Below are 72,089 nucleotides of genomic sequence, written 5' to 3'. Positions count from 1 at the left end.
GATGAACTCTCAATCCTAAATATCTATGCCCCAAATACAAGGGCACCTACATACGTAAAAGAAACCTTACTAAAGCTCAAAACACACATTGCACCTCACACAATAATAGTGGGAGATTTCAACACCCCACTCTCATCAATGGACAGATCATGGAAACAGAAATTAAACAGTGATGTCGACAGACTAAGAGAAGTCATGAGCCAAATGGACTTAACGCATATTTATAGAACATTCTATCCTAAAGTAAAAGGATATACCTTCTTCTCAGCTCCTCACGGTACTTTCTCCAAAATTGACCATATAATTGGTCAAAAAACGGGCCTCAACAGGTATAGAAAGATAGAAATAATCCCATGCGTGCTATCGGACCACCACGGCCTAAAACTGGTCTTCAATAACAATAAGGGAAGAATGCCCACATATACGTGGAAATTGAACAATGCTCTACTCAATGATAACCTGGTCAAGGAAGAAATAAAGAAAGAAATTAGAAACTTTTTAGAATTTAATGAAAATGAAGATACAACATACTCAAACTTATGGGACACAATGAAAGCTGTGCTAAGAGGAAAACTCATAGCGCTGAGTGCCTGCAGAAAGAAACAGGAAAGAGCATATGTCAGCAGCTTCACAGCACACCTAAAAGCTGTAGAACAAAAAGAAGCAAATACACCCAGGAGGAGTAGAAGGCAGGAAATAATCAAACTCAGAGCGGAAATCAACCAAGTAGAAACAAAAAGGACCATAGAAAGAATCAACAGAACCAAAAGTTGGTTCTTTGAGAAAATCAACAAGATAGATAAACCCTTAGCCAGACTAACGAGAGGACACAGAGAGTGTGTCCAAATTAACAAAATCAGAAATGAAAAGGGAGACATAACTACAGATTCAGAGGAAATTCAAAAAATCATCAGATCTTACTATAAAAACCTGTATTCAACAAAATTTGAAAATCTTCAGGAAATGGACAATTTCCTAGACAGATACCAGGTGTCGAAGTTAAATCAGGAACAGATAAACCAGTTAAACAACCCCATAACTCCTAAGGAAATAGAAGCAGTCATTAAAGGTCTCCCAACCAAAAAGAGCCCAGGTCCAGACGGGTTTAGTGCAGAATTCTATCAAACCTTCATAGAAGACCTCATACCAATATTATCCAAACTATTCCACAAAATTGAAACAGATGGAGCCCTACCGAATTCCTTCTACGAAGCCACAATTACTCTTATACCTAAACCACACAAAGACACAACAAAGAAAGAGAACTTCAGACCAATTTCCCTTATGAATATCGACGCAAAAATACTCAATAAAATTCTGGCAAACCGAATTCAAGAGCACATCAAAACAATCATCCACCATGATCAAGTAGGCTTCATCCCAGGCATGCAGGGATGGTTTAATATACGGAAGACCATCAACGTGATCCATTATATAAACAAACTGAAAGAACAGAACCACAGGATCATTTCATTAGATGCTGAGAAAGCATTTGACAAAATTCAACACCCCTTCATGATAAAAGTCCTGGAAAGAATAGGAATTCAAGGCCCATACCTAAACATAGTAAAAGCCATATACAGCAAACCAGTTGCTAACATTAAACTAAATGGAGAGAAACTTGAAGCAATCCCACTAAAATCAGGGACTAGACAAGGCTGCCCACTCTCTCCCTACTTATTCAATATAGTTCTTGAAGTTCTAGCCAGAGCAATCAGACAACAAAAGGAGATCAAGGGGATACAGATCGGAAAAGAAGAGGTCAAAATATCACTATTTGCAGATGATATGATAGTATATTTAAGTGATCCCAAAAGTTCCACCAGAGAACTACTAAAGCTGATAAACAACTTCAGCAAAGTGGCTGGGTATAAAATTAACTCAAATAAATCAGTTGCCTTCCTCTATACAAAAGAGAAACAAGCCGAGAAAGAAATTAGGGAAACGACACCCTTCATAATAGACCCAAATAATATAAAGTACCTCGGTGTGACTTTAACCAAGCAAGTAAAAGATCTGTACAATAAGAACTTCAAGACACTGAGGAAAGAAATTGAAGAAGACCTCAGAAGATGGAAAGATCTCCCATGCTCATGGATTGGCAGGATTAATATAGTAAAAATGGCCATTTTACCAAAAGCAATCTACAGATTCAATGCAATCCCCATCAAAATACCAATCCAATTCTTCAAAGAGTTAGACAGAACAATTTGCAAATTCATCTGAAATAACAAAAAACCCAGGATAGCTAAAGCTATCCTCAACAATAAAAGGACTTCAGGGGGAATCACTATCCCTGAACTCAAGCAGTATTACAGAGCAATAGTGATAAAAACTGCATGGTATTGGTACAGAGACAGACAGATAGACCAACGGAATAGAATTGAAGACCCAGAAATGAACCCACACACCTATGGTCACTTGATTTTTGACAAAGGAGCCAAAACCATCCAATGGAAAAAAGATAGCATTTTCAGCAAATGGTGCTGGTTCAACTGGAGGGCAACATGTAGAAGAATGCAGATCGATCGATGCTTATCACCCTGTACAAAGCTTAAGTCCAAGTGGATCAAGGACCTCCACATCAAACCAGACACACTCAAACTAATAGAAGAAAAACTAGGGAAGCATCTGGAACACATGGGCACTGGAAAAAATTTCCTGAACAAAACACCAATGGCTTATGCTCTAAGATCAAGAATCGACAAATGGGATCTCATAAAACTGCAAAGCTTCTGTAAGGCAAAGGACACTGTGGTTAGGACAAAACGGCAAGCAACAGATTGGGAAAAGATCTTTACCAATCCTACAACAGATAGAGGCCTTATATCCAAAATATACAAAGAACTCAAGAAGTTAGACCGCAGGGAAACAAATAACCCTATTAAAAAATGGGGTTCAGAGCTAAACAAAGAATTCACAGCTGAGGAATGCCGAATGGCTGAGAAACACCTAAAGAAATGTTCAACATCTTTAGTCATAAGGGAAATGCAAATCAAAACAACCGTGAGATTTCATCTCACGCCAGTGAGAAGAGCTAAGATCAAAAACTCGGGTGACAGCAAATGCTGGCGAGGATGCGGAGAAAGAGGAACACTCCTCCATTGTTGGTGGGGTTGCAGACTGGTACAACCATTCTGGAAATCAGTCTGGAGGTTCCTCAGAAAATTGGACATTGAACTGCCTGAGGATCCAGCTATACCTCTCTTGGGCATATACCCAAAAGATGCCTCAACATATAAAAGAGACACGTGCTCCACTATGTTCATCGCAGCCTTATTTATAATAGCCAGAAACTGGAAAGAACCCAGATGCCCTTCAACAGAGGAATGGATACAGAAAATGTGGTACATCTACACAATGGAATATTACTCAGCTATCAAAAACAACGAGTTTATGAAATTCGTAGGCAAATGGTTGGAACTGGAAAATATCATCCTGAGTGAGCTAACCCAATCACAGAAAGACATACATGGTATGCACTCATTGATAAGTGGCTATTAGCCCAAATGCTTGAATTACCCTAGATGCCTAGAACAAACGAAACTCAAGACGGATGATCAAAATGTGAATGCTTCACTCCTTCTTTAAATGAGGAAAAAGAATACCCTTGGCAGGGAAGGGAGAGGCAAAGATTAAAACAGAGACTGAAGGAATACCCATTCAGAGCCTGCCCCACATTTGGCCCATACATATACAGCCACCCTATTAGACAAGATGGATGAGGCAAGGAAGTGCAGAACGACAGGAGCCGGATGTAGATCGCTCCTGAGAGACACAGCCAGAATACAGCAAATACAGAGGCGAATGCCAGCAGCAAACCACTGAACTGAGAATAGGTCCCCTATTGAAGGAATCAGAGAAAGAACTGGAAGAGCTTGAAGGGGCTCGAGACCCCAAAAGTACAACAATGCCAAGCAACCAGAGCTTCCAGGGACTAAGCCACTACCTAAAGACTATACATGGACTGACCTTGGACTCTGACCCCATAGGTAGCAATGAATATCCTAGTAAGAGCACCAGTGGAAGGGGAAGCCCTGGGTCCTGCTAAGACTGAACCCCCAGTGAACTAGTCTATGGGGGGAGAGTGGCAATGGGGGGAGGGTTGGGAGGGGAACACTCATAAGGAAGGGGAGGGGGGAGGGGGATGTTTGCCTGGAAACCGGGAAAGGGAATAACACTCGAAATGTATATAAGAAATACTCAAGTTAATAAAAAAAAAAAAGTAAAAAAAAAAAGTAAAAAAAAAAAAAAAAAAAAAAAAAACGGGCCTCAACAGGTACAGAAAGATAGAAATAATCCCATGCGTGCTATCAGACCACCACGGCCTACAACTTGTCTTCAATAACAATCAAGGAAGAATGCCCACATATACTTGGAAATTGAACAATGCTCTATTCAATGATAACCTGGTCAAGGAAGAAATAAAGAAATTAATTAAAAACTTTTTAGAATTTAATGAAAATGAAGGTACAACATACCCAAACTTATGGGACACAATGAAAGCTGTGCTAAGAGGAAAACTCATAGCGCTGAGTGCCTGCAGAAAGAAACAGGAAAGAGCATATGTCAGCAGCTTGACAGCACACCTAAAAGCTCTAGAACAAAAAGAAGCAAATACACCCAGGAGGAGTAGAAGGCAGGAAATAATCAAACTCAGAGCGGAAATCAACCAAGTAGAAACAAAAAGGACCATAGAAAGAATCAACAGAACCAAAAGTTGGTTCTTTGAGAAAATCAACAAGATAGATAAACCCTTAGCCAGACTAACGAGAGGACACAGAGAGTGTGTCCAAATTAACAAAATCAGAAATGAAAAGGGAGACATAACTACAGATTCAGAGGAAATTCAAAAAATCATCAGATCTTACTATAAAAACCTATATTCAACAAAACTTGAAAATCTTCAGGAAATGGACAATTTCCTAGACAGATACCAGGTATCGAAGTTAAATCAGGAACAGACAAACCAGTTAAACAACCCCATAACTCCTAAGGAAATAGAAGCAGTCATTAAAGGTCTCCCAACCAAAAAGAGCCCAAGTCCAGACGGGTTTAGTGCAGAATTCTATCAAACCTTCATAGAAGACCTCATACCAATATTATCCAAACTATTCCACAAAAATGAAACAGATGGATCACTACCGAATACCTTCTACGAAGCCACAATTACTCTTATACCTAAACCACACAAAGACACAACAAAGAAAGAGAACTTCAGACCAATTTCCCTTATGAATATCGACGCAAAAATACTCAACAAAATTCTGGCAAACTGAATCCAAGAGCACATCAAAACAATCATCCACCATGACCAAGTAGGCTTCATCCCAGGCATGCAGGGATGGTTTAATATACGGAAAACCATCAACGTGATCCATTATATGAACAAACTGAAAGAACAAAACCACATGATCATTTCATTAGACGCTGAGAGAGCATTTGACAAAATTCAACACCCCTTCATGATAAAAGTCCTGGAAAGAATAGGAATTCAAGGCCCATACCTGAACATAGTAAAAGCCATATACAGCAAACCAGTTGCTAACATTAAACTAAATGGAGAGAAACTTGAAGCAATCCCACTAAAATCAGGGACTAGACAAGGCTGCTCACTCTCTCCCTACTTATTCAATATAGTTCTTGAAGTTCTAGCCAGAGCAATCAGACAACAAAAGGAGATCAAAGGGATACAGATCGGAAAAGAAGAAGTCAAAATATCACTATTTGCAGATGATATGATAGTATATTTAAGTGATCCCACAAGTTCCACCAGAGAACTACTAAAGCTGATAAACAACTTCAGCAAAATGGCTGTGTATGAAATTAACGCAAATAAATCAGTAGCCTTCCTCTATACAAAAGAGAAACAAGCCGAGAAAGAAATTAGGGAAACGATACCCTTCATAATAGACCCAAATAATATAAAGTACCTCGGTGTGACTTTAACAAAGCAAGTAAAAGATCTGTACAATAAGAACTTCAAGACACTGAAGAAGGAAATTCAAGAAGACCTCAGAAGATGGAAAGATCTCCCATGCTCATGGATTGGCAGGATTAATATAGTAAAAATGGCCATTTTACCAAAAGCGATCTACAGATTCAATGCAATCCCCATCAAAATACCAATCCAATTCTTCAAAGAGTTAGACAGAACAATTTGCAAATTCATCTGGAATAACAAAAAACCCAGGATAGCTAAAGCTATCCTCAACGATAAAAGGACTTCAGGGGGAATCACTATCCCTGAACTCAAGCAGTATTACAGAGCAATAGTGATAAAAACTGCATGGTATTGGTACAGAGACAGACAGATAGACCAATGGAGTAGAATTGAAGACCCAGAAATGAACCCACACACCTATGGTCACTTGATTTTTGACAAAGGAGCCAAAACCATCAAATGGAAAAAAGATAGCATTTTCAGCAAATGGTGCTGGTTCAACTGGAGGGCAACATGTAGAAGAATGCAGATCGATCGATGCTTATCACCCTGTACAAAGCTTAAGTCCAAGTGGATCAAGGACCTCCACATCAAACCAGACACACTCAAACTAATAGAAGAAAAACTAGGGAAGCATCTGGAACACATGGGCACTGGAAAAAATTTCCTCAACAAAACACCAATGGCTTATGCTCTAAGATCAAGAATCTCATAAAACTGCAAAGCTTCTGTAAGGCAAAGGACACTGTGGTTAGGACAAAACGGCAACCAACAGATTGGGAAAAGATCTTTACCAATCCTACAACAGATAGAGGCCTTATATCCAAAATATACAAAGAACTCAAGAAGTTAGACCGCAGGGAAACAAATAACCCTATTAAAAAATGGGGTTCAGAGCTAAACAAAGAATTCACAGCTGAGGAATGCCGAATGGCTGAGAAACACCTAAAGAAATGTTCAACGTCTTTAGTCATAAGGGAAATGCAAATCAAAACAACGTTGAGATTTCACCTCACACCAGTGAGAATGGCTAAGATCAAAGACTCAGGGGACAACAGATGCTGGCGAGGATGTGGAGAAAGAGGAACACTCCTCCATTGTTGGTGGGATTGCAAACTGGTACAACCATTCTGGAAATCAGTCTGGAGGATCCTCAGAAAATTGGACATTGAACTGCCTGAGGATCCAGCTATACCTCTCTTGGGCATATACCCAAAAGATGGCCCAACATATAAAAATGACACGTGCTCCACTATGTTCATTGCAGCCTTATTTATAATAGCCAGAAGCTGGAAAGAACCCAGATGCCCTTCAACAGAGGAATGGATACAGAAAATATGGTACATCTACACAATGGAATATTACTCAGCTATCAAAAACAACGACTTTATGAAATTCGTAGGCAAATGGTTGGAACTGGAAAACATCATCCTGAGTGAGCTAACCCAATCACAGAAAGACATACATGGTATGCACTCATTGATAAGTGGCTATTAGCCCAAATGCTTGAATTACCCTAGATGCCTAGAACAAATGAAACTCAAGAAGGATGATCAAAATGTGAATGCTTCACTCCTTCTTTAAAAGGGGAACAAGAATACCCTTGGCAGGGAAGAAAGAGGCAAAGATTAAAACAGAGACTGAAGGAACACCCATTCAGAGCCTGCCCCACATGTGGCCCATACATATACAGCCACCCAATTAGACCAGATGGATGAAGCAAAGAAGTGCAGACCGACAGGAGCCGGATGTAGATCGCTCCTGAGAGACACAGCCAGAATACAGCAAATACAGAGGCGAATGCCAGCAGCAAACCACTGAACTGAGAATAGGACCCCCGTTGAAGGAATCAGAGAAAGAACTGGAAGATCTTGAAGGGGCTCGAGACCCCATATGTACAATAATGCTAAGCAACCAGAGCTTCCAGGGACTAAGCCACTACCTAAAGACTATACATGGACTGACCCTGGACTCTGACCTCATAGGTAGCAATGAATCCTAGTAAGAGCACCAGTGGAAGGGGAAGCCCTGGGTCCTGCTAAGACTGAACCCCCAGTGAACTAGGCTGGTGGGGGGAGGGCGGCAATGGGGGGAGGGTTGGGAGGGGAACACCCATAAGGAAGGGGAGGGGGGAGGGGAATGTTTGCCCGGATACCGGGAAAGGGAATAGCACTCGAAATGTATATAAGAAATATTCAAGTTAATAAAAAAAAGAAAACCTAATACAATAGAAGCTTCCTAAGTATATACATATATGAAAATTATCTAAATGGAATTACCAAATAAACAGGGAAAACAGAACCCCAACCTGAGATCTCTCATTATCATATGAAGCTACCAGTACCAGTAATAAGTTACATATAATCACAGTTTTGACCAAAGGGACCCCATGGGAACCCACCAACAACCCAGGCTATCAACAAGGCTCTAGGTTGCTCTCCACAAACAGATAGTGAGGCTTTGTTGTTGAAGACAACACCTACACAACTTGTTGAACTTGGAGAATTTGAGCTGCTGCCTACGTAGAATCTTCCCTCCTAATGACTAGTGTTCATAGTACTTAGAGCTACTCAGCACACCAGCAAAGGAGAAAGACAAACACCAACTAGCTACAAAGTCTTCAATGTGCAATGCAGAACTGCATGTAAAATGTGCTAGTGAAATAGTGGAACAAATTTTGTGAGGCTACCTACAAATATCTGATTGAATTCAGGACCCACTCAAACCCATCCCTGATATCACTTGAGTAGCCAAGAACCTGAAATTTGATAGGCCAGAAACCTGGGGGCAAACCAAATACTATTATTTTGCTAAAGGAACATTGTAATAAAAGGACTTTTAATAGCATTCGGCAATGAAATGGCTTTTAATAACATTCTGCTGTACTCGTAGATCAGTGCCTCACCCAGGCATCATTGAAGAAGTTTCTTTTTGCAGTAAACAATGATAAACAGAGCCACTGCTGGACAAGGTCCAGAGAGTGAGAAACCATGGAATACTCAATCCTATGTGGGGTGTCTCCATCAATTCCCATCCCTCAAAGCTCATAGAACCCAAAGGAAGAGAGAAGGAAAGAGATAAGAGCTGAAATGAATAGAAAACACCAAGTAAAGACCTAAACATCACAGGACTGATGTGCATATGACCATTCAGAGACTGTGGCAGCACGTACAGGCCTGCACAGACCTGAGCCCAGTGGGGTCCCAGTGCTGACAGGGGAAGTGAATCCCTAACCCATCCCTAACCCAGAAGCAATCTCCAAATAAAAACACTTGGAAATGAAAAATTAGTTTTTTCCAATGGAGTCTCACTGGATATACAAACCACTCTAAAGGACTCATGCCCAGTGGTAAATGACAAGATGAACTCAAGATGAATAATATTTTGGGGAGGTTTTGCTGTTGTTGTCATTGTTGCTGTTTGTTTTCTTGTTTTGTCTTATAATGCTTTAGCTTGGATTTTTTTTGTATTTTCTTTTTTTTTTTTTCAGGTTATCGTGTCAAGCCAGGAGAGGAAGGGGGGGGGGGAGAGAGAGGGAGAGAGAGAGAGAGAGAGAGAGAGAGAGAGAGAGAGAGAGAGAGATTTTTTGTATTTTCGTTTGTTATGTGTCTCCTTACCATACAGGTCTTTGCCTATTTATTATGATTTCTAATTTTGTGTTCATGCCGATGTGTGTTTCTTGTACTTTTTCTTTGGCTCTTTGTTTTTCTGTTTATTTCTTTGTTTTGTTCTATTTGGATTTGTTTGTTCTCATCTTATTTATTCATTTCTTTTTTGTTTTTATGCAATTTGTTTATTTCGTAATGCCTGTTTTCAGAGAGAAATCGAGAAAGGATGTAGATTTGAGTGGACAAGGGGTGGGTAGGTGGGGAGAATCTGGGAAGAGTTTGGGGAGGTACAACCATATCAATTAAAAAATAATTATATATAAAAGAATTTTCTGTTCTTTCATAAAGAATAGGATAAGAAAATCAAATTATTTTATTGAGGATTACATGTGGAAGGAGAGAAGGAAGCAATAAAAACAGCAATTCAAAAGCTACTTCCTCTTACTTCCAGTCCATGAGTCCAGCCCCACAATGACTATGTGTCCATTGTTACAGTAAATATTGAATTGCAATCAATATTTTCTACCCTGCCTTTGATCATTCAGTTCCCAGATAAAAGACACACAACTTTTATGTTTGTTATAAGCTTTTAATGCACTAGAGCTCGACAGATATCTACCCTCCAGGCTATTATGTCTACTTCCCTATCAATGGCCCCAAGCTATAACTTGCTGTGTTGCATCTGGGCTGCTCTTAACTCCAATCAGGCAGCCCTCATGACCATGTTCTCATTACTGATCTAACACATGGTGTCTCTCCTCTTTCCATATTCTTCCTTCTCCCCCTCTCAGTCTCTCCATTGACCCCAAGTCTGGGAACCAAACACCCCACCTACCTCTCTTCTGCCCAGCTATGTAGCCTGTATGCATCTTTATTCACTAATCAGGGATAACTTGGGGCAAGGTTACATAGCAACACTTGGGTCTAAGATTGGATTCTCTCATCCCTGGAGGCAACCAGACTTTGGGGACCAGTACTTCGTATTACAATACCTTGAAAAAGACCAAACCTCAACATTCAATTACTGAACCAGCGAAGGTTTACCATGGAAAATTAGCATCCAACGTAAGTGGCCTCACTGGAAAACCAAATCATGTAAAGCAACTCACAGTGATTAAAAATAAATTGTCTACACTTAGAAATGGAGTTGAGGCAAAAAACCAATGCTTTCTTGTTCCTGCAGGGACAGGAACTTGAGGTGCTTTTTGCTTCCGTCAGATAACAAGACAACTTTATCAAAGATGCAGCCTTTAGGGTGCCCTTGCAGTCCACTCTTCAGAAACACAACTTTCATTTCTCTTGGCTGATCCTGAGTAGACCATTTGAGCAGATATAGTGAGTGGATGGTCACTAAGAGCCACTCTGAATTATAGTAGTCGGGGAGGGGTGGCTGGAACAAGAGCAAAACAAAAAACTCTGCCCTTATAGAATTTCACTAAAACCAAATAAGCTAAAAGTCTATATTTCAGCCTATATTTATATCCACTACCAAGGATCTAGTGGTTTGCTGCTTAAAATGTTCTGTGTTTATTTCCCCCTCCCAGGAACCAAATAAGAAGTTGTGTTACTGCCCCCATTTCTGGAGGAGAAAATAAAGATACAAAGATGAGAGACAGAAAGGCTGAACTTCTGACTGAGGCAGCTGGATTCCAGACCTTCTCACAGGACAGTGCTAACCTGCTGTCAGACCAGCACAGCACATGTTTCTGCCTGCATCAAACCCTCCTCAGCGTCTGGATCCCAGAGTCTGGGTTCAAGCAGAAAATGATTACTGGACGATAAAGGTCATCTATTCAAGGCACACATTATACCAATGGTTCTCAACCTTCCTAATACTGCAACCCTTTAATATAGTTCCTTGTTTTGTGGTGACCCCCCCAACTATAACATTATTTTGTTTCTATTTCATAACTGTGCTATTGTTATGGATTGTAATGTAAATATCTGTGTTGTCCCATGGTCTTCGGCAATCCATGTAAAAGAGTTATTAGACTCCCCCCAAGGGTGGTCACAAGCCACAGGTTAAGAACCACTGCCTTAGGGCATTATTAACATCATGTTCCCCCTACCTGAGAGGATTTAAACCCTCAAAAAAATGAGAGTTCTCTAGAGTCTTAGAGAAAGTTGGTCTTAAGTTTGGGCCTATATATTTTTTAAGGAACTCCAATTGCATTGTTACCATATTGGACAGGAAAACCCCGACCTTTGTATAGGGTATTAGACCCAGTGTATACGAACTCTACCTCCCTAGCATGCAGATACAATCTGAGGTAAGAAGTTGCCCTAACAAGGTTTAGGGGATGACTTATTACTAGTTGTAAAGAAGACACAAATATCCTACCTCCCTGCCCTTTGCAGAATAGGATATAACTACTAACTTATTAACAGAATAGATGATTAATATCAGAAAAACAGAAGTTTCATATTTTGTCTTACTAAGTGAGACACAAAACAACCTCCCACCGAGAAATACTGCCAAAAGGAAATAACCAACACAACTAAGAGGAGTGGTGTCATTTCTGTGGTGGCTGGGCCCCACTTACAGTACATTCTGTGTCACCTACTGTGTTTTTCTCGCCCCCTTGTGTCCACTCACAAACATTACAGCTTCTCCCCTTTAAATATAATGGAAACTGCTCTATCAAGGTAAACAGTCCTTTGTCCTAGTTTTAGTTAAAACAAAATATTATGTTACTTTTCTCCTGAAGCAAATTATTTTTCAATATGATTTTAATTCTCCATCTCTAAAATTCTCCCAAGTTTTAGCTTTAGCTGGAGGGAAATGCTCACATATACTTTAGTTCACAATATTGTGCAAGGATGGATTTAAGATCTTAGGATACAACAGCTTTGCCTTCGCCAATTAAATACATGCAATATATCTAAATCACACCCCGTTCAGCTCATATCTTCAAAGGATAAATAATTATTAGAAGTAATCAGTTCAAGAACTTTTGAAAACTGATGTCACATGGTTTGGGCTGTCACAACATCTAGTCTGCAAAGAAATGTGCCCTTCAAACAAACATGACTTCTCTCACTTAAACATCATCTTGTGAAGAAAACATTGGCAGGCCATTATGATGTTATAACTAATTTATATCTCATTTAATATTTGGACAGACTTCTCCTATCCAATCCTCTGGGTACGAGAGTCTCTGAGGGAGGCACGAAGGTAGTTTGATTCAACATGACTGAGTAGCTAGTGTTGATTCAAACTTCAGAAGTCTGACCCCAAGTAATTTATTTTAGGCATGTTTAGGCACAGCACAATGTGGAGGACTTTTTCCTGGTGATAAATAATTCAATCCATGAGCACAATGAAGCTTAACACATGACTGCATCAAAAATCCTTGTAAAGTACAGGTGAAATCTTTAATAAAGATGAGTTCTATAGGTTGCTTACATGTGACAGCTCCAATAAAGATGGCTTCTATAGATTGACAGGCTCATGATAAGGGTCTGAGGGAAGATCCAGTGTCTTAGCCACACAGTGTAAATGTCACAAGCTATTAACCACATCTGCTCCCAGCCTTCTGGGTAGAAAACAGATTATTTATCTCTCCCTTTGATCAGACAACCCTGTATGTTTAACATTCCTGGTGCTCCAGTGCCTATCTGTGAGCTCCTATATCTGGAGTATGCATAAATTAGTGACCTCCCTCCTGCTGGAGAAAAGAAGTAATATGAAACCAAAGATATCATGGAACCACAATAAAAGCTGACTTTATATTTGGCTCAGAAAAGGTCACTTGGCCAGATGCAACCGCCCCTTGAGCTGAACAAACACAATCAATCTACCCATAGAAAAACATCTAGTATGCATTAGTCTGTTTTTCCTTTGCTATAACAATACTAGAGTTAGGCACTTGACAGAGGTTAGCTGGTATACAGCTCTGGAGATGCAAAGTTAAAGTGCCAAATCTTGTAATGGCCTTCTTCATGCAAGATGTTTATGTGTACAGGACAAAAGACAAGAAATACACAGATGGTGTGTGTGTGTGTGTGTGTGTGTGTGTGTGTGTGTGTGTGTGTGTGTGTGTGTGTTTGTATACCCTGAAGGTTTCACATCTCAACACCAGAATTAAATTAAGCTTCAACCCCCTTTTCTTTATTATTTATTCACTTTACATCCCCCTCACTGCCCTCTTCAGATCTTCCCCTTCCACAATACTTCCCCCTACTCTTCTCCCCTGTCCTCTGAGAGGGAGGGAGGGCTCTGAGTATCCCCCACCTTGGCACATCAAGTCTCTGCTGGGCTAGGTGCATCTTCTTCCACTGAGGTCAGACAAGGCAGGCCAGCTAGAAGAATATATACCATGGACAGGACAGCCCCTGCTCCATTTGTTCGGGACCCACATGAAGACCAAGGAGCACATCTGCTACATATGTGCGGGAGGCCTAGGTCTAGCACATGTATCTTCTTTGGCTGGTGGTTCAGTCTCTGAGAACCCCAAGGGTCCAGACTAGCTGACACTGTTAGTCTTCCTGTGGAGTTCCTATCCCCTTCAGGGCTGCAATCCCAACCCTACTCTTCCATAAGAGTCCCCAAAGATGCATCCACTGTTTGGTTCTGGGTGTTTAGATCCATCTGAGTCAGCAGAGCCTCTCCGAGGACAGCCATTCTAGACTCCTGTCTGCAAACCTAACAGAATACCATTAATAGTGTCAGGGATTGGGGTATGCCCATGGGATGGGTCTCAAATTGGGCCAGTTTGGGGGTTGGCCATTCCCTCAGCTCTGCTTCATCCATGGTCCCTGCATTTCTTGAAAACAGAATAAATTGGGGGTCAAAAGTTTTGAGAAGTCTGCCATCCACAGTGGACTGTCATTCTCCAGCTACCTCTCTGTCCACCCTCATCTGTCCTGTGGATACTGAACTATATAAGTTAACTTTCCTTCCTCCACTCATCTGCTTGAGCAGTCTGCTATTCCTCCAGACCTCAATTCTCCCACAACCTCTCTGCTTACCTTCATCAGACCTGCAGATCCTGAAGCATACAGGTTAGCTTCCCTTCCTCCACCCATCTTCCCTGCTGTCTGAATTCTCTGGGGCACCCCAAGCTACCCTGAGCAGTCTACTATCCATGGTGTACCTGATTCCCCTGCCACTTCTCTGCCCACTTTTATCAGGAATGCAGATCCTGACCCATACAGACCTGCTGATCTAGAACCACACAGTCCAAGGATACCAATCAAAGGCCTGTCACACCAGGACCATTAAGGTTAACCTCCCTCCCAATGCCTACCACAACAGGAACATCCAGAGACCTTATTGCTTATTTCCTGTGTTTTCTTGGATGTAATTATCCTCCTTCAGTTGGAGTTTTTCTTCTAGTATTTTTTGTATGGCTGGATCTGTGGATAGATATAATTTGGATTGGTCTTGAAATATCTTGTTTTCTCCATCTACAGTGATTGAGAATTTTGCTTGGTATAGTATTCTAGGTTGATATATGTGGGTTTTTTAGAGGTTAGAAGATATCTGTTCAGACCCTTCTAGCTTTTAGAGTTTCTGTTAACAAGTCAGGTGTAATTCTGATAGGCCTGCCTTTGTATGGTACCTGCCCTTTTTCCCTTGCTGTTTTTAATATTCTTTCTTTGTTCTATACATTTTGCATTTTGATTATTATGTGGCAGGAGGTGTTTGTTTCTGGTCCAGTCTAATTAGTGTTTTATTACCTTCTTGTATGTTAACAGGCATCTTTTTTTTAGTTTGGGGAAGTTTTCTTCTATGGCTTTGTTTACATTTCTTTCTGGTCCTTGGAGCTGGGACTCTTCGCCTTCTTCTATTCCTGTTATTCTTAGGTTAGATTTTCTCGTGGTATCCCAGATTTCCTGAACATTTTGTGTCAAGAATTTTTAGATTTAACATTTATTTTCTTTGACTGAAATTGTATCAGTTTCTTCTATTGTATCTTCTATGCCTGTGATTCTCTCTTCCATTTACTGTATTTTGTTGAAGATGCTTACATCTGTTCTTCCTGTTCTCTTTCCTGGGTTCTCCAGCCCCAGGATTCCCTCAATTTATGTTTTCTTTGTTGTTGCTATTTCCCCTTTCAGGTCTTACCCAGGTTTGTTTATTTCCTTCACCTGTTTAATTGTATTCTCATATATCTATTTAAGGTATTTATTTGTTTCCCCTTTAAAGACCTCTACCTGTTTGATTATATTTTCTTGTGTTTCTTTAAGAAATTTATTCATTTCCTCTTTAAAGGCCCCTATCATTTTATAAGATTGGATTTAAGGTCATTTTCTTGTGCTTCAGTTGTGTTTGATATTCAGGGCTTGATGTTGTAGGGTAGCTGTGCTCAGAAGTTGTCATATTGCCCTGGCTTTCGTGAATTGTGTTCTTTGAAGAGTCTTTGGTCATCTAGATGGCTTTAGTTCCTATATTTTCCTGCTGTAGTAGGTATTAGAAGGGAGGTTAACCTTGATGGTCTTGGTGTAGCAGTCATCTGATGGACATTCCTGGGTTGTTGTGATTCAGGATCTGCAGGTCTATATGATTCAAGAGTCACAGATCCAATGAAGGTGGGCAGAGAGGTCGTGGGAGAAAAGAAGTCCACTCAGGATAACAGGTTGTTCGTGGCAGTTCAATGTTCCCAAAGGACTCAGGGAGCAGAGAAGCTTACAATGTATGGTTCAGGATCCACAGATCTGATGGAAGGAGTGGTTGGGGGTGGTACCTTGGGATAGCAGGCAGCTCAGGGAGCCTCTTGACTTGCTCCAGAGGACTCAGCAAATAGAAAGATGGATGGGGAACACTCATAAATGTTTTCAAATGTGGTAATTAAGACTTTGGTTTCCAGATTTTGTAATCTCTTCTTTGAAAATTGTTTTTAGGTTTCTATATAATATATATTGCACATTATTGTATAATATATGTTCACCTCATACACCCTACACTGCTTTCTCCCACTCCTTCCCACTAATCCTCTTTCTCTTCCTCATACTTTCATATACCATAGATATAGATAGATAGATAGATAGATAGATAGATAGATAGATAGATAGAGATCATGAAATAATATATAATGGAATGTATATATAGAGAGGGACTTCCATGTTATGTATATACAATACCTAACACATAACTTTATTTTCAGTCCATTTCCAATATACATATGCATTTATCTCAGTGAGTAGGTGTTTTAGAAGTGAAGCAGAAATAGCCTTTGCAGGGAAAACAAAAATCAAGAGAATTTGTTACACCATCTCAGCCCTCTAAGTGTTTAAGACAAATAATTATTCTGAATGAGAGAAAGAATGGTAGCCATCATCATGAAAACAGCAGGAAAATAATTCTCTCTATAGATCAGATACACAAAAGAGAAAGAGTATCAAAACTCATTAATAAAGAAAGCAGAAAACCAAAAGGGATGAAGAAAGGCATAAAAGACATGGAAAGCAACTGAAGAGTTATAAAATGGCAGGAGACAGTCCTTGTCTATCAGCAAGAAGCATGTATGCAAATAAATTTAGAGGATGAATAGATTAATGGTAAGACCCAATGTTGTGCTCTGAGAAGAAACTCTCTTCAATGGTGAAGGAATTTGTAAACAGAAAATAAGGATTTACTGTGGAGGAAAACAGAAGCAAGAAGGGAGAAGCAGGTAAGTACAGCTGAAAAAAATGCCTTTACATCAAAAAATTATTGTATATTAATAAAGATCAATTTGTTGCTAGGAAATAACAATTATAGACATGAATGTGCTTAATGCTGAATACACACAATTGTAATTTCAAAAATTCTTAGAAATAAATAGGGAAGTCGACTCAAATATAATATCTGAAGACTTTGACAGTCTATTGCATCAGGGAAGATTATTTGAAGAACAAAGACCAGTGCATATATATGTAAATGAAATTGACACTCAAAAAGCAATACAAAATATTGATTTTATAGAGTTTTTTTTAATGAAATCACAAAAGCAACAGGTTTTGTATAGACTAACAAGAGAGAAAGAAGGAATTTAATAGGTAAAAGGAAACATTATAGTTGATACAAAGAAATAAAAGACTCATAGGAGAAACTCATGGGCAATCATGTGCCAATTAAATCTTAGAAAACATGGATAAATTCCTGGAATGATGTAATCCACCATATGAGTTATAGGTGCATTGCTGTGACAAAATTCCTGATAGAACAATCTAAGGGAGAAAGGATTTCTCTTGGTCACAGTTCAGAGGATACAGTTACTCATGAAGGCAAAGCTTGTTAAAATGCATGCTAGTAGTAGTGTACATCTGAGGCTCCTACCCCCTCTGCAGACCAGAAAGCAGAGACATACTGGGGCAGAACCTTGCTAGACAATTACTGTCAGGACAGTAATGCCAATGCAGTTTCTGCAGTTGGGCTCTATCCACCTCCTAATGGTTCCATGATCTCTCAAAGCAGCACCACTAGTTGGGGACCAAGTGTTTAGAGATATGAGCCAGTGGGTAACATTTCATGTGCACAGCGGAGCTTATGCACATATAACCTCACAGAGACTGTAACAATATGCCCAAGGTCTGTATAAGTTCAAGTCAGATAGATTTCCAGTACTAAGAAGGGGAAGTATACACAGACCCAGCCACAACCAAGACGCTATCTGCAACTGATACTCACTGACAAAGGAAAGAAAAATCAAGTTTCCCCAGTGGACTTTCACTGGGTATAGTAACCATACTTCATGGTAGAAACAGAGTTCAATTCTCAGTATCCATATTGGACCACTAACAACTACCTTTTACCCCAGCTCCAGGGACTCTAACAGAATCTTCTGGCTTCCCTAAACTCCTCTGAATACTTTGACACAGACATATACATACATAAAAATGATATATTTTAAAAGAAAGAAATATCAATAAAAAAGAAATATCATTGTGCATTCCCAGATTGTGTACAATGATTGTATGTCAGTTAAAAATAAGCATGGTAGTGTACAAGTTTACCTTTCCTGACCTTAAAGGCCTCTTCACCACTTACCTACTCTGTTTGACTCAGATTCTATACTATTGACATATTTGGGAAGATTTTTCAGTAGTTCTTCCTATTGCAGGTATGAATTATAAAGTATGGAGCCAGAGAGCAGGCTTCAAAAGTAAAGAAAGTATTTGTCACACAAATGTGAAGACCTCCAAATCTAAAGTCAGTGTTGGGAGGGCATGAAAGCTTCTGTAATTCTGGCCTCCAAAGACACAGACAAGAAAATTTCAAACTAAGAAAGCTAGCCATGTTAGTGGTGTTGGTGAGATCTGGGTTCACTGAGAGACCTTGCAATAATGCACAAGGTAAAAGATCCATTGAGGAAGATTCCCACACTCAACCTGTGACCTTGACATACACACACATTTGTCCATGAGCACCCTACAAAGACATATGCAAACATGCACACTCACATGAATATGTCCCCCACACATGCAAAAAGAAAAATAAGTTAAATTAATTAAAATAAAAACTAGCCCAAATTTAAATTACATAGATATTTTTATAATTTATTAAGCTATATTCCTCATTTGGTACAAAACAGTGAGCACTTTATAAGCAGCAAAAAGAAACAAATGAATTCAGCAAATTAGGTAGTAAGCATTTGGCCAGTGGACTAGTGAGTAGATTCTAGTGAATGATGCTTGACCTGTTGCCTTTTGGTGAGTCAGTGGATAAACTAGCACTGTGCCTGGGAATCTTAAGAGGGGTCACAGCTAAGTAGCCCATGACCTATTCCACTACATTGTTTTGTGCCTCTCATCACAGTGACTGCCACCCAACTCACTAGTACTGATATTCCAGTTTCCTCACTGAAGGTCAAAGGAAAAAGAACAGGTTTTCTCAGGAAATTCTTCAGTGGGGTTTGCCCAGAATGGTTGAAGATCTCACTGCCTTCACTCATATTTTAAAGCCTTTGCCTCAGTCAGCCACTATTGTTTATAATATTTAACCATTGTCCAAGTTTCATTTAGAAACATAGGAGCAAAAGGGTCTATTTAGCTCACCAATTCAGGTTTCAGTCCGGTGAGGAAGTCAAGGTACCAGGAACTTGAAACAACCAATTGAATCCATAGTCAGGAGCAGAAGGAGAATAAATGATTGCTTCTCACTTTATTGCTTGTACTCAGCTCATTTCCCCTACTCTTTAACAGCTCTGCATACACTGCCTAAGGAATGATACTAACCACAGTGGCTCGAATATTCCAATATCAACTAACTTTATTAAGAGAATCTTAGAAGGTCTCTGATGACCCAGGAGTGCTAAGGAAGTGCCACAACAATACCTCAGTCCATGACTGGTCCCCAGTGATCCTGGTCAATCCAGTTGCAGCCAGAAGTGAGTAAGTAGGTGGTAGAGTGAAAGAAGCAAGCAAATAGGTGGCAGAACAATGGCAGATGAAGAGAAACCAAGAGGTTTATGCACTGTGAAGTGAGGTAGAACTGGAAAGACGAAGATGGTTGGGTGCTGTTCTGGTTCCTTGGGAAATGATGAACTACACTGTCCATCAATAGAACCAGTAACAAACACACGTGGCAGTGGGCCTGTGTCCTCTTCCTTTGAGAAAATCGACCACTATGTGAGTTACAGTACCTGCAGAAATGAGATCCACAACTGAGAGGACGTGTACTGCTGTGTTTACTTCTTATCATTGGCCTATCTGCTAATCTCTCTAGTAGGTTGTGGTGGCCATTCAGCCATGAGACTGCTTGACTCTACATTGAATTAGTTTTACTGTGCTGTGTTTAATGGTAGCCAGAAATTTATTTCCTTTGTAATCTTTGGGTTGGATAAACATTTAAAGATACCCAGAGGCCCCTCAACCTCATGGCCTGCCTTGCAGCATAAGCCACTATAATGTGCAAGTATGAGGTGGAGGAATGGGAGAGAAAGTGTATGGAATGGTTTGAGCACAATGAAGAGAAGCAGCTCTGGAGACTCGAGGGTGGAGAGGCTTGATGTGGGTAGCCTGCGATGCCACCTGAGGACATGGTGAAGTCCCTGACCATGCTGCTTCAGAAGGACATGTCTGTGGCCATGCAGCAGCAGGGGTCTGTATTGGTATCTATAGCCCATGTTACTACCAAAGACCATATGGATTTCCCAGGAACCATGCTGATGTCCAAGAGCTCTGCAGAACTGGCCCCACTCCTCACTGATTGCAGCACTCAGGAGAGCTGGCACCACCCATTATTAGCTGCAACACTCTGGAAAACAGGTCCTGCAACCCTCCCAGGCAGGTAGAGCTGACCTTCATGGTATGGATGGGAGCCAGCCAGAACTGAGGGCTTTAGCACAGGAGAGCTGTCACTGTCTCTCATCTGACATGCAGTGGAATGGGTGTGGGTGAGGGAGAGATACCCTTCCTTGTCTCCCCTCAGAGATAGCTAGCTCTGGAGTCTTGTGAATGGGAGACTTATCCCTGTCCCTCATAGGCTGCAGCACTGGGGAGGGAGGGCCCTGTAACTTACCTGGTCAGCACAATAGACCAGACCCTGGTAGTGGTTGGGTTGTTGGGGGGCAGGGGGAGCTGGCCTTGCCTATTGCTGGCTGCAGCATTGAGTGAGCTACTTGGGGCAATGCTGGAGAGCTCACCCTGGTGGTGAGGGTATTGGAGAACTGGCAGACTGAGCAACTCAGCTACTATCCAGGCCCAGATCCAGGGCTATGAGTTGGCCCAACCCAACATCTACCCCAACAATGATGTTGGAACTCATAAAGGAGCAGGTCCTTCTGCTCTAAATCTAAAGCTGCAGGATCTCCATGACACAGGATAACAACATGATATCTGAGAGGAGTCCCAGCGAAGTAGCAGAAGCCAGAGGCCTCGAACCAGACCAATGACTCATTGCAATGAGCATTTACAAGTAAACATGTGGACAAAATGGTATACTGTGCAACACACTAGGACACATTTCAGCTTCCACTAAGAGTGTTGTTGGTAGTGGTGGCGGTGTTTTTCTTTTCTGTACTTTGTGTACTTCGGATTTTTATTTTCTCGGGATGAGGTCATTGCAAGGGCAGAGGGCTAATATGAAGGCTTGAGGAGCTAAGTGGGGCTGGAGAGTGTGGTGCGAAATTTACAAAGAATCAATAAAAAGTTTTTTAAAGTGGTTCTTGGGAAAAATACAATCATCCATAGACATAACCAGAGACCAACCCCCAATGTAGACAATTCTTTATTGAAACTCTCTCGCTGGATCATTCAAGGTTCTCTTGAATCGGGTTGATAATTAAAGCTAGCATTTTTCTTGTTTACTGTTTAATATGATGGAAACTTTAAGAGATCTCCTTGCTTACCACACAGACAGACCAGTTTAAAGAGGAAGAAGGTGATAACTGAAATTGAGCTACTGCTGCACCTGAAGGAACTAGAAAATCTCAGAGCTTAAGTCACTTCAGCAAGGGTTATGAATGCAGACCCCTCAAGAAATGACTCACAGGCTTACAAGAAGTACAGCTTGAGTGTCCCTCCAAGGTTCAACAAAGTCTCTAACCCAAGCGCCACCCTTCCAAGAGGAAGCAGGAAGGACAAGGTGAACACACCTCCCTTCTTATATACAGAATCTCCAGTTTGTCCACCCTAAGTTGACAGAGACATCTCTCCTCCTCAGGAGACCTGAACTACAGTCAGAAGACATACAGGTGAGTGATGTGACTCTTACCAAAATATTTGCTGTGTAGGTATGGAGGAGGGTATAAAAGCATCCTTTCTTTGGATTTTAGAGTTAAGAGCTATGCTTTGGGCTGTGCTAAGATCACTGCTTATTATGTTCTCCAATGCTGTAAAAAATACCCTAAAAGGAGTGGTTTATAAAGAAAATATGCTAATGTGGACTCATAGATCCAAAGGCTGCAGAGTCCAAGATCTAGCAGCCACACCGGTAAGAGTCAGACTTATATTGTTTTATTTCATACTAGAAAAAGGGCAAGACAAACTAATTCATGTGGGAGAAGAAGTGTGAGGAGAAGCCTCACTTTATGCAAACCCATCTTCTTGGGGTTTATTCAGATCCTAGAAAGAATGCTTCATTCCTGAATGTATGAACGGTGTTCCTGGAGTAAGGTAGAATGCCTCTCGAAGACCCAATCACCTATTAATGCCCCACAACTCTCAGTGATATTACATTAGCAATCAATTTTTGCATGAGTTCTGAGGGGGAAATACATACTTAATCCATAACTCACAGAGAGGTGGTGTGGACTTGGACCCATGTATTACTAAAGGCATAAGTGTTGGGCTTGATTCAGTTAGTTTGGTTAGTAAAATGTGTGGCTAGCATGCATGAGTCCCTGGATTTGATCTTCAGTACTGAAAAGTGGGTGCAGTGGTACATGTTTCTTATGTTGGGTTTCAGGAAGGAAGGGCAGGAACATTAGAAGTTCAAGGCCATCATCAGTTAGAGAATTGAGGCCAGCCTAGGTTAGATAGAGATCATGCTTTTGAAAAAACAAAGGAAAGAGGAGGAGGAGGAGAGGAGGAAGAGGAGGAGAGGAGGAGGAGGAGAGGAGGAGGAGGAGGACGGAGAGAGAGAGAGAGAGAGAGAGAGAGAGAGAGAGAGAGAGAGAGAGAGAGAGAGAGATGTGATGCCCATATGGAAGTCTGAAGACAGCTCTTGAGAATCAGTTCTCTCCTTCCACCATGTAGATTCCAGATATCACACTCAAGTTGTCAGGCTTAAAGGCAAGCACCTTAATTCCCTGAGCCATCTTACCCAGCTTGTTAAATAATTTTGAATAGGGATGTGTACCATATCCTTAAGACAAATCTCTACCTGTGTCCTTTTACCCAAGATGCCTTCTCCTCATCCCTCACTTAACAGATGCTGAAGTCAGCAGCTTTTGTAGACCATCTATCCTATTCATGGCCTCCCATCTCCTATCATTAGGTGGGTGACTGTGTGTTTCTCTCTCCCAGTTCTGGATTGATTCTACCATACTGAGAATTTATGATAAGATCTCCTAAGATGTTCCAACTATCCTTCCACCTTCAAGCAAAGACAGTAGATGAGTCTTTAAACCTTTCATTTCCTTCTGAAATGATGCTGACTTCGAGGAGTATTCCTCCTGGAATTTGTTGATTGACCTTTCCCATTTCTTTGTTCAAGTAAAAGTTTCTTTGTATATGTCTCAGGCTACCTCAATAACAGTCCAAAGAACCCATGTGCTAGGTAGAACACTGGCAAATCTACAGCTATAGAAAGAGCATGCAGGGCATAGTGTGCTCACACCTGCTCTTTCTGAAACTTGCATAGGGTGGGCAGGTCTTTTAACTGTCTGAAAACTAGTCATCGACTATAGCTGACATGTCGAGCTAGTGCTGAAACTGGGGTGTCTTTTGTGGCCTTCATGTTTTTCAAAATGAACAAAGCTCTCACTTCACGTGTTGGTTGGGAAACCTCTCAGAGTAATAAAGTAGCAGCACCAAAACTAATTTTATGGCTAAGGGTCACCACAGCATGAGGAACTGTTTTAAAGGGTCACAGCCTTAGGAAGGCTGAGAACCACTGTTTTTTAACATCAATTTTATTTCTTTGAGTTTCTTCTCCATCAGTTTTGCACGAATTTCCTTCATTTAGGAAATATACTCTCATGAATTATACTGTAAATATAATTAAAGAGAGGGGTTTGACAAAGGGATCACAACCTACAGGTTGAGAACCACTATTACAAAGGATTGGCTAATCAATTTGCTTAAGAGACATTAGGTTACACAAGTGGACTTTAGCTTAAAGAGCACTGCCTCCAAAATGCCTCTAAGTATCCTAACCAGCTAGAGATAAGCTGAATTTAGGGTGCTGGAATTTACATGTTTATTTTCCTATTAGGCTCCATTCCCACAACAAAGAAGATTGTCCTGAATTCTAACCAGCCATTATGCCCTTCCCCAATGTCATACCTGCAAAGGCAGCTCAAGGGGGCAGCACTGGGTCACAATCATCATTAAGTCCTAGTCTGCCATTAAGTCACCTGTGCTCTTATCAGAAAAAAATATAATTTTACTAGATGGGCAAGATGACCCTAAGAAATAATTTTGGCAATAGCTTCGCTGTGTAAATCTCCTTACTACCTAAGCAACCAGACTTGTAGTCTCCTGTCTCTGTTTAAATTGTTCACAGTGTGACCTTCGGCCAGGACAAAGATTTAAAGATGACAGTGTTTGATGAACGCATAAGCCTAGGTGTGTGTAAGTTAAAACCTTTTGCTCAGCCCTAATTCTTATTTGGACGTTAGCCCCAGCAATCTAGGCACTTTAGCAAAGAGCTTTTTCTTCATATCTAAGAGTGCGCAAAGTTATCTCACTGGGAAGGCGATGCCTGCTCACAATCTGACTTCGACATGAATCAAAGCCATGTTTTGAGTCTAAAGATCCTGTACCCCACGCCTTCTAAGAACAAGTCTCTGTTCTCGGAAATTTTGGGATCTGGCTTTTATTGTTAGTAAATTCGTATTGTCAAACAGCAAAAAGGGGGAGGAAGGGGATGGCATTTTACACGAAATGACCTCTTGTACACTAAAAACCACAAGCTTTTTAAATAGAGTCTTTATTGAGAATAGAACAGAATATAGAGCTGAAAAGTCATGCAAAGAGGATCCTAGACTTCCATTTGTGGGCTGAAAGCAGGGTTCCTATTTCCAAGGAGTGAGGCACCATTTCAAGCTACATGTCTCTTGGGCTAACAAGTACCCTAACAAAAAGTAACATAGGGAAAGAAGGCTTTATTTGACTTCATAATTCCAGGGTCCAGTCCATCGTGTCAAGGGCATCACAGGGTAAGGAGCTTAAGGATATCACACCACATCCACCCGCAGTCATGAACACAGGCAGATGCATGTATCATGCCTACTACTGACTTGCTGTAGAACTAGCCAGATTTCTCTACTCTTACAATAGTCCATGACCCAACATATGAAATGATGCCTCTCCAAGTCAAATTGGGTCTTTCCACTTCAATTAACAATCAAGACAATCATCCCAAGACACGCTCACAGGACAACTTGATCCATATAATTCCTGTTTGAGATTCTTTTTCCCAGGTGGATCTAGGTTGTGTCAACTGGACAGTAACTAGCACAGAAAGTTTCTGACCAGACGAGGAGTTTGTGTGATCATTGATAATTACAATTGGCACCTGAAATCTGAAGATTCGGGAACAAGTTAGAGGCGCCAGTAGTGGAAAGAGATGTAACTGATATTTTGCAAAGTTTGATGATAGGGTGTTTGAAGTAGAGAGAGGAAGAGGGCAAATAAGATTCTAAAACTGGGCTGTTCTCCATCATTCTGAGCAACTGGGGAGAGCGATACGCATGTGGAAGTCAGCTTTTGACAGATGCAGATGCCTATGCCAGTCTCTACACAAATCAATCAACCTTTACATCAAACTTCTCAAGGTTGATGGTATCTTCTTTACACAGAAGGAAATAAATTCAAATGTTTGCTCCTTTGAGAAGGTAGATGAGCTCAGTTCCTCACAAATAGCAGTAGGAACTGATATGCTTATGAAAACAAGAGTTGTGTACATCACAGGAGTCTGGGCCGGGGTCAGTCATGGGAGTCATTACAGCTCTTCTACATGAAGAGTAGCCCTAAGTACAGTGTCTGGTGGGCATCGTGGGGCTAGAAGAGAGGAGAACTAAGACAATGGAAAAAAGCCATAGTGAGCATCTGGGTGGAAGTTAGGAGAGGATAGCAAGTAATAAGCAAAGAGTGAAAATGCATCCTGAGGATGAAGATCTCCAGAGGAAATCAAAGCTTGAGTACAGACTTCATTGTGTAAGATTGTGAAAACACTTCTTGATTACATTTATTTGGCATCCATTCATTCATTCACCATGCTGAGTCTCTGCTTCCTCTGCAGCAGCTGGCAGAACCATGGCAACAACTCCTGATGCTGCTTTTGAGGCCCTCATGAATGGAGTGACCAGTTGGAATCTTCCCAAAGAACCCACTCCCAGTGAGCTTCTCCTTACTGGAGAGGCAGCCTTCCCAGTGATGGTGAATGACAAGGACCAGGTGCTCATTGCTGCCTCTTTCTATGGCCACGGCCGCCTGGTGGTCCTGTCCCATGAGAGCTACCTGCTGCATGCTGGCTTGGCTCCATTTCTTCTCAATGCAGTGAGCTGGCTCTGCCCCTCCCCGGAGGCTCCCATTGCAGTGCATTCTTCCTTGGCATCATTAGTTAAAATCCTCGGGGACTCTGGGGTAAACGCAGTGGTTCAGCCTGAACCTAGAGAGGCTCTTGGAGTTTATTGCATTGATGCCTACAGTGAAACCTTGACTGAGACGCTGATCCGGTTCATGAAGAATGGAGGAGGCTTGCTAATTGGGGGCCAGGCTTTGACTTGGGCTGTTCACCATGGCCATGAAAAGGTGCTGTCCAGTTTTCCTGGAAACCAGGTGACAAGTGTGGCTGGAGTGTATTTCACAGATATCTCTGGGAATAGAGACTGGTTCAAGGTTTCTAAGGAGATACCCAATCTCACACTCTACGTCCAGTAAGTGATGCTTTCCTCGTGGGAATCTCGTTCTTGTTAAATAACAGTCCAATTACCCCATGTTTAAAGGAGATTTCAGCCTAACAGTGGATAAATTGGCTATCACAGAGTGAAATAATTATAATTACTAATGCAATTATCACATATGGTGGTTTTCTTAGTTAATGTTTTGTTGTATGAAAAGATGCCATGGCCACAGAAACTCTTATAAAGGAAAATATTTAGCTAGGGGCTGTTTTACGCATTCACAGGTTTAGTCCATTATCATCCCAATGAAAAGCAGGGTAGCCCACGGGCAGACACAATGCTGGAGAAGAAGCTGAGACTTCTACATCTAGGTTGGCATGCAGCAGAAAAGGAAAGACTCTGGAACTGCCTTGAGCTTCTGAAACCTCACACCCATCCCAGTGACACATTTTCTCAAGGAGTACCATTCCCTAGTGCTATTTTATACTTGAGTTTATGGGGCCATAGCTATACAAACTACCACAGTAGTTAAGCCACAATATCTTATGTTCTCTAGTAGACTGGTTATTAAATATCTTGAGGTCAGGGTATTTTGTTGTACTTACAATTAAATAGCCTCATTATTAGTAATTAGAGAGAAGTGGTTACAACTTAAAAGGGAAGTTATGAAAAGATCCACAAAGTATATAAAATATAAATTGTGTTTGTTTTATGTCTGGGGAGATGATTTGAAAGAAAAAAGTGCTTGCCAAGCAAGTGTGAGGACTACAATTAAATCCCAAGCAACCACATAAATGCTAGGTTGGCATGGAGGCCATCCAATGATCCCAGTAGGTAGGAGGCAGAGATAAGGGATCCCCGGAGGAAGTTTTCTATTGGGCTATGTGAACAGGTAAGCTCTGGGTTCAACTGAGAGATCCAACCTCAATAGATAAGGTGGAGAGTGATCAAAGAAGATTTCTAAACATCAGCCTCAGGCCACCATGTATGTGCATGCACACTCTTAAATCTGTGTCTACACACAGATGTGAGTACACACACACTAGTAAACAGGCGTATATACACATACCCCCTCATACAGAGAGACTTTGAAAAGGAATTGTGTCTGTTCTCCTTACCATTGTATTATTCAAACACTGTGCAGGACCTGACATTGTAAGTAGGGACTAAGTGTGAATGAATGAATCAATAAATCAATGAATTAATCAATCAGTCAATCAAATACAATGTCAACCTATTCCACAAATAGCAAGGAAAATGTAACATGAATAAATTGTGCAGCTTTACATTCAGAAACCTCTCTCTCCAGGAGCAGAGTGTGGTGAGATAGCGAGGGCCAGCCTTGCAGTATCCTACAGAGCAGGATTCTACATAAAGATGAGATAAAAATTAGAAAAATAGGGGGCTTTTCAATGACTGAAGGATTGAACCAACTACCCAATGCTTTTGACTCCAAAAAGATGGCTTTAAGAGTAACTAAAGTTTTTTTTTTTGGGGGGGGGGGGAAGTTGGTCCAATCCCAGCACTTGAAAGCAGAGGCAGGCAGAACAGGTTTTAAAACAAGCAGAGATATACAGAGAAACCCTGTGTCAAAAAATGAAAACCAAACTAAACAAAAAGGAGTAAATACCACATAATGGAGGAGAGCAAAGGTATAAATTATTATTAACATGTGTTGTTAAAGATTCCACATGAGTATCTATATAAATTATATCACATACAAGTTTCCCACCTAGTCTAAGAAGGTGAATTCTGGATTCAAAAGTATTTGTTTATGACGTGTTTATTGAAATTGAAAATTGCCATTTTAAAAAACCATATTAATCTATGACAAAATATAGCTTATATTATTATGAGTATCGAATATTTTGACTTTTTGGTTGATATTAATGTCACTTTTCACTTGTATTTTCTGTTACCAATGCATTTATAGCAATTCTCACTTCTTTCTTAAAGTTCTTCCTCTCCTTTTTTTCCACGTCCATCTTTTCCTCTGATTAGGTGTTCTTCGTAGTACTAGAGATGCTACTCTTTGACTTTTTAACATGTTGTAAATATTTCCTCCCACCTTTTGCTCAATAATTCGGTTTTGTCTGTTTGCTTTGGTTTTGCAGTGTTTTGTTTTGGTGTTTATTTATATGCACACACAACTGCTGTGATCAGTTTTATCATTTTTCTTTCCTTTCTTCCCTTCTCACCTTACCTTTCCTCTCAGTTAAAAATGATTTGAAGATGCATCCTAGTGAGGTAAAAATAGCATTCTCCTCTGTTTGCTCTTGAAGGTTTTGGACCAAAAGGGCTGAGATGCAGGGAGGTCTCTGCTGACCTACCAATGCTATACTCACTTCTTTGGCAGGCACTGATGTGAAAACTGTCTCTTTCCAGGTGCGAGGATGAGCTCAAGTATGACCAGCAGCAGCTCCTGAAAGGGATGTCTGAGATGGACATTGAGACAGGGCCAGTCCCCTCCCAGCTACTTGTGCATGGACAGCGAGCATTTCCCTTGGGAGTAGACAATTCATTCAACTGCTTTCTTGCAGCTGCCCGCTTCGGCCGTGGTCGGGTGGTGCTGGCGGGGCATGAGAGTTTGATACTTAATCAAACTATGCTGCCGTTTGTACTCAATGCTTTGCGCTGGCTGATGGGGAATCAGACAGGCAGAATTGGGTTAGCTTCAGAAATGAAAGCACTGAAGTCTGTGTTACCAAACAGCAGTTTCGAGTGGAGTGAAACAGAACTTCTAACCAATGACTTGAGTGTGTTTTGCAGCTGCTCCTTGGGCAAAACAGATCCCAAGAAGGTAGAGGAATTTGTTGCAGAAGGTGGAGGCTTGCTAATTGGTGCAGAGGCCTGGATGTGGGGCCGCAGGAACCCAGACTCTAACTGTATGACACAATACCCAAATAACATCATCCTTAAACGCTTTGGCCTTGGCATCATTAGCCAGGTGGTCCAGCGGGGCCGTTTCCCAGTCCCCAATCCTGAGGTGATAAACTATCACATCCGTAGAGCCCTGTCTCAATATGAGTCCGTGATCCACAGCCAGGGTAGTAGCTTACAAGAGGGCTGGTTGAATAAGCTCTCACAAGATTGTTTCTACATGTTTCAAATGACGCATCAGAGGATTTCCATCTACGATTCTGTGAAGGAACATGCCCTGAAAATGATCCAAAGCCAGGGCTTCCCAAGTGTGACTGAGCAACACCCAATCACAAAGGGCAGCTCTCAGGCTTTTCTGCTGTCCCTGGCTTATGAATTATTCAAATCCGGAGTTGACAGATCTCAGCTACTTCCCCCTCCCACCTTACTACCTCCTACGGAATCTCCAATGACTATTAAAATAAGCACAGGTAAGAAATGGAGAGCGAGCGGGTCCTGGGCCCATAAAGAAAGAGAGCCGGCTAGCTTCAGCATCACTTCAGGGTGCCCCACCCCCCCACCGCTCCAAAGTCCATCTTCTTTCTTCTCTATAATCTTTAGCGAAGTTAAGTCTAGGAAGACAGGCAGCTGGGGCACTTTGAGGACATCTGGGAGATCCTGTAGCTCTAGGATTGGGGGAGCTTGGGGAGTTTTGGAAGAAGGTGGAATCGTGGATGGAAAGACTACAACCTTTCTTATGACTCTCATCAGGCAACGACAACTCCTGGGTAAGCACAGGACTCTACTTACCTGAAGGGCAGGTTGCACAAGTAACACTTCCGACTGAAGCCACTCATGCCAAACTGAAGGTAAAGCATTTGTTTCCCTTCTGACGCGTCCATAGCAACTTTACCGCCTCGTCTAGTCATATTTTTTTTCTTATTTGTAACAGGGTTTCTCTATGTTGCTCTGGCTGTCATGAAACTTGCTGTGTAGATCTTCTTGCCTCGCTTCAGCAGTATTTTAGATTCTCCCAACGTTCTTACCAGACATAGGTCAGAAACACACTATTTTTTTAATAAACAAAGACAATAGTCACTAAAAAGCTGAGTTGTGGCACACAATAGATGGTTAAGAGACTCATTTCTTTTATTACCTTACTATCAAAGTTTCTCTCATTGTTTTTCTTTCCTGGGGTATCTGAAATATTATCTAAATATTTTCCAAGCTTCAACTCCATAAACCATTTCCATAGTCATCTCTTCTTGAGACCCAAGGAAAATGGCATAGCCATAGACAATGTGTTTCCTGACATAGACATAGGCAGAGTGTTTTCTGACATAGCCATAGGCAGTGTGTTTTCTGAGTTAATATTTACCTTGGAACTCCTTTTGCCTTTTTATAAGCCCCAAGTATTTATGAACAGATAAGGGAGCCCTAAAGAAAGTGAATAAATGGTACTAATATTTTACTTATGCATGAGATGAGATATTTATCATTCTGAGGTTATCTTCTTTCCACCTCTACCAGGTCTTTTAGATACACACACACACACACACACACACACACACACACACACACACACAAATCCTACAGTTTCTGTCTCATTTATTTGGGAACTAGTCAGGATAGATAAAAGATTATCACTTTTAGAAATCCACTCTTACTTCCTCAACTTTGACTCTGTTTAACTATATATAAGAGAGGATGGTTCTGTCATTCTCATGAAGACTTGTGCTCACTATGATAGGTCCTCATTGGCTGCCACATAGACAACATAAGCCAAGCAAAAACTTACATCCGTCCTCCTGTGATGACCTATGTGTACCACTTAACTTCATCCCAGACGTCCATCTCCTGGCTCTATGGGGGCCTTCTTTACATCATGGTGCCCGACAAATACAATCAGGATAATGTGTCTGTCACCATCAGTGGAGCTGTGTCTGCTCCATACTTCAGACTGGGTAAGTAGAAGACGGATTTTATAATGGGAAACAAAGCTGAGGGAAAACTAGAGGAAAAGAAGGGATCTGGTTTGAGAGAAGGCAATGGAGTGATTGGAGGAAAGGTGAGTCTCAAGACAGAAAGTGGAATGAAAATCTGAACACTCCCTTCTGGGAGATCAGAAAGGAGACATGGAAAGACAAAGGAGATTTATTACTGTGTGGTCTACAGTCAAAGTTGAAATCTAGAAAAAAGATGGTGTGGGTCAGGCTATGTAACCTTTATTTCCAGGTAAGACGACCCAGGAGGAATGGAAGAATCTGATCGAACACAGCAAAGCTCCGTGGGGAGAACTAGCCACAGACAATATCATCCTGACAATTCCAACAGTAAACCTCAAAGTCCTTCAGGACCCCTACCCACTGCTCCAACTCTGGGACAAGATAGTAAAGGCTGTAGCCAAACTGGCAGCCCGACCCTTCCCTTTCCAAAGACCTGAGAGGATTGTACTTGACAAGCAGATTTCATTTGGTAGGTACTTCATGGTAAATCTATGAGAGTTGACTTTCAGTTGAACTGACATAATTTTATGGAGACCAGCTGGGGAAGGGGGCATAGTCCACATCCTTTAAATCTCAAACATACAAAGAGTTACGGGATAGTAAGACTGAAAAGCAAAATCTGTAAATTTTTCACATAGAAAACCACATGAAACCATGTTATTAAGGAACATAATTAAATGGAGTCAAAGTTGGGCAAGTAAAAATGCATTTCTAAAAGTGATAATCTTTTCTCTATCCCAGCTAGTTCCCAAACAAATGAGAAGAAACTATAGGATTTATTTGATAAGCATTACAGCACAATAACTGGCAGTTATTAATCTATTCTAATCTTAGAAGATAATCTGGTTACCTCCCTGCCAATCCCCAAGATACTTACTTGCATTTTAGTATTGATTTGACTCTCTCTAACCCAAGTGTTTTTCTATGGTGTCTTTTGAACTCTCTCCTCATGGTGAATCTCTCTCTCTCTCTCTCTCTCTCTCTCTCTCTCTCTCTCTCTCTCTCTCTCTCTCTCTCTCCCCTCTCTGCCACCCTGGCTGGAATCAGATTCCCTCTCTTCTACCCAGCCATTGGCTAACCAGCTTTTACTGACAAAGAAGAGAGTAAATAGGAGCAATGTTTGCACAACATTGAGGCAGGAGATAACTTAGAACAAGCATTACAGTGCCATGTCTGGAATGTAGCCAGATACGGGGCAGAGAAGTCAGTATTTGAATAGTACAAGGATAATCTTTACACAGTGTACAAAACAGTACTGGGAAGAAGAAAGACAAGAGATGGGTACTCAGTACCTTTCAGAGGAGCCAAGAGGACTTGTTAATGCTGAATAAAACAGGAGAAATAATCGTTGTGGAGGGAACAATGAGGAAAAACTAATTGACCTTCAAAAATGATTCCTTAAGATTAAGACTAACCTGGAGAAGATTCTTGATGTGTTTCCTCATCTAGACATAAGACCTCATGACATGCACACATCACCCATCTGAAAATAAAGGAAATAATAATGAGTGCTGTCAGCCAGCAATACATTCCACATAATCAACCATTCACAGTGAAACGCAGATGGACATCAAATTCTGTCTAAGAAACAGAGAAGAAAGCTTTATGGGCTGCAAATAAGCTTAGGTGGTGGGTAGAGCCCACGTGAACTTACTCATATTCTAGGTCTTCTGGGGTGATAGTGAAGATGCAAATTACAAAAAGGCATCATATGTGTCGCTTTTCCTCTTACTTCCTGGTATTTCCCTCAGGTTTTCTTCATTCTGGATACCCAATTATGGGCTTAATTATTATAGTGGAAGGCATCATTAATGAGTTCAAAATAAGGTCACATGGTGTTTGGGGTGTGACACATGAACTGGGCCACAATCATCAGAAGCCTGGATGGACTTTTCGACCTCACACCACTGAAGCTTTGTGTAATCTCTGGAGTATTTATGTGCACGAGACGGTTTTAAACATCCCCAGGGATCAAGCGCATCCTTCACTGAATCCCGAGCTTAGGAAGCAGAGAATCAAAGACCATCTGAACAAGGGAGCACCTCTGAGTAACTGGATTGTATGGACAGCTCTAGAAACTTATCTCCAGGTACTGTGTATATATTCAGGGGGCGGGAACCACCAGACTTCCTGGTAATCCCAAGATCCCTACACAGTGTAGGGAGATGGGTAGATGGTGGATCTTCTTGTAGGTTAGGCATGGCACATATGATGTGGATAACTAAGTGTGTTTCCTCTTCTCTACTCTGTGGAAATCAATAAAATATATGGGATCATTATGGAAAACACAGCAGAATTATAGAGCTGTGCTCAGACAATCTATGTTGAAACACAACTTAACCAAATGCAAATAGATTCTCCTGAGCATCCTTGATAGCTTAGGAGAAATTAATGTCACCCTACTCCAACAATGTATTAGAGTGTAGGGACAGTAGCATGGTAACAAATTGTTCAAAATGCCATTTTCTTAAGCAAACATCACATATGCATGAAGTCGTACTTCATTGTAAAATAAGTAATATGCAGTATTTTACAACATTTCAAAACCCTTCCCCACCACTTCCCTACTATCTGTGGGAAACACATTGAAAAATATATTCACATAGCCATACTACGTGCTCATATTTCCAGGGAAACAGAGATAAGATAACCTAATTGACCTAATTAATTAGTAAAGACAAATCTAGAGGCCAGTTTTAATGCTTTAGTCAGTATAGCACTCTGTCTCTGGGTTTTCACTGCCTTTGTGATTTCAGGGAGTCTGAGATAACTTCTGGATCACATCAGCTTCCTTGTTAATAGGAAATCTGTCTTAAAAGCTATAGGACCCAATCATGGTGTCAGTTAAAACATTGATATTCATGATCAATTCAAAGCCTTTGGAGACAAACCACTGGTCTGGGGTCTGAGACTGAATTTCTGGTCAGGTAGCCACCTCCCCCATTACTGGTGTTCCATATTCCAATGTCGCAAGTAAAATCAGTTCTTCCGCACCTTTCAATCTGGTTCTCCAGTACTCTTTTCATAGTCTCCCTATTTCTCAACTGGATTAGTCATGCAGAGTGCTGCCAGCAAGTGCTATAAACCTGAAACCCACCAGTAGTTCCCTGCCCCTTCCTGTAGAACACCACACATCCAGTTCCAGTCCTCACCTGTTACCCAATCTGCTACAGCTGCAAACATCTCACCTTCAGAATGGCTCACCACTGCTCATAACTACTGACATTTACTAATGATGCCCTTTTCCACCTGAGGAACAGTTTTGCATCCTATAAATATCAAGAATCGCCCATTTAGCTTTTAACATGAGTTTCTCTGAAGCCTTTGGGGATTTTTTCTTATTATTTTCCTTTGCAACGTTTATTCCCTGCCTGACATTCTAATGTGGCTTGTATGAACATTCATTGACTGTCTATGCATGTGCCTCTTAGCACAGCTCCATCGATACCTGGTTATAGCTAATATAAATCATCTCCTAATAGTCCAGGCTGTGGTTACAGTTGGGCAAGAATAAAAGAACCGGTTGGAGCTGGATTGCTCAAGGCTGTTATTCCCAAGGGTCACAGATTCCCAAACTATGAGGCATCACATTTAAAGTGGAATAATCCCAGCACTCCATTTCCAATGTTTAGCTGCACAAGATGAAAGGATATCACTCTCGTCAGTCAGATCCAGATCTTCAGCATTAGGCTTAGCAGCAATGGTAATAACTGCTTAAATTAATTGCCACTTATTGAGACCTTGATATGAATCAAATGAGTCACAGTACAAAACCTGCCTGAGATTGGACTGAGGAAGCTTGAGATAGGACACCTATCACAGGGGATAAGCTTCTGGAGGAAAAGAAAGGAGAGACCACTGACAAATTAGATCATCATAACAGCGTGGTTTATAACTAAAACCCACCATGTGATTTTATGCACGTGTTCGGGAGCTGACTTGCAGGTTGTATGTCACTCTGCCATTTCCTTCTCTTTGCAGCTCCAGGAGGGGTTTGGGTGGGAGCCATTCATCCAGCTCTTTGCTAACTACCAAACCCTCACTGGCCTTCCTCAAAACAATGAAGACAAGATGAATCTGTGGGTGAAGAAGTTCTCTGAGGTCGTACAGAAGAATCTAGCCCCTTTCTTTAAAGCCTGGGGCTGGCCTGTCCAACATGCTGTGGCCAAAAGCCTTGCCTCTTTGCCAGAGTGGCAGGAAAACCCCATGAAAATGTATACAGCCGAAAGTACAGAACATACAGAGTGAACACACACTAGCTGTTCTCTCAGAGAGAAGATCATTTATGAGATGCAATAGAAAAGCTCTCATGGTTCCACAAAATTCAATTTTAGGGGCGACCCCCCATTGTTAGAATCATCTTAATTCTTTTGCAGGGTAGAGATTAAATTATGCAGCGGCTTTCAAACTTTGCAATGTAGCTGACTCAATCTATTGCCTCGAGATTAATTTTAAACTGTGCGATTTGTTTCCTGACCTTCTTGTTTAGCATTTTTTTATGTTCTCTGCTTGTTCACAAAAGCTGCTCAAAGCCAAAGACTTAATTGAAGGACTATATTTTGTTTATAAAAACTTTGTGCTCTTCCTAAAATTAATGTGCAAATATCATTTGTTTGAGTCGTCTCAACAGAGTAGGTGATTAACATCTGCTTTGTCAATATTAGTGATATTGTGGTGAAGAACTCGCTTGCTTAACTCAGGTGAACCTTTGTGCACAGGAACACTTATGAACTATCACAGGCGGGCCTGTCTCAAGTTAGTATGTTACTGGAAGTTAAAGCATTTATATAACACACTGAAATTCATAGACATATATACTCCATGAAGGCAGTGGGTGATATGGATTCATATATACAAATATAAATACATATATATACAAATATATATGTGTCTTTATAATATTACTGAGAATTGTTCTCTTAGCATGTAGCTTTTACCACAAGTAGACACCTCACCTCTGCCACACAGTGGCCACACTGCTTACCAAATATCAGACATTTTTCCTTTGAGAAATAACTGAATGATTCACTGAAAGTTATATCTGTTATCCTTAAAAACATTTTTATTAATATCAGATAGACTAAGACCAAGAAAGTAAATATTTGATTTGCTTATGCCATACAAACTATGAAATCTATGTATGATATGCTGCAGTTTGTGGTCAGAAACTTACACTAGATTTCTGTTTCGGAGAATAAATGTCTTTGCAACTCCATGATGTGTAAACATTGAATAGCTATGTATACAAATACAGCCTCCAGGTGAGGAAGCCTAAATTTTAAGGTGACCAATTAGGGATAGAGCAAAAATTTAAAATAGAAGATGGTTCAACAGTTGAAGCACTTACCACACAAGTAAGACGACCAGAGTGGGATACCCAGAACCCACAGAAGAGTTGAGTGGGTATAATGGCCTATCTGTAATCTCACCTTTAGCAGGTAGAGAGAAGGGATCCTCGAAGCAAGTTAGATAGCAAACAAACCATAACAGGCAAACTTTGACTTTGATCAGGGGATTTACCATAAAGAAAAAAAGTGGAAGAGAAAGAAGAAAGGTTCCTGACATCAACCTCTACCCCCCACATCCATGTGCATACATACATACACACATGAACACACATGGGACATACACATGTATATATACATGTGTGTACCTTGTAAAAATACACATAAAATGAAAAATTACTATATCAATAAGGTAGATCATAGGATGCTAGTTCCACTGCCCTTATCTGAATATATGTTTTTACCTGTTTTGTAAAATTTCCTATTAAGAACTGACTTTCATCTCTACATGGCTGAAATGGGCTATTAATCATAGATCCTGATACCCCCAACACAAATGTAAGCATGAATCCATGAATGGTCAACCACACCCTCAAGTTGCTGGATCCAGTGACTTTACTACATATGCTTAGAGATTTAAGTAAACCTGCCAATCACCGCCCTATTTTAAATGCATCACAAAAAACATAGTTAGGGAAGAGTTTCTTTTTAAAATCATGGTGTCTACAAATCATATGAACCTGAATTGTCTTGTGTTACCATTATCTTCACATACACATACACCCCAACACACACACAAGACTTTGTAAATAAAAGTTGATGAGATATCAAAAAATAAAGAATGATGTCTCCAAGGACATTTTTCAAGAATCTTGATGTAGTCATGACTCAAGCTCCATGGTGGGACTCATATTGTCTTATTTAGTAAATCAATAAAGTGTTGCCTTGCTTCTGTTGATTTGCGTTTCTTTTACCTGTCATATGGAAAAAAAACAAGTTCCCTTTCTTCAAGCTTGAGCAGTATGGCACCTGTCTTCTTTCTCTGGAATATGTGCTCCTTGTTCCATGTCTTTCTTTAGTTCATATGACCTAAGTTTCAGCATATGAGGACAGTTAGACACAAGATAGTTTACTTCTGATGAAAATGTAGACCAGGGGGTCATCAAGAGTATCATTTATTCTTCACATTGCTGTAACCAAATATCTAACAGAAGTGACCCAAAGGAGCAGAAGTCTAGTTCTGTTCATGATTTTAGAAAATAAAATGCATTGTGGGGACACGAAACCTGCACTCAGAGAGCTGGTTTGCCAAGAGCACTCTCCCTCCTAAGCCATAGCCCACAGGTGAGACCCCACTTTCTCCCCATTGACTGTCCAAGGAGAGACAAGCCTGGAGCACATGGAACACAGGAGCCTCAGGGCAGCCTAGGACAGGACCCTTATGGTCTCAATCTACACCCAGAGTTGGCGCTGTCCCACAGCTTTCAGACCCAAAACCTGCAGGCAGAGAGCTGTTCTGCCAGGAGAGCTCTCACTCCAATGATCACAGGCTCACAGGCCCACAAAAGGGACAAGCTCCAGTCAGAGACAGCAAGACCAACTAACCTCAGAGATAGCCAGATGGTGAGAGGCAAGCACAAGAACATAAGCAGCAGAAAGCAAGATTACTTGGCATCATTTGAGCCCAGTTCTCCTACCACAGCAAATACTGGATATCCCAACACACAGGAAAAGCAACATTTAGATTTAAAATCACATCTCATGATACTGATAGAGAACTTTAAGAAGGATATAAATAAACCCCCATAAAGAAATACATGAGAACACAGGTAAACAAGTAGAAGCCCTTAAAGAGGAAACACAAAAATCCCTTAAAGAATTACAGGAAAACACAACCAAACAGGTGAGGGAATTGAACAAAACCATTCAGGATCTAAAAATGGAAATAGAAACAATAAAGAAATCACAAAGAGAGACAACCCTGGAAATAGAAAACCCAGGAAAGAGATCAGGAGTCACAGATGCAATCATCACCAACAGAATACAAGAGATTAAGGAGAGAATCTCAGGAGAAGAAGATACCATAGAAATCATTGACACAATAGTCAAAGAAAATGCAACTAGCAAAATGATCCTAACTCAAAATATCCAGGAAATCCAGGACAGAATAAGAAGATCAAACCTAAGAATAACAGGTATAGAAGAGAATGAAGATTCCCAACTTAAAGGGCCAGAAAATATCTTCAACAAAATTGTAGAAGAAAACTTCTCTAACCTAAAAAAGAGATGCCCATAAACATACAAGAAGCCTACAGAACTCCAAATAGATTGAACCAGAAAAGAAATCCCTCCCATCACATAATAGTCAAAACACCAAATACACAAAACAAAGAAAGAATATTAAAAGCATAAGGGGAAAAGGTCAAGTAACAAATAAAAGCAGACCTATCAGAATTACACCAGACTTCTCACCAGAGACTGTGAAGGCCAGAAGATCCTGGACAGATGTCATACAGACCATAAGAGAACACAAGTGCCAGCCCAGGCTACTATATCCAGCAAAACTCTCAATTAACATAGAAGAAGAAACCAAGATTACCAAACTTACACACTATCTTTCCACAAATCCAGCCCTACAAAGGATAGTAGATAGAAAACTCCAACACAAGGAGGGAAACTACACCCTAGAAAAAGCAAGAAAGTAATCTTCTTGCAACAAACCCAAAAGAAGAGAACCACACAAACATAAATCCACCTCTAACAATAAAAACAACAAGAAACAACAATCATTATTCCTTAATATCTCTTAACATCAATGGACTCAATTCCTCAATAAAAAGGTATAGTCCAATAAACTGGATATGTGAACAGGATTCAGCATTTTTCTGTATACAGGAAACACACCTCAGTGACAAAGGACAGAGGAAAAGGCTGGAAAACAATTTTCCAAGCAAATGGTCCCAAGAAACTAGCTGGGGTAGCCATTCTAATATCAAAGAAAGTCGACATTCAACCAAAAGTTATCAAAAAAGATAAGAAAGGACACTTCATATTCATCAAAGGAAATATCTACCAAGATGGTGTTCATAGCAGCCTTATTTATAATAGCTATACATTGGAAAGAACCCAGATGTTCTTCAACAGTAGAATGGTTACAGAAATTGTTGTACATCTACACAATGGAGTACTACTCAGCTATCAAAACAATGACTTCATGGAATTCATAGGGAAATGGATGGAACTAGAAAATACCCTAAGTGATGTAGCCCAGTCACAAAAAGGACACACATGGTATGCACTCACTGATAATGGATATTAGCCCAAAAACTTGGAATACCTAAGAAAAAATTCACATATCATATGGAGCCCAAGAAGAAGGAAGACCAAAATGTGGATGCTTCATTACTTCTTAGAAGGGAGAACAAAATACTCACGGGAGGAAATACAGGGACTAAAAGTGGAGCAGGGACTGAAGAAAAGGTCATCCAGAGACTGCCCCACTTGGGGATCCATCTTATATGCAGCCACCAAATCCAGTCACTATTGCTGATGCCAAGAAGTGCTTGCTGACAGGAGCCAGATATGGGTGTCTCCTGAGAGGCTCTGCCAGAGCCCTCCTGATACAGATGAGAATGGTTGCAGCCAACCATTGGACTGAATAAGGAGATCCCAATGGAGGAGTTAGAGAAAAGACAGAAAGAGCTGAAGAGGTCTGCAACCCCATAGGAAGAACAACAATACCAACCAACCAGACCCTATCAGAGTTCCCAGGGACTAAACTACCAACCAATGAGTACAGATGGAGGAACCCATGGCTCTGGCCACATATGTAGCAGAGGATGGCATTGTCCAGCATCAGTAGGAGGATAAGCCCTTGGTCCTGTGAAGACTCATTTCCCCAATGTAGGGTAATGCCAGGGCATTGAGGGTGGAGTGGGTGGGTGGAAGCGGCAGCATCCTCATAGAAGTAGGAGGTCGGGGAAGGAGGTATGGGAGAAGGAAGAAAAGAGATAACATTTGAAAAGTAAATACATAAAATATCAAAGACAAATAAAATTTAAAAAATAAAAGAAAAAGGAAGAAGAAAAAAGTGCATTGTGTCAGAAATGGTCTGATGGTTCCTGGAATTTCAGGAGCTTGCTATCTACTTTGTTCTTATCTCAGCATATCAAAAACAGGGAGAGCAGAAAGCAAAATTAGATTATAGCTCTCAAGACCCACCCAATCCCCAGTAGTCTATGTCTTTAAGTAGGTCTAAAAGGTGTACATCATTCCAGAAACAGGACCATCAGCCTATGGGAGCACATATCCACATCTGTAGAGCCTTGGATGATGTAGCCCAACGGTACTCATTTGCCTAGCATAACAAGATCAAGGAAAAGATCTCCTATTCTCTTCTAACTAGTAACAGGCAACATAAAATATTACCATAGTGATGGTCAAATTGGACAAACAAGAACTGATCTACCCTTTCCCATTTTCCACATGCAAGAGTTAGTTCTTATGAGAATGGATTCAGCAATGTTTTGTGGGAGGTGAAAACAGAAACTTTCAAGGAAAATGATCATCTTTTAAATAGACTCCTCAATCTTCCATTTCTGGGCCTCTGGTTTCCTTCTTGCCAGCCCCTTTTCTTCTCCCTGTCCACTTGAATCTCACCAAACATTAACTTTGAAGAAGCTCTTTTTTGTCTAGGTATTATGATCCACACCTTTCAACTATGTATAGTTCAAGAACATTCCTATAGCTTATTTCTGTCAGCTAAATAACCGGGGCTCTATATACATACAGCCACCAAACCCAAACAATATTGCTGATGCCAAGAAGTGCATGCTGGTAGGAGCCTCATATAGCTGTCTTCTGAGAGGCTCTGCCAGAGCATGATAAATACAGAGGCGAATGCTCGCAGCCAACCATTGAACTGAGAATGAGATCCCCATTGAAGGAGTTAGAGAAAGGACTGAAGGAACTGAAGGGGTTTGCAGTTCTATAAGAACAACAATACCAACCAACCAGAGCTCCCAGGGACTAAACCACCATCCAAAGAGTACATGGACAGACCCAGCTGCATATATAGCAGAGGATGGCCTTGTTGGGCATCAATGGGAGGAGAAGCCCTTGGTCCTGCCAAGGCTGGACACCCCAGTGTAGGGGAATGTCCAGGTGGGGAGGCGGGAAGGGGTGGGTGGTTGGGTGAGGGAACACTGTTATACAAGAAGGGGTGGAATAGGGGGGTTATGGATGGGAAATCGGGGAAAGGGGTTAATATTTGAAATGTAAATTTAAAAAAATCCAATAAAAAGAATAATAACTGGGGTTCTTTCTTGTTTGTCCTCCAGATGGCGCAGTAAGTCCAGGCTGAAACTTCAGCAGTGTCTGTACCTGTGTATCTCCGCCCCACCCCCATCCCCACCCCGCCACCGCAGCCTCAGACTGAAGGAAAAAAATAAAGAGGTCTTTTACAAAATTCTGTCTCAGTGTTTGAAAAACAGAAGGAAAAGGGCCAAGAAACCAAAAGCCCACTCCAAATAAGAAACTACAAAGAACAGGAATAGCCGTGAAAGGTGTGTGAAGAGACGGTTTCAGGGTGCTGTGGGGGAACGGTATCAGTGGTCACATCAAGAGCTAGACACTGCACGCTACCACCTGACCTGGCAGGCAAGATGTGCCTTCTTATCCAGTAGTATCTGAGGATAGGAGTGCTCGTGCTGGTATTTTAAACACGGTGATTGAAAACCAATGGCTATGGAAGTCATAAGCCCTAAGGAAGAACTTAATGATCCTTTTCTAAATGGTCATGTTGTCAAACTGCCTTCTAAATATTTACATTTCTATCCAAAGATTCGTGCTGCTCCCAATCTCACTCAGAGAAGTTCCTCACTGTAGTGGGTTGTGACTAAGGCAGAGACGCCTTACTGGTGTTCAGAGCGCTGAGAGTAAGTGATTGTTCATGTTTAGATACGAATAGGATGCTTGGATCAACCCTTCCATTCCGAGGCTCAGGAAACATCATAGAATGTGGTGCTGAAAGAATGTAGGAGCCAGAGATGGGCAGGAGGGTTGGGAAATGCCGTCCTCCGGACATGGCACGGAGGTTGCACACATGAACTCAAAGCAGTTGTGGTTACCTATACAAGACTCACACAGGCTCAAACCCAGCTAAAAGCTCCTCGCTGAAAAACTATAGGAAGTTGAGAGAGGGAAGAAGCTGAAGCAGTTCCTGAGAGAATCGCTTTTCTGAGGGAGAAGTGTGATCACTGGTAAGTTCTCCATTCCGCAATAGATGACTCCATGTCCATGCACATAAGAAAGACTAGTGGAACTCGGTAGGATAAAAACATCCATTAACAGATTAAAAGCTATTAAAAAAGGACATTAAGCTGGGAGGGAGATGTGTACCCACGGGGAAGCTAAAAAGGGAGAGGGGAAAATTAATATAGTCAAGATATACTCAAGGTACAGTAGGGGAGTGTGTGTGTGTGTGTGTGTGTGTGTGTGTGTGTTATTAAAAATAAAATTTAAAATAAAAAAATTACAGAGAAGCAGGAGAGGTCTTAAGAATGTAAGTATATCATTTTAATACATTTACACAGTTGCAGAACTTATAGATTATAAGAAAAAACATTCTATTCATTTTTTCTTAAATTTGGGGTTTCATAGTGACATTTTCCTACAAAATTATCAGATATTTTGTATTTATTCACTCCCTTGCCAATATTACTTATCTTCTGTCTCCCACTTTTAGTGACCCCCTTCCTCCTCCTAAGTTTCTGTTTTCTTTTACCTCCATCACCACTCCCTCTTCATACCCTGTAATAATTCCCTTCCTCCTTTCATGGCCTAACTGTTCCCCCAAAACACACACACACACACACACACACACACACACACACATACACACACACACACACACACGCGCGCGCGCTTAGAGAAAACACAAAGAATTTTTCTTTTTAAGACTAGCTTATTTAGCTTCATACAGTGATCACCAGTTGAATACATACCCCCCCCCCCCGTGGTTGTGATCAGCTTGTTTTTCTTTACAGCTGAATAAAATTCCATTGTGTATACATATCACATTTTCTTCATCCATCTGTCTGTTGATGGACGTCTAGGCTGGTTCCAAATCTTGCCTATTCTGAACAAACAGTACAGCATTAATGTGCGAGTAACTCTGTGGTCTTCTCACTGGGAATCCTTAGGGTGTTGTCTTGGTTTCTTTTCTTGTTGCTGTAATGAAGACAGAGAGTTAAAAGCTACATAAGATAGGTTTATTTTGGCATACATTTCCAGGTTATAGTTCATCATGATGGAGAATTGCAGCAGGAGGTGCTTGGAGGAACTGGCCACATCATATCTGCACTCAAAAGCAGAGAGCATGCTGGGGTTCAGGTGGCTTTTTTCAGTTTATTCAGTCCGGAATCCGAGTCTTAGGGAATGAGTGCCCACCCACTGTGGGTACCTCACTCAGTGTATTTAAGATAATCCTCACAGGCATGTTGAGAGCCCCATCTCTCAGATGATTCTCTATCCTGGCAGGTTAGTAGAACAATAGCCATCATAGGTATGTACCCAAAGAATAGCATAGCTGGTCATATCCTAATTCTAATTTTAGTTTTTTGGAGAAACTTCCATAATGATTTCTGCAGGAGAGGAACAAAATTCTATTTTCCTCAGTGGCATATAAAGTTTTCTTTGCTCTCTCTATCTGCATTGGTTGTCACTGATTTTCTTAACAATAGCCTTCGTGACACAGATGAGATTGATCCTAGAGTAGTTTTATTTTGTGTTTCACTGTTTTCTTTTTTTTTATTAACTTGAGTATTTCTTTTTTTTTATTAACTTGAGTATTTCTTATATACATTTCAAGTGTTATTCCCTTTCCCGGTATCCGAGCAAACATCCCCCTCCCCCCTCCCCTTCCTTATGGGTGTTCCCCTCCCAACCCTCCCCCCATTGCCGCCCTCCCCCCACCAGTCTAGTTCACTGGGGGTTCAGTCTTAGCAGGACCCAGGGCTTCCCCTTCCACTGGTGCTCTTACTAGGATATGCATTGCTACCTATGAGGTCAGAGTCCAGGGTCAGTCCATGTATAATCTTTGGGGAGGGGCTTAGTCCCTGGAAGCTCTGGTTGCTTGGCATTGTTGTACATTGGAGTCTCGAGCCCCTTCAAGCTCTTCCAGTTCTTTCTCTGATTCCTTCAACGGGGGTCCTATTCTCAGTTCAGTGGTTTGCTGCTGGCATTCGCCTCTGTATTTGAAGTATTCTGGCTCTGTCTCTTAGGAGCGATCTACATCCGGCTCCTGTCGGTCTGCACTTCTTTGCTTCATCCATCTTGTCTAATTGGGTGGCTATATATGTATGGGCCACATGTGGGACAGACTCTGAATGGGTGTTCCTTCACTCTCTGTTTTAATCTTTGCCTCTCTCTTCCCTGCCAAGGGTATTCTTGTTCCCCTTTTAAAGAAGGAGTGAAGCATTCACATTTTGATCATCCGTCTTGAGTTTCATTTGCTCTAGGCATCTAGGGTAATTCAAGCATTTGGGCTAATAGCCACTTATCAATGAGTGCATACCATGTATGTCTTTCTGTGATTGGGTTAGCTCACTCAGGATGATATTTTCCAGTTCCAAACATTTGCCTACGAATTTCATAAACTCGTTGTTTTTGATAGCTGAGTAATATTCCATTGTGTAGATGTAGCACATTTTCTGTATCCATTCCTCTGTTGAAGGGCATCTGGGTTCTTTCCAGCTTCTGGCTATTATAAATAAGGCTGCAATGAACATAGTGGAGCACGTGTCTTTTTTATATGTTGTGGCATCTTTTGGGTATATGCCCAAGAGAGGTATAGCTGGATCCTCAGGCAGTTCAATGTCCAATTTTCTGAGGATCCTCCAGACTGATTTCCAGAATGGTTTTACCAGTCTGCAATCCCACCAACAATGGAGGAGTGTTCCTCTTTCTTCACATCCTCGCCAGCATCTGCTGTCCCCTGAGTTTTTGATCTTAGCCATTCTCACTGGTGTGAGGTGAAATCTCAGGGTTGTTTTGATTTGCATTTCCCTTATGACTAAAGATGTTGAACATTTCTTTAGGTGTTTCTCAGCCATTCGGCATACCTCAGCTGTGAATTCTTTGTTTAGCTCTGAACCCCATTTTTTAATGGGGTTATTTGTTTCCCTCCGGTCTAACTTATTGAGTTCTTTGTATATTTTGGATATAAGGCCTCTATCTGTTGTAGGATTGGTAAAGATCTTTTCCCAATCTGTTGGTTGCCGTTTTGTCCTAACCACAGTGTCCTTTGCCTTACAGAAGCTTTGCAGTTTTATGAGATCCCATTTGTCAATTCTTGATCTTAGAGCGTAAGCCATTGGTGTTTTGTTTAGGAAATTTTTTCCAGTGCCCATGTGTTCCAGATGCTTCCCTAGTTTTTCTTCTATTAGTTTGAGTGTGTCTGGTTTGATGTGGAGGTCCTTGATCCACTTGGACTTAAGCTTTGTACAGGGTGATAAGCATGGATCGATCTGCATTCTTCTACATGTTGCCCTCCAGTTGAACCAGCACCATTTGCTGAAAATGCTATCTTTTTTCCATTGGATGGTTTTGGCTCCTTTGTCAAAAATCAAGTGACCATAGGTGTGTGGGTTCATTTCTGGGTATTCAACTCTATTCCATTGGTCTATCTGTCTGTCTCTCTACCAATACCATGCAGTTTTTATCACTATTGCTCTGTAATACTGCTTGAGTTCAGGGATAGTGATTCCCCCTGAAGTCCTTTTATTGTTGAGGATAGTTTTAGCTATCCTGGGTTTTTTGTTATTGCAGATGAATTTGCAAATTGTTCTGTCTAACTCTTTGAAGAATTGGATTGGTATTTTGATGGGGATTGCATTGAATCTGTAGATCGCTTTTGGTAAAATGGCCATTTTTACTATATTAATCCTGCCAATCCATGAGCATGGGAGATCTTTCCATCTTCTGAGGTCTTCTTCAATTTCTTTCTTCAGTGTCTTGAAGTTCTTATTGTACAGATCTTTTACTTGCTTTGTTAAAGTCACACCGAGGTACTTTGTATTATTTGGGTCTATTATGAAGGGTGTCGTTTCCCTAATTTCTTTCTCGGCTTGTTTCTCTTTTGTATAGAGGAAGGCAACTGATTTATTTCAGTTAATTTTATACCCAGCCACTTTGCTGAAGTTGTTTATCAGCTTTAGTAGTTCTCTGGTGGAACTTTTGGGATCACTTAAATATACTATCATATCATCTGCAAATAGTGATATTTTGACTTCTTCTTTTCCGATCTGTATCCCCTTGACCTCCTTTTGTTGTCTGATTGCTTTGGCTAGAACTTCAAGAACTATATTGAATAAGTAGGGAGAGAGTGGGCAGCCTGGTCTAGTCCCTGATTTTAGTGGGATTGCTTCAAGTTTCTCTCCATTTAGTTTAATGTTAGCAACTGGTTTGCTGTATATGGCTTTTACTATGTTCAGGTATGGGCCTTGAATTCCTATTCTTTCCAGGACTTTTATCATGAAGGGGTGTTGAATTTTGTCAAATGCTTTCTCAGCATCTAATGAAATGATCATGTGGTTTTGTTCTTTCAGTTTGTTTATATAATGGATCACGTTGATGGTTTTCCGTATATTAAATGATCCCTGCATGCCTGGGATGAAGCCTACTTGATCATGGTGGATGACTGTTTTGATGTGCTCTTGGATTCGGTTTGCCAGAATTTTATTGAGTATTTTTGCGTCGATATTCATAAGGGAAATTGGTCTGAAGTTCTCTTTCTTTGTTGGGTCTTTGTGTAGTTAGGTATAAGAGTAATTGTGGCTTCATAGAAGGAATTCGGTAGTGCTCCATCTGTTTCAATTTTGTGGAATATTTTGGATAATATTGGTACGAGGTCTTCTATGAAGGTCTGATAGAATTCTGTACTAAACCTCTCTGGACCTGGGCTCTTTTTGGTTGGGAGACCTTTAATGACTGCTTCTATTTCCTTAGGAGTTATGGGGTTGTTTAACTGGTTTATCTGTTCCTGATTTAACTTCAATACCTGGTATCTGTCTAGGAAATTGTCCATTTCCTGCAGATTTTCAAGTTTTGTTGAATATAGGCTTTTGTAGTAAGATCTGATGATTTTTTGAATTTCCTCTGAACCTGTAGTTATGTCTCCCTTTTCATTTCTGATTTTGTTAATTTGGACACACTCTCTGTGTCCTCTCGTTAGTCTGGCTAAGGGTTTATCTATCTTGTTGATTTTCTCAAAGAACCAACTTTTGGTTCTGTTGATTCTTTCTATGGTCCTTTTTGTTTCTACTTGGTTGATTTCAGCTCTGAGTTTGATTATTTCCTGCCTTCCACTCCTCCTGGGTGTATTTGCTTCTTTTTGTTCTAGAGCTTTTAGGTGTGCAGTCAAGCTGCTGGCATATGCTCTTTCCTGTTTCTTTCTGCAGGCACTCAGCGCTATGAGTTTTCCTCTTAGCACAGCATTCATTGTGTCCCATAAGTTTGGGTATGTTGTACCTTCATTTTCATTAAATTCTAAAAAGTTTTTAATTTCTTTCTTTATTTCTTCCTTGACCAGGTTATCATTGAGTAAAGCATCGTTCAATTTCCAAGTATATGTGGGCATTCTTCCTTGATTGTTATTGAAGACCAGTTTTAGGCCGTGGTGGTCCGATAGCATGCATGGGATTATTTCTATCTTTCTGTACCTGTTGAGGCCCGTTTTTTGACCAACTATATGGTCAATTTTGGGGAAAGTACCATGAGGAGCTGAGAAGAAGGTATATCCTTTTGCTTTAGGATAGAATGTTCTATAAATATCCGTTAAGTCCATTTGGCTCATGACTTCTCTTAGTCTGTCTACGTCTCTGTTTAATTTCTGTTTCCATGATCTGTCCATTGATGAGAGTGGGGTGTTGAAATCTCCCACTATTATTGTATGAGGTGCAATGTGTGTTTTGAGCTTTAGTAAGGTTTCTTTTACATATGTAGGTGCCCTTGTATTTGGGGCATAGATATTTAGGATTGAGAGTTCATCTTGGTGGATTTTTCCTTTGATGAATATGAAGTGTCCTTCCTTATCTTTTTTGATGACTTTTAGTTGAAAATTGATTTTATCTGATTTTAGAATGGCAACTCCAGCTTGCTTCTTCCGACCATTTGCTTTGAAAGTTGTTTTCCAGCCTTTCACTCTGAGGTAGTGTCTGTCTTTGTCTCTGAGGTGTGTTTCCTGTAGGCAGCAGAATGCAGGGTCCTCGTTGCGTATCCAGTTTGTTAATCTATGTCTCTTTATTGGGGAGTTGAGGCCATTGATGTTGAGAGATATTAAGGAATAGTGATTATTGCTTCCTGTCGTATTCATATTTGGATGTGAGGTTATGTTTGTGTGCCTTTCTTCTCTTTGTTTTGTTGCCAAGACGATTAGTTTCTTGCTTCTTCTAGGGTATAGCTTGCCTCCTTATGTTGGGCTTTACCATTTATTATCCTTTGTAGTGCTGGATTTGTAGAAAGATATTGTATAAATTTGGTTTTGTCATGGAATATCTTGGTTTCTCCCTCTATGTTAATTGAGAGTTTTGCAGGATACAGTAACCTGGGCTGGCATTTGTGTTCTCTTAGGGTCTGTATGACATCAGTCCAGGATCTTCTGGCCTTCATAGTTTCTGGCGAGAAGTCTGGTATGATTCTGATAGGTCTGCCTTTATATGTTACTTGACCTTTTTCCCTTACTGCTTTTAATATTCTTTCTTTATTTTGTGCTTTTGGTGTTTTGACTATTATGTGACGGGAGGTGTTTCTTTTCTGGTCCAATCTATTTGGAGTTCTGTAGGCTTCTTGTATGCCTATGGGTATCTCTTTTTTTAGGTTAGGGAAGTTTTCTTCTATGATTTTGTTGAAGATATTTACTGGTCCTTTGAGCTGGGAGTCTTCACTCTCTTCTATACCTATTATCCTTAGGTTTGATCTTCTCATTGAGTCCTGGATTTCCTGTATGTTTTGGACCAGTAGCTTTTTCCCGCTTTACATTATCTTTGACAGTTGAATCAATGATTTCTATGGAATCTTCTGCTCCTGAGATTCTCTCGTCCATCTCTTGTATTCTGTTGGTTAAACTTGTATCTAGAGCTCTTTGTCTCTTCTTTTGGTTTTCTATATCCAGGGTTGTTTCTATGTGTTCTTTCTTGATTGCTTCTATTTCCATTTATAATTCCTTCAACTGTTTGATTGTGTTTTCCTGGAATTCTTTCAGGGATTTTTGTGACTCCTCTCTATGGGCTTCTACTTGTTTATATATGATTTCCTGATATTCTTTCAGGGATTTTTGTGTCTCCTCTCTATGGGCCTCTACTTGTTCATTTATGTTTTCCTGGAATTCTTTCAGGCATTTTTGCGAATCCTCTATGTAGGTTTCTACTTGTTTATTAATGTTTTCCTGTGTTTCTCTAAGGGAGTTCTTCACGTCTTTCTTGAAGTCTTCCAGCATCATGATCAAATATGATTTTGAAACTAGATCTTGCTTTTCTGGTGTGTTTGGACATTCCATGTTTGTTTTGGTGGGAGAATTGGGCTCCGATGATGCCATATAATGTTGGTTTCTGTTGCTTGGGTTCCTGTGCTTGCCTCTCACCATCAGATTATCTCTAGTGTTACTTTGTTCTGCTATTTCTGACAGTGGCTAGACTGTCCTATAAGCCTGTGTGTCAGGAGTGCTGCAGACCTGTTTTACTGTTTTCTTTCAGCCCGTTATGGGGACAGAGTGTTCTGCTTTCGTGCATGTAGTTTTTCCTCTGTACAGGTCTTCAGCTGTTCCTGTGCCCTGAGTCTTGAGTTCACCAGGCAGGTCACTTGCAGCATACAAGTTGGTCTTACCTGTGGTCCCGAGACTCAAGTTTGCTCGCGGGGTGCTGCCCACGGGCTCTCTGCGGCAGCAGCAACCAGGAAGACCTGTGCCGCCCCTTCCGGGAGCTTCAGTGCACCAAAGTTCCAGATGGCCTTTGGTGTTTTCCTCTGGCGTCCGAGATGTGTGTGCAGAGAGCAGTCTCTTCTGGTTTCCCAGGCGTGTCTGCCTCTCTGAAGGTTTAGCTCTCCCTCCCACGGGATTTGGGTGCAGAGAACTGTTTATCTGGTCTGTTTCCTTCAGGTTCCGGCGGTGTCTCAGGCAGGGGTCCTGCCGCTCCTGGGCCCTCCCCCACGGGAGCCCAGAGGCCTTATACAGTTTCCTCTTGGGCCAGGGATGTGGGCAGGGGTGGGCAGTGTTGGTGGTCTCTTCCGCTCTGCAGCCTCAGGAGTGCCCACCTGACCAGGCGGTGAGGTCTCTTTCCCACGGGGTCTGGGAGCAGAGACCACTGTTTTCAAATAGTTACTGGCCGTTTGTCTTTCTTCTCTCGAGAACAGTCCACTGAATTCATTAGCCCACCTACTGATTGGCTGATTTGGAGCAGTACGCAATTTTTTGGTGCTCTTTATAAATTCTAGATATTAATCCCCAGTCATATATTGTTGGAAAAGACTGTCTACCATTCTGAGACTGTCTTTCCAATATGCTGATTGTTTTCTTTGACATGCAGAAGTTTCTCAATGTTATGCAATCCCCTCTGATCTTAACCATATTTTCTGTATTATTCACAGCACATTACCTTTAATAGGTCTATATTTTAATAATTTTTATCTATTTTATAATTTTAAAATAATTATATTTTCATAATTTCCACTAATAATTTCAGCATTTCCGATTTTCATGTTAAGTCTTTGTTGCACTTTGAATTGATCTTTCTGCAGGAGAAAGGCATGGATTTAGTTTCATTCTTTCGTGTATGTGTGTGTGTGTGTGTGTGTGTGTGTGTGTGTGTATGTGTGTGTATTTGTGTGTTTAAGTGCAATGTTTTCAGCACCATTTGTTGGACAGGCTTTCTTCTAATAGACATTCTGACACCGCTGTTAAAGCTGTCGCTGTGGAGGGTTATTTCAGGATACTTTATTCTATTCTATTGATCTACATGTCAGTTTTTGTGTCAGTGGCATGCTGTCCTTGTCACTAGGTTCTGTAATGTAATTTAAAGTTAGGTATTTTGATGCCCCCAGCAGTACTCTGCCTATTCTGTGTCCTTTCTCCTTCCCTCTAAAGTCAACTCTGTGGAGAATTTAATTGGGATTTCAACCAAGACTGCTTTGAATCTGTGGACCACTTCTGGAGCATAGCAACTTTTCACAATACTATTTCTGTCAGTTCATAAGCATGGGATTTTTCCATCTTCTATTGTCTTCTTCAATTTCTTTCTTTATTGTTTTAATTTTTTTTCTTCCTTACAGAGATCTTTCAACTCCTCAATTGGAATGACTCTTAGACTTTGTTTAAAGTTACAATGAGTAGGAGGGGTTTTTTTTTCTGATTTCTTTCTCAGTAGGATCATTATTGACCTATAGAAAAGCTAGCAGAATTTAGATGTTGATTTTACGCACTGCCAACTTGCTAGGTTTATCAATTCTAAGAATTTTCTGTTGGAGTCCTTAGGGATCGTCATTTAATTATAAGATCATCTCATCTTCAAATAGGCGCTTTCAGCTTAATCTTTTCCTACTTATAAGCCCTTTACTTCCTTCTCCAGTCTTATCACTGAAGGTTAGACGTCACACAGTATACTGAGAAGGAGCAGAGAGAGTGAGCATGCTTGACTCATTCCTGACTTTACAGGAAATGTTCCCAGGTTTTTCCATTTAATACATTGTTTGTTGTATGTTTTCACACATAGTTTTAGGATCCCCCTGCTCTTTCTTTTCTGATTTCTCAGGGTTTTTATTCTTAAAGAAAGTTGAAGTTCATTAAAGGCCTCTTTTGCAGCTACTGAGATGAACATATGGTTTCTGTCCTTAAGTGTATTTATCTGTTGTGTTTTTATTTATTTGTGTGTGTTGAATCCTCTGGGCTTCCTTGGAATGAAACCAACTTGGTAATGGTGTTCTTGAATTCAGTTTGCAAGTATATTATTGAGAATCTCTGTATGTATATTCAACAAGGACACCAGTCTGTAGAGCTCTTGTTTTGTTCTGTCCTTTTATGATTTTGACCACAGGGTGATTCTAGCTCTGTAGAATCAGTGCTGCTTCACTTGCTGTTTTATGGAACAGTTTGAGGGATGTTAATGTTAGCTATTCTTTGAAAGATTGGTAGGACGTTGCAGTGTCTAAAACTTCCATTTCCGCTTCTACTGCACAAGATAAGGTAGTGCCTCTGGAGGCCTCATACTTGCCGAAACATTGAGAGGCCAGATCTCATGCAGGTTTTGTGCAGATAACTCCCAGGTGTGAGTTCATGAGTGTAGCCATATGCAGATAACAGTGTTTCTCGGCATACAGAACACAGGTATAGTATAATTGGTTTTCCATATTGGACATAATTAACTGCCTACTCTGTCTCATTAATCTTACTTTTTAGTTATTATGCTATTCTTGTAGATTCTTTCATGGTTTCTAAATATATAATCACATTATCTTCAAAGGTGAACATTCTTTCATTTTCCTGTGTGTCCCTATTATAGTCTTCTATTTCTTTTTTTTTTTTAACTGTTCTCAGAAAAATTCCAATGCTACGAAAGCAGTGAGAATTGACATCACCATGTCTCTGATTTTCGGATTTCAACATCCATTCTTTGAACATCACTCTTTGGCTGGCGTTCATTCTGAGAAGAAGGGACTATTGGCATACTGACAGTTGAATTATGAGATCTGACTTTAACTTCAAGAGAATCACTCAACCACTACAGGAAGAGTAGAGAATTCTCCCTTTGGGGGAAGTAGAGGAATGAAGTGAGACCAATAAGGAGCTATTTCAAAGTCCAAACCAAACTTGTATGGTCTTCAACAGAAAAGATTGTTTTGCAAAAATGTTAGATAGCATGAGAGAGAGAATAAAGCCATCTCTGACTCTGTACTCTCTGAATCTTAAGTATTTATGTGACTATGTTTATATATATATATATATATATATATATATATATATATATATATACATATATATGTGTGTGTGTGTGTGTGTGTGTGTGTGTGTGGTGTGTGGTGTGAATTTAATAGCTGTTGGGTTTAATTTTTTTAAAAATTTATAAAATTTCAAAGTAACTATTTTTTGAATCTTTGTGGTAGGAAGCCTGCAGGGACATAAGTAGAAACAAAGTACTGTTGTGTTTTATAACCTCAAAGTCAGTGCCTTTTATGAAGATTAAATTGCGTTTTAATTTATCCTTTGATAAATATATAACATAGTTTGATCATACTCATCCCCCATTACCCTTTCCTACCCCCCAACTCTTTCTAGACTCTTCTTTTCAAGATGCCCCCTCCTAATTTCATGTCTTTATTATTAATATTTTAGTGACATACAGAGTTTAATTAGAGTCATTTACATTAGCCAGGTTGTAAAGTTATTAACTGGAGCATGAAAATTTTTTCACTGAATTTTTTTTTCCTTAATCCTCAGGAACATTTACCTGCCAGTAGCTGCACAGGACAGGGTAGGGCCTCAGGAGGCGATCCATCTTCCTGTTTGCTGAAATGTTGAGAGGCTCAATCTTATGCTGGTCTTGTGCAGATAACCACAGGTACTGTGAACTCATGAGTGTAACCACCCTCCACATCCAGATAACATTTTCTCGGCATTCCTCCCCATTTTCTGGCTTTTGAAGTCTTTCCACTTCCTCTTGCACAATGTTCCTTGAACCTTGGAAATATAATAAAGATGTCTAGTTTAGGCCTTGTTTTTCTTTATTTTATTTTTTATATTTTATTTTTTTTTAGTACGTGTGTATTCCTTGGCCACTAGGCAGTTAGAAACTTTGTCTTGTTCACTCCTGGAAACCAGAACCTAATGAGTACTCTGTGTGTATGTGTGTGTATGTGTGTGTGTATGTGTGTGTGTGTGTGTGTATGTGTGTGTGCGCACATGTGTGTGTGTGTGCATACATTAACTGTTAAATAAATGTTTGCATAAATGAGTGAGTTGATATTTCTAATGAATCCTTAAACTACTCCTGCTTTTCCAAACTACACTTTCACTTTCGGAAGTTTATTTTGAAAAAACTGAACAACTGCAAACATTTGTCACTGCAGCTATTCATTAAAATATTCTATTTTAATAGTGAGGAACTAAATGCACCCTAACTGCTATGTTAGAGGAAATTTGGGGCATGACTCAAAAGGTTCCAGGAAGACTCTGTTCACTCTTGGGTCCAGAAGGCCACTGACTCCCACCCAGGCTCTAGCAGACTCGTGGGCATAAGAAATTTCCAGTTAGAGGGTAGGGTTATCTTAGGTCACTACTAACCATGGATTCTAATTACAGATCTTGAAATCTCCAGGGCTTAATTTTCAAAGTTTTACAGCGCCTTTGAACTGTTTCTGGGGCCTCATTATTGTCAGGCTCTCTACCATGGGCCTGTGTGCAGGGTGTTGTGGGAAAAGAGAAGTGACTAAAGGAGAGAGAAGGAAGAGAAGTAGGTACATCAGGAAACCCCAGGGAACAGACTTTTAATTAAAACCCAGCTGAGCAATTTGCATCAGTGAGTTTCACTGTGTGAAGGAAAAGAGTAGCCTTAGGAAGGACTGCCTGGAGTGGGCTTGCTCCTCCCTCTGAGAAGGTCTTTACTATTAACATTGAAGTACAGATCACAGCAGACATCAGCACCTTCCTATGGGGCGTCTTGCTTGAGTGTGCCAACATGAGCTCCTTGCTACCGACAATTGACCAGTTCACAAAGTCTACAGTTATTGCCTTGTGTGCCAGGGAAAACAAAAGAGCTTTTAGCTTGTTCAAGATTATTCAGAATTCTAGTACCCAATCTTAAGTATATGTGTTCTGTACTCTAAGAACTCCTGAACTAAAAGTTGCTTAAATCTGTTTTGTGTCTTCATTTATATAAATAAGGTCACACAGAGAATGTCTCTAAATGGCAAAAAGTAGGATGCTGTACTTAATGGTCCCTATCTCAACACAACCTAGACCACTAGTGGCGTCATTTATTTAACCGATATACACTGAATTCTCTTTATGTAACACACAGGTTGGCCATTAGAAAAGGCTGTACCCAAGGTGAAACAAGAATGATTTATACTTTCTTAACACGTATATCCTGGATATAAATATGCTTTTGCCTGTGTCTGATTCTATAAACATTAGCTGGCCAAGACTTAGAGCTTCATGAACCAAACAAAGCTAACACAAATGATATTTAACCCCTCTTTAAGTCTCCAAAAATTCTAACAGATGGAGAGAATGCTTGTAGGAAGAGGTTGTTCCATTGCTCTGATATTTTGCTAAGGAGGTTATGATGGGAATACATGCAGTGTACTGCTCTGCTCCAGCTTCTTGGTTAGAAAACAAGAGAAAAAAATCCTTGGGATGCTTCACAGGGAAAGGAAATATTAGAAAACATTTGGAGAACTGTACTGTGCCTGAACTGCCCCCCCCCCACGGGGAGGCTCTTTTTCCAAATGCTAGTTCCCAGGGGCAGGTATAGTTTTGGAGATTGTGTACCTTTAGGAGGTAGAGCCTAGCTGAGAGAAGGTCACTTGGGGTAACTGTTGTAGCTCTGCTCCTAGCTTCTGCCACACTTTACTTTCTAGCACACCAGGATGTAGAGAGCTGTCTATCCTTTGCCCCATAACCACACATCCATGAATGGCTGTTCTCATGCTTTCCTCGCCAAATGGATTAAAACCCTCAAATCATAAACCAAAGGTAAATATTTGCGAGGTTTTTTTGTCACAATGATGCAGATGTGACTAAGGCACCCATTGCTCATAGAACATGTAGAGACCTGAGTTTAAATATGATAGGGTCCAGCATCTACAAGTTCAAAACCACAGAGAGGAAAAATGCTACGAGGAGAGTTTGGTTATAATACTAGGGCTGTAGACATTGGCCACTTGAGGCTACTAGCAGGATGAATCATTTCTTTTTAATCATTGTTTAAGCTACATTTGTGTCATCTGTTACAAATTCAACATCCTGATGGCCCTGGGCTGACTGGATGAGCTTTAGCTGCAAGAGTTATAGGAAAAGATATATAGTTGAGACTTTTAGCTATTGAACTGTAAAGACATATTTCCCACTCATTTAGGGTACCTTAAACTATATCAGGCCTAAATGATGAGTGGGAGAGAGGAAAAGATATATAGATAGATGGAGAGGCAGAGACAGAGACTGAGGGGGTGGAGGAGAGATGGGGCGGGAAGGAAAAGGAAAGGAAATATTCCTCTCCTTGTGTCTGGTTAAGTTAAACAGAATGAACTGAGAGAGGGAAAAAGGTAATCTATGTTATGAAAATGATCTGTGGGTTATCACTTTGGGTTATTAATATTCTATCTCATTCTTCTCCTAGAAAAACTATAATTTCAGAGAAAATAAATTTAATTTTTCTCCTTTTGACCCATATCACAATTTCTCTTGATGCACTGGGTTAATTTGTTTTAAAGATTTTTATTTTGTGTGTGTGTGTCCATGTGTGTGTCCATAGGTGTGTGTGTGTGTGTGTTCATCTGTGTATAGGTATGTGTGTATGAGTCAGATACCTCTGGTCCAGAGTTAAAGACCAACTGTAAGCTGTCCCATATGAATGCTGGATCCTTTGTCAAAGGAGTATGTGTCCTGACTGCTGCGCCATCTCTCCAGCTCCTCCATACTGGATTCCTTACAACTATATATAACTATCCTATTGCTTTAGCAAACAAGCTCTTCCCTTGGAGCTTTACCTTGAAGTTTCCTGCTTCTCCCCACTTCTCAGTATATCAAGAGCATTTTGACTTTGCTATCTGAGATTCTTTACCTTCCTGAACCCACCTGGCTGGGCTCTGGGTCATTGTCTTCCCACCTGACCAATAGCTTCCACTGCCTTCATTACCCATAACTTTTTATTTAATGTTCAGTAACATTTTCCTATTGATCTATTTCCTGATGACCATTGAAAAAGTATTTCTCTCCCACAGTTCAGTGATACTAAGGTAAGTTCAGGCTTTTGTCTTGTCTATGGGGTCTAGTCTCTTCCAGTGTCATTAGCTTTCCTTAAAGTAGTAGCCTGTAGCATTATCTTCTTCACTAATTCCATTTGGCCCAAATTTTTGAGTGCCGTACATATTCTGATAACATCTGAATTTGTATTTTTAGTCCTAACCTCTGCACTGAGATCTAAATAGGCATCTATTATGATGCCTATCCAAGATATCTTACATCTCCTCTTGACCTTTTCCTCAGATAAAAATCTAGACTCATATATTAAAACTTTGATATTTTTCTTAATTTTTATATTAACATTTACCATTAACTCATTTGAAGGTGTGAATTCCAGTGACAGCTCAGGTCAAAAGCCAGAATTCATCCTTGGTCACTGCTTCCTGCTCCCTGTCACGTTCCGTTCATCATCCGGGGATATTTGTCCCATCTCACAAGCATAGAGGACCACACTTGCTAAAGAGCATGAATGTGTTGTGCCTTTATTTCTATTTTTCTTTCCTTATTGTAATGCATTGTTAAGCATGTCTAAGGATATGCTGAAGGTAAAGGTGAGTATATATTTTATTTTTCTTGAGTTTAACATAAGTGCTTATGATATTTTAATTATGAATATAATTCTTGCAGGAGGTCTCTGACAGTGGACATACTATTTCTTGCAGGGAGATTTTTTCTATTACTATACTCGACATATTTAATCATGAATGTATATTTAATGTGCCCAACTTGATTTTGTCATGATCAGAGTTTCCTTTCTTAACAGGAAAACTAATAAAATGAGGAAGACAATTCATAACCTAGAGAGGAAAGCCAGTGACATATAGGAAAGAATCCTATCTGGATAAAAAATGTCTAAAAATAAGAAAGGAAATTAGATTTTGAAAAATGGGAACTTTGGAAATTAGAAACTTAATGTGTTAGGAAGCAGACTGGATCTCATCATGAGAATTCATTCCTGTAATCAAGCATGTAAGTAGAGACAGGAATACAGCTGTGTTAGTCCACCCTGGGTTACATAGTAGGTACAGGTTACTCTGAGCTATGGAGTAGGATTCTGTCTCACAAATCAGAAAATAAATAACCAAAAACCGCAGCTGAACTAAGCCCAACCAACCAACCAGACACACTGTAGAAAGCATCACTAATAAATTCAATCAAACAGGAGAAAAATGTGGGCATGGGAATCTAAAATCTGAGAAACTTTGCAAAGAACTTAACAAAATACATTTATGACTTGTATTCTAAAATTCTAAAACAACAAAAAAGAAGTCCCAAATACCTACTGACTCAAATTGGTAGTATTCCCTATAAATTGAAGATGGCAATATTTTGTTGTTGTCTAGAGGTAAGATCATGTATCGCCTGCTGGCCTGTGATTCACTATCTAGCCTAGCCTAGCCCATGATTTACCATCTAACCTGGGCTAGCTCAAATGCTTGACTCCCCTTCTCCAACCTCTTAAATACTAAGACTGAGCTTTAAAATGTTATAAATTTCCCCAAAGATTTATTATAATCTTAATAAAATTTCCTAACACGATTCTACTTTTTTAGAACTTGGCAAGCTAGACTTTATATGGAAAAATCAAGGAGGCTAGAAGAGCTAAAACAATTGTGAAACAGGCAAAGTAGGAGAACGTAGAAGCATCATTTTTAGACTTTGATTAATCATGATTAAAAAATCAAGATTAATACACAAAACCATGTCAGTGTGGTGCTACTAAAAGGGCAAACATTAGATCAGTGTAACAAATCCAGTCTACAGATACATTCACATATATGTAACTAATACATTTCTTATTAAAGTTCAAAAATTCAATAAAATATAATCTTTCAACAAGTGGTTCTTATAGATTTGATAGTCCGCGTTAAAAAAATAAAACATGATTGATACTTCGCACCATGTACAAAAACTGAATGCAAATTTTGATAAGTAATATAAATATATGTTAAGTGTTCAAAAAATAATTCGGGAAAAATAGGACAGAATTTTTAATGTCTTAAGTTAAGCCAAAACTTATTAGACATGACAAATCCCAATCCATGAAGAAAAAAATTGAAAAGACATAGTTCATGAAAATTTGAAATCTTTGTGCTTTGGGGAGCTGAAAAAACATGGTTCAGTGGTTCAGAGCATGCAGGGCTTTTACAGAGAACTGGAGTTTATTTCACACATGTTAGGGCAACTCATGACCATCTGGAACTCCAGCAACACAAGCAAAGACAATTAGGACCATTTGGTCTTCTTCACACTTCCCAAGATCTAATTCTTCTTCACTATTAAGAATACTGAATATTGTTTTATAATTACTAAGAAATAATTTTAAAGTTAGTATGTATGCTTTATAAACATGTCTTTATTGTTAAGCAATCATCAGTAAAACAACATATCGTGCTTTTATAGATAATAATATTTCTGCCTTTTAGGTTCTTTGAATTCCAAGCCTTTATCCTGTAAGCAAGTATCACCTTTGAACCTAGAAAAATCTATAGCTTAAAAAATAAATTTCATAGGAATAGACTAGGAAAGTATCTGGTTTATAAATGGGGTAAAAATATTCCTGTACTTTTAATTGATGATAAATTGATAATAGGCAATGTGATGTATTTTTAAACTCAGTTTCTAAACTTGTATTTATCATGCATCTTTCCCGTGCTCTGGTTCAAGCCTTGCTGTTCTAACCACCTGCTCAACCAGAATGGTAAGCGTGCCAGGCACACTTAGAGCAGGGTTTAGAAGGTGAATTATCAAGAAAGAACAGTGACTTGAAATCTAAAGGACCATCGTCAAACAAAAAATCGAGAAAGTTTTTCCTTGTGAGGTTAGTATTTAACAAAATGTGAGTTTTTCATCATAGGATATCAGAGAATTGGAATTCTATCAATTGTTAAGAATTTCTTTGTCAGATATACATTGGAAAACTGAGAAAACCACCACCATATGGTTTTAGAGAACTGTTTGATCTATTTTGAGGCAAATTTGACAAGATTAAATTTACTTTTGAATCTCATAACTCTTTCCCTGGCTCACACAAAGCAATGGCAGCTGCTGTTTCCTAGAAGAAGGTGGGACAGCTGCATGATCTCCAGCCCTCAGCGTGCCATGGAAACTACAGGCAGGAAGGAATGGACCCAAAAGGAAGGCATACATCTTAGAAGTGGTATGGGCAGGAGTTGATTGATTTAGAACTGTGGAGCTTTGAGGGCTGATGTGGTCCCATTCTTCATCTAATGGCAGATGAATAACAATAACAACAACAACAACAATAATAACAATAACAGTAATAGGGATTCTCTTATCTAACAACATGGTGGAGTCCTCACCCATTAAAACTTGACTCATTTAACCACTGAGTCTCAGGAGAGCCTCTGTAAGGATATGAGGTTCTGGAATGCTGTACCATCTCTAATTTGCTTGCTTGTGTGGTTCTTAAAAGTTTGAATACCTTATGACAAGACTCAGTGATTATACTCACAAGCTATGTGAAATGAAAAGGGACTCTAAATATGTTAAGATGCAGTAAAAAAAATACAGAAAAAAAAAGGGATTCTATTCACGTCAATCAGAAGTTCACTGAAATTGCCCTGGTTCTCTCCACCTATCAGGTTCTGAAGAACGTCTAGTATATAGAGACAATACATACTACTATGCCCCATACTATAGTGTTTGATGAGATCAAGATCCCCTAAGCCACAACTTCTAACTCTGCAGTTAAAGTCTCGTATGCAGTAATGAATGAGGGAATTCTAAAACCCTTGACAACGGGAAATGATTTCTTGATGTGAAATGAGCAGAAATTGATTCAAACTCAAGGGCTTAGTGGATCCAAGATATTTGGGTGGTGCTCAACCATGTTGCATTATGGGATTTCACTGTAGCTCCATATTTGAACACATGATATGTGTGCACTTTGCACTGTGCACATCAACATGCCATCCACTGCCAATCAGTGCAGGCAGCCTAGAAGCCCCTCAGTCTCGATTTGTGATTGGTGGATTATGAACTACAGTGTTTTTACTGTACACACAAATATTTCTTGTCCTACCTAATTATACCGATTTAACCATACAAATACTTATTGTTTTCTATCACCATTTCTTAATATTTTTATGTATTATATATATTAGATGCCAGTGATGAAAAGGTTTAAGAACTCCTGTCCTAAGTCCTTTGGTTTTAGAGAACATAAAACCTAGCATGGACTAGATAGACCTGTGTCATGAGTTCTATCGCCTAATTATCTAACCTGTTTTCCAGTAGATTTCAGGCGACTTACTGTGTCCAGAAGGCTGTGGATCTATGTTTGCATTCACCATTATTGCAAATGTTAGAGCCTCCGGTATAACTGCCATCATGAACCTAAACCCAACGAATGCAGTGAAAGCTTAAATTATGGCTGCTCTCTTCCATCAAGTATTACCACGAGTGTTCAACACATTGTCAGAAACATCCCCAAGATCTCTGCCAACATAAATTAGTTCTTTTAGTGTGTGCGACTTATTGTTTACTTTGAGCATTTGCTTCCCTGGAAAAGTGGGGCATGAAAGAATTGTTTGTTCTTTTAACTAAAGATGTATTCAGCAATGGAAGAAATAAGTTCATTTTAAAAATGGAACAATTTCTTCAGAGGAGAAACAAATATTTACTGTAAGAAGGAAGGCTTTTAGATCAAGGGTGTACTTCTGAGAGATCACAATACCCATGGTAGTATTGCAGGCTGACCTAGCCAGCTGAATGATTCCAGGTTGGAGGCTTTTGATTTAACTTACAGAAAAAAAAATTAGGACAATCTGTTTGAAATAAAGTTGGAGTTTATTAAAAAACTAACAAAGCCCACAAGTATACACTAAAGACAGGATCAGAATGTGAGTTTTAGGTTAAGAGCATGTTTACCTGTTGATAGCTATGTATGTGATGTCACCACTTTTGAGGTCTCGTGAGTTGTTCAAAGGATATAATTTACAATTTCCAAGATTAAGCAAAGCTTTTTAAAAGCAAATTTAAAATGCGTCTACTTATTTATCTTAATTTCTTTTATTAGATAAAATTGCGAAGTGGTTGTGGTTGAATTGTTCAGGTTTACAGATGGCAGGGTTAAAGTCAAAGGCCATTAAGATGTAAGACACGTGATCTGGCCTTGACCAAAGTCGATCAGCTGTTGCAATCATCTTAACTAGAAAATTTTCCAGGAAAGGAGGTATCATCTATACACAGGAAGTCTCCACAGCAGTTTTGCGTTTTCCTTTTGGGAAGAAATTCTTGACTCAGCTCCCAAAGAATGTAAACCAGACCCTGGGAGTGGAGGAGAGTTAAGAAAAATCTTTTCCTTCCTCAGATCCACTTAATTTTTTCATATTTCTAGCATGTCTCATGAAGGATTTAATTATGGTACCAATTCATCCCCCACGTAAGAGTATTACAGTATATCCGCTCTCATGGTGTCATATGAATGGAATTCACTCATCTCCCCCATGATTGTGACAGCAGCATCTAACTTGGTATCAGATCAGCAATATTAGAAAAATCTCTCTGACATAAGCAAATACTGAAAATGTTACTTGTGCGGATGAACTTCCTTTTTCACTCTGTTGTTATCAGCTTAAAAAGAACAAACTCCAGGTAATGGCTTCCTTCCTGTTTGGAGCCCAGAATAAGCAGCAAAGAACAGAACTGCTCCAGTTGAACCACAAATGTATATGCAGTAAAAATAAGCACACCCCGTAACGACTGCTATGCAGGTTGTTTTTTTATACAAACACCCAACTAGAAAACACATTGGTAGCACAGAGCACACACTGCTAAAGCTTTACAGATGTAATGTTGGCTGTCGGCTGCAAGAAAACTGAGAGTAAAAACTGAAAAATGTAACAGATATCATATACTGCCAAAGATGGTATAGTACTTTCCTGAGATAACTAACAGAAAATACAACTACTAAATTATGGCATCATGCAAAGAACTTTTGGAGAAGAATTTAGAAAGGTGAGTTAATTTCTTGTACCGGCATTATTATGATATTGCCTGAAATGGTAGAACTGAGGAAATAAATGGTCAGTTTGCAAACACTCGGGGGGGGGGGCAGATTTAACATAAGAAATTGCAAGGTTGAAAGATGGACTCAGATAAAACACGTGATAGTTCTTAAACAGCCTCAGAATAAAGACCAAATCAAGGGTGAAGTTGGAGCATTCAATATCACTTTGTGGGAGACTGAGGCTTCATCTTTTCTGATTTTTGCAGCTGAGTATAAAGCTTTCAGGGATGCCCTAACAGAGCTTGGTACCACTCAATTACTTATCTCCCAGTAACTCTAGAAAGAAGGTATGTTGCATAAAGAACTGGTCATGTTTTAGCATGTTTTTACACGGAATGAAACCCATAGAAAACTCACACTGTTTTTGAGAAGATGATATTGTCAAAATTGTTACCAGCTTCAGCTAAAAGAAGCTGAGAGCATGTGAGATACAAAAATAAATGCTATGTCTTCAACTCTCTGGAAGAAACTCACACTGACTGACACAGAAAGGTCTCCCAAGGTTCAAAACAAATTTAAACAACAGAGCAGGATGTGATTCCTATAGAAAATAGCCAGGTCCAAATCTATGGACCTAGAAACATTTCTTTGCCCAGCAGGGCTTCAGAAATTCTATCTAGCACTTTTTTTAAAGTTTCTGGTGGAAGTGTTTATTTCTGTTACTGAATTCTTACTCTGTGATTATATGTGAAGTGTGTGGCAGGTACTCATGTTCTCCAAATCATTCATCAGTCTTTAATATAAATATATATCCAGACAATGTATGTCACAGATATAGATCAAAAGACTTTAGGATGTGATTTTGTTGGATGGAGGCAGAAGAAATTTGGGAAATATGAGTAATCACAACAGAGATGCAGACTCTGATAGAATGGAGTATTACAGCAAATATTCACTTTCCTATAACAGTACCAAACATTCACATTCTTGCTGTGGACTTGTAGAAATAAAGTTTCCAATCTTTACCTAAGTGACTTTACTTTGCCGGTATCCTATTGGGCTAGTATGTTAAATGTGGTATGAGTAGAGGCTTGAAATGAGCATGCATGGTTGGCTTTTATTTTAGCATTCTTGTCATCCTCCTAAGAATATATCCGTGGCCCATACATATACAGCCATCTAATTAGACAAGATGGATGAAGCAAAGAAGTGCAGGCCGACAGGAGCCGGATGTAGATCGCTCCTGAGAGACACAGCCAGAATACAGCAAACACAGAGGCGAATGCCAGCAGCAAACCACTGAACTGAGAATAGGACCCCGTTGAAGGAATCAGAGAAAGAACTAGAAGAGCTTGAAGGGGCTCGAGACCCCATATGTACAACAATGCCAAGCAACCAGAGCTTCCAGGGACTAAGCCACTACCTAAAGACTATACATGGACTGACCCTGGACTCTGACCTCATAGGTAGCAATGAATATCCTAGTAAGAGCACCAGTGGAAGGGGAAGCCCTGGGTCCTGCTAAGACTGAACCCCCAGTGAACTAGACTGTGGGGGGGAGGGCGGCAATGGGGGGAGGATGGGGAGGGGAACACCCATAAAGAAGGGGAGAGAAGGGGAGGGGGGAGGGGATGTTTGCCCGGAAACCGGGAAAGGGAATAACACTCGAAATGTATATAAGAAATACTCAAGTTAATAAAAAAAGAACGTTTCCTGGAAAAAAGAAATTATATCCGTGGGAGCCTCTGCCCCTAGAGCACGGTCCCCAGAGCAAAACACACGGAGGAGAGCAACGGTTTACTTACAAACCAACGGTGTGAAGAAGGTAACTAAGTCAACCCCAAACACAGAAGCAAAAACTAAATGCTCACTGCTTGTCACTGACAAGCTGTCATTTTGTTTTGGTTTGTAGTTACAGATGAGTGAAACTAAGCCCCATTCCATAATTTATCTCTATTCTTCAAAAAAGTATTTCATAAGAATATGATTCTAATCATGAATTAATTCAATATGTTGGAGAGAAAAATCCCTCAAATCAGTGTTTGTTTTTCAGACTACAAAAGCAAAGAAATTACCATAGAGAGTACCTCATATCTTGTATCACTTACAGTTCTTTGATTGCATACAATCATGACAATTTCAACAAAAGAGAAGTCAATAAACCTTATAAGGAGTGACAAGAACTGACTAGAGGCTGAAGAATGATATTTAATAACAATAGGCACCAAAAAGTTTTCTGGAATCTAGAAGGCAACAAAATCAGGAATGATGGAATGAAGGATTCTGATGAAGATGCCATGGGACGAATATATGGACACATTGTAACATTATCCCATGAAAAAGGAAAAGGTAACTGGTTTAATGTGGGCCACATTAAATAGGAGAAAGCAATATCCCTGTTTAGTTTCATCCAACTAGTAAAAATGTAGGTAGAAAGAAAGAGTGAGAGTGAGGAGAGGAGAGAAAGGAAAAGGAGGGAAGGAAAAAGAGGGGTACAAATAGCAAGGACCTAGCTGCTGTCAGGAGGGAACACATGTGTAAGGAAGAGAATCTCAGCTTCCGTACTGCCAAGCTGCACACGATGGGGTCCCTCTCAAAGCAGAGCATTTGTGCATAAGTCTTATATACATTCACACCCGTTTTTAGCAAATGTCACTAGAACCACAATCAAGAGCTTTAAAAAGACATTCATCTTCAAGAATCAAAGAAATGAGAGCAGTGGTGAGAGCCAAGAAGTTTAAAGCTTGACAGAACAGGTGGGTAGAAAAATCAATGGGGCAGATGAAGGAAACCAGAGATCTAAGCTGAAAGTAGCCTGAAAGTGCAGAGGTGTATGGAAGATTACCAGACAGTCTCCAGAACCCAGGAAGAGTGCAATGACAGGGAGCGTAAAATACAGACATGTTTAAAAGTCTTCTCAGAAGCTGCCGACAGTAGCTGCCACACTGTTCCCAGCAGAAAGCAGGAAGGTCGAGTGAGTGAACTCCGCATTTAAAGACACCATACATAGTGCACAGCAGGTCCTATGCTCAGAAGAGGAGCATTGACAAAGACTCCTCCAACATTCTATCCTCTTGTCTCTTTGCCTAGAGATTTCTAGGTTGTGAGCAGCTAGGTTTATTCCTGACAGGTGACGATCAATATATCCCTTTCTAAGTATGCTGGCATGTCCATGGAAGGCGGCTAGAGCTGTCATTTAGAGATCTCCACTGAAATCACTGAGGTACCAACCAATTTCCAAAGCCTACCAAACAATAGTCTGTGTTTTATATTGACCCACTTACAAATAAGAACAAAGAATCAAGAAATACCAACGTAAGAATAAGTGGTCCACGGGGTGGAAAAAGAGGCAAGACTGGAGAAAATGTCTCCATGACAGCCTGTTACAGTTAAATAAACTCAAAGACATACTACTGTCTCATTGTTCAGGGAAAGTATTGATAGCCACATAGAGTGCTACCCAAACAATCAATGAGGTAATTATTAATTTCAGGGGGAGTAAAAACTTTACAAGAAAGGAGACATAATAATTAGGGGTGATAAAATAACCTATAACCCAGTCATAATTAAGGTAGGTATAATTGTTCACAGTATTGTTCAATACCCAAGTCATGATGTCATTGTTATGCCAGGAAAGGAAGTGTGTGTGTGTGTGTGTGTGTGTGTGTGTGTGTGTGTGTGTGTGTGTGTGTGTTTCTCTGGTACGTGTTTATGTTAGAAAGGGATATAAGAAAGCCAAAGTCTCGTTTCCACAGCAGTAAGCTGGGAAATAGTAAGCAAAATTGAAAATAATAAAACACATACAAGAAAAGATTTAAAAATGCAATGGCAATTGATAAATTCTCGCCTTGTAAAATAAGGACCCAAGTTTGACTTCTTCTACAACAAGCCACATTTAACCAAGGGAAGGGTGGCGTTAGTGTAACATGCTCACTTGTGATTATGGGAGTTTACCAGCTAGACCATCAGCCTATTTGGTAAGCTTCAGGACAATGAGAGACCTTCAAGTATGATGAATAATAATAATTAATATTATGGTAGTATAAACATTAAAAGAAGAAACAAGGTGGATGGCACTTGAAGAACAACTGAGGCTATTCTGGCCTACACAAGTACACACACATGCAGGCAGCACCTGTTCACACATGAATACACACACACACATATGTACATACAAGCACACGAACAAAAAATATATTTCTAAAAATGCCATATAATGTTTCAAAATGTCTTTAATGCTAGTTACTCCTCCCCATATTCCTTCCTCCTACCCTATTTAGCCTTGGGGGCAGAGAAGAATATGTCCATGATACATTGTGGGAAATTATGAAAAAAATTAATAAAATAGGAGAAAAAATATTTCTAAGTGTCAGAAGACATAGCTAATGGAATGGAAACTGAAGACCACAACTCAGCCTTTCATAGCTTTGTTTTCATTTTACTTATGATAAGGAGGCAACTAAAGTAATTTTTATTTTCTTAACAGGAACTTTCATAAGAAGTGATGAAGCAGCCATGAAAGAGGCTTATTCAAGCCTAAGCAAGAAGAGACAGCCCCAATAACCCAGAGGGACTAAGCTACCTGCTAAGGAGGCAGGAGAATCTCCAGATACAGCTCTGGGAAGGATCCTGGAGAAAACAGCCCGGCTGAACGTTCCTCTGTGGTGCGACTTTCTTACATTATCAGTAACAAGACTGAATTTCAGGGTTACAGAGATGGCTCAATAATTAAGAGCACTGACTGCTCTTCCAGAGGACATGGGTTCAATTGCTAGCACCCACATGGTGGCTCACAACCATCTGTCACACCTGCTTCAGGAGATCCAGTGCCCTCTCCTGGTCTCCACAGGCACCAGGCATGTGTGTGGTGTGCACATAAACATGTTGGCAAAACATCCATACACATGAAAATTAATTTAAAAGGTTTGCATTCTAGGTTCACTGCCTGTAGAGGTCTTCTGCATTTAAGAGACATATGCAGAGAACTTGCAGAGCACGAGGCCTCTAGAGGAAGAAGATGAGCTTGGTGGGTAGCTCCTCTGTGTAAGTTCACTAAGGTGAACAGTAATAACACTTGATGCACAGTGAGGGCCTCCTTGGTGCCGTGCACAGCATATGTACGAAAGAGAGTTTTCACTCTGTGTCCTTCTCATTATAAACTATAAATAGCTCTATAAACCAGGTTAAAATTTTATGGCTCTGTAAATACGGAGAGCGCCTGCCCAGCACTCACCAGTTCTTAGGCATCATGCCAATACTCCATTATATCTTCCTTAAAACTCCCTGGTGGCTGTACACTTGCTATCATTTCTGTTTTTGAAAAAGGGAAACTCAAAATAGAAAAGCTTGTAATGTGCCATGACGCTCACTCATCATAAACGGACAATCCAGGACTCAAAGGTCTAATTCCAAAACCTGCTCATGGAGACCTTGTACACAACACTAACAGCGAATGACAAGATAAGATGGAATAGAACTTAAATAACACACCTAAGGCTACAAAGTCACATGTGAGGGGAGCCAGCACTAAAGTCCTACCTTCTCTGATCCTAAACACTGTCTTTCACTGGATTGTACCACCTTCATGTCGGAAGTCCAGTGCATTAAAAAAGCAAGACGCCCTTTGTCTTGGGATTACCATCTAGTGATGGTGAGTACATTGATCAGTGGTATAAAGGGACCCCGGGGCACAGAGAAATGCAGAGTACAGGCATTAGCAGGAACAAACTTCCAAGTCTTCGGATATTGAGGGTGGTGGGTGTACTAGCCCTTTCCTCTACCTCTCTAACACCCACAGCTGTAGCACACACTTGCAGAATCTTGATTCTGAAGTCATTCCCAGGGTTTATAGAGCCTGGCTCTACTGCTTACTGGTTGAGCTAACCAGGTCTTGGTTTCACCATGTGTAAAATGCTAATGAAAACCCAGGCATGTCTGTAACTTCAACCACGTGGACAAATGGAGCAGAATTTCTAAGGAATTGAGAGCAGGCTAGGTGTCTTAAGGTTTGTTTTGCTTGAACAAAACACTATGACCAAAAAGCAAACTGTGGAAGAAAGACTATTCAGCATGTACTTCCACATTGCTGTTCATGAGCAAAGGAAGCCAAGATAGGAAATCAAGCAGGGCAGGATCCTGGAGGCAGAAGCTGATGAAGAGGCTGTGGAGAGGTGCTGCTTACTGGTTTGCTTTACCTGGCTTTCTCAGCTGCTTTCTTATAAAACCCAGGACCACCAGCCCAGGCCTGGCACTACCCACAATGTTCTGGACCCACTCTCATTGATAACTAAGGTAATGGATTACAGCTTGATCTTATGGAAGCATTTTCTCACCAAGGTTACTTCCTCTCTGATGCCTCTAGTCTGTGTCCCCTTTATACACAAAACCAGCCAGTACACCAGGCTGCAAGAGTTAGACTTTGTCTCAAAAACTCAAAGTGGAGGGATTAATAATAATGACATCATTTGGAGACTAAATTATTTCCTCAGTATAATTAAAGACAAATAGTTCTTGGCTTAGAGTGTTAATTGACTGTAATTATTGTATTTTTATTTTTTAAGGATTCAAGGTCACACTAACTCTGAAACAAAGTCTTCTCATTAGGTCACCTACCTAATATCATTAAGATTATCTTTGCCTCTACTCTGGATATTACAAGCTTTAGGAGTGGATGTCCTTGTCTTCTACCTCAAACCTACTTGAGTATCTTACCTCATTCCCTGCGGTCTGTCCATTCAGATGTTAAATTCCTGATGAGTGGGGCCCTAATTATTACTCCCAGGACTCATTACAAATTTTTGCTTCTCTTGTAAGAACAGTCATTCCTGCAGATCCTGGCATGTGTAAAGACATGAACTACAGTGACTTGTAGTCTCTGCCAGCTTGTGCTGGGGCTGACTTCTGAACATGGAGTTTACATTTTATCTCCATCTTCTTCAAATCACAATTCACAATAGAGCCAAAGCTGGTTCAGTCCTTTAACATTTTAAAATATTTACTTTTTTATTGGTTATTTTATGTATTTACATTTCAGATGTTATCCCCTTTCCCAGTTTCCCCTCTGCAAACCCCCTATTCCATCCCCCAACCCCTGCTTCTATGAAGGTGCTCCCCCTCCCACCTACCCACTCCCACCTCACTGCCCTGGCATTCCCCTACACTGGAGAATCAAGCCTTCTTCGCTGGACCAAGGGCCTTTCGTCCTATTGATGTCAGACAATGCCATCCTCTGCTACATATGTGGCTGGAACCATGGGTCCCTCCATGTGTATTCTTTGGTTGGTTTAGTCCCTGGGGACTCTGTGGGGTCTGGTTGGTTGATATTGTTATTTTTCCTATAGGGTTGCAAACCTCTTCAGGTCCTTCAGTCCTTTCTCTAACTCCTCCATTGGGGTCCCCGTGCTAAGTCCAATGGTTGGCTGTGAGCATCAACACCTGAATTTGTCAGGCTCTGGCAAAGTTTCTCAGGAGAGAGCTATAACAAGGTCCTGTGAGCAAGCACTTCTTGGCATCAGCAATAGTGTCTGGGTTCGGTGTCTATATATGGGATGCATCCCCAGGTGGGGCAGTCTCTGGATGACCTTTCCTTCAGTCTCTGCTCCACACTTTGTCCCCGTATTTCCTTTAGAAAGGAGCAATTCTGGGTTAAAAAATTTGGAGATGGTCTTCCTGGTTGCTGCCACCGCTGAGAGCTTGTAGGCAGCAACCCACGAGCAAACTTGAGCCTCGGGACCACAGGTAAGACCAAATTTTCTGCTGCAAGAGACCTGCCTGGTGAACTCAAGACACACAGAGGCAAAATTCCTCTAGGACCGGGCACTTCCTGTGTTTACCGGAAGTCCCAAACCCGAGGATCCCAGCCCGCAGCAGCTCTCTGCTCCCAGACCCCGTGGGAGAGTCCTCACTGCCTGGTCAGGTGGGCACTCCTGGGGCTGCAGAGCGGAAGAGACCACCAACACTGCCCACCCC

General features: G+C 40.4%; 1 protein-coding gene across 1 annotated transcript; it reads left to right on the top strand.

The window, feature by feature from the left end:
- Nucleotides 1-22,141: 22,141 nt before the first annotated feature.
- On the top strand, nt 22,142-36,446 carry Fam115e (family with sequence similarity 115, member E). The gene is given in 8 exon segments (NM_001009534.1): nt 22,142-22,172; nt 26,387-27,023; nt 29,376-30,340; nt 30,621-30,718; nt 31,600-31,813; nt 32,085-32,324; nt 33,607-33,944; nt 35,837-36,446. Coding segments are annotated over 7 exon segments (2,745 nt in total). The 5' UTR covers nt 22,142-22,172; nt 26,387-26,400; the 3' UTR covers nt 36,104-36,446.
- The last annotated feature ends 35,643 nt before the right edge of the window (nt 36,447-72,089 follow it).

Source organism: Rattus norvegicus, chromosome 4 (assembly GCF_036323735.1).
Source record: "Rattus norvegicus strain BN/NHsdMcwi chromosome 4, GRCr8, whole genome shotgun sequence".
Taxonomy (NCBI): Eukaryota; Metazoa; Chordata; class Mammalia; order Rodentia; family Muridae; genus Rattus; species Rattus norvegicus.
Note: the sequence above shows the minus strand (reverse complement) of the source record. Positions and strands in the feature narration are given on the sequence as shown.